Below are 71,394 nucleotides of genomic sequence, written 5' to 3' on the forward strand. Positions count from 1 at the left end.
AATGGATGTTTTATTTACTTTAAAAAAATGAAAAATTTAGCCATGGTTTTTGGGTTGTTACAAATACACAATCCAAATGTAGTGGAAACAATCAAAAGATTTACCTAAGTGTACATGCATCCCAGATTTAGGTTTTACTTGTTATAGAAACGAAATTTAAAAATCAATTAGAAAGAAACATGCTAACTTCTTGATTACTCGATTGGGATCTCGTACGTCTCGATTCTTACAGTTGATGAAGGATCAAAAATAGAATCCCTCTAATGAAGTTAGACCCACAAACACCAAATGCATAGGAACAAACCCTATGTTAGGGTTTAATCGAAATTCTCTAAACCTAAGAGAGAGGTTAGGAATTCGTCCACTGAGAGAGAGAGAGAGAGAGAGAGAGAGAGAAAGAGAAGGAAAAAGATAGAGTGAGACAGAGAAAGAGAGACCAGACAAAAATTGAGAAGGAATCAACAACTCTAGGGTTTACCCTTAGTAAATTATTTATAGGTTGCAGATAGAATCCTATAAGGATTCAAACTCCTAAGGTTAATACTAATCTGATTCAAAATTCTCTCATGCCTATCCAAGATTCCTATCAAAACTGTTTCATGCATTGTCCAAAAGCTTCTGGAATATTCCAAATTAATCTCTAAAAATTAATTAATATTCAAGATCTCTAATTAATTAAAACAATTTAATAAATCCAAAGTAATTTTTAATTAATTTATTATTTCCTTCATAAATTAACAACTTATGCTAAGCCAAAAGACCCTGATATTATTAGAACCTTGGACACTGCACGCGCACGCGCACACGCACACACACACACATATATATATATATATATATATATATATATATATATATATACACACACACACACTTTGCTAAGCAACACAATTACTTTAGCATTTGTAAATAAGATTGATAGATACAATAAACTAATGCTCGAACAGACGATTTGATGACTATTTATACTAAATAGAGGATCATGAATAAGAGGAACAATATCATGCACCATTTGTTCATTATGTGAAAGTACAACCATTAAAAAAATACGTGTATGTTATAATGCAAACAACTAAATCTTCACATATGGTGTTGCAACATGTGTTATTATCACATATTCTTTATCTTTAACAATCATATATAATATGTGATGCATTTAATTATTGGTTTCGCATATATGCTTTGCCTTAAAATTGATTGCAATATTGACTTACAAGAAACTATTCCATCCTTGATTGATAAGAAGTTGTAGTCTTGAGTTATAAAATTGATATTGTGTGCTTCATACAATGTCTTATTCTTATGTTGGTCATTTAATGTCTTTTGGTGATACTTCATCAACCAACACAACTTACGTCTTAAATTTTCTCAATACATAGTGATATATAAGTCTTGAATTTCTATGAGCTACCACAAATCATATAGACAAACAACGCTTTCTTGCTTATAATACACTTCCAAATTTTCTTACTAAGTCTAAGAAACTGGTTGCCACAAAATATAAGACTGATATGTTGTAGGGATGAGCTTGAAACCCGTAAACCCGGTCTAGACCCACTTTACCCCATTTCATATCCGGAACCTGTTCATATATATATATATATATATATATATATATATATATATATATATATATATATATAATTTGAGTGGTTTTGTTTTCATGTGGTGTTGTATAATCTAACATCAATATGGAAAACATAATTTATATCTATGCTAAACATATATATTTTTGTACATGTTTTTCCATGTTGATGTTAGATTATAATCTAACATCAACATGGAAAAACATGTACAAAAATATATATGTTTAGCATAGATATAAATCATCACATATTTCTCCCTCTTAACTTTGCATAGTATGACTTGGCAAGTTGGCAATAGATTTATATGGTTGGTCATTATCAACATGGTAAAACATGTAATAGAAAAAAGTTAAGTTTGCATAGTACAAGTTGAAAATCAAATTAAACCGATCTTGAGGGGTATGTTTTGTAAGAAGTCAAAAACTTCAAGGTTTTCCCTGCGCGGATATACAACTCCAAACCGGGTGATGAAGGGAAGAATTAAAAGAGGGCTTGAGGCCGTAATCGATCATCAGAGTTAAATCGAGATTTGTGTTGGAACACCACCGAATTGTAACCGTCATCCGATCGGTGTGCTTTCGTTTTCGTTTTGGGCGTTTTCTTTGATCGATCAAGTATCAAGAACTGAGCGGATTGATTCAGAAGTCTCGAAATTGCGATTATTAGGGTTCTGGTGAGTTCCCCTTTCAATTGAACTATTTTGTTCTGTTTTTTTCGCAATTTTTTCTGATCTTATGCAGAAATTTCTCTAATTTGTTGTAGATTTTGTAATTTTATTGATCTGGTGAGTTAACAATTGGGGATTGAACATCTTGCAACGTGAAAATTCGCGAGAAAGTTCGAAATTTGTGCTTCAATAACCCAATCCTCTTCTGTTCTTAATCCGTTTTATGTCTCGCCTCCTTCAATTTCTGGCGTTTTCAGTCCGATTGTGATATTGGTTCCATGTGGTAACTGTTAATTTGGTTCTTCGACCGATTCTAACACTAAAACCCTAATTTGGTTAAAATGTACACCCCATGAATTGGGTTTTCTTTCGTGCTCAATTTTTTCAATCAATGTTGACCATAGCTCGATTCTTTGCCTGAAAACACGTTATATATTAATTCTATATGTGTTTCTTAAAACATTCTTTTTGGGATAACATGAATATTGTATGCTTTGTATTTTGATGCAGTCTGCCCTAAACGCCTCTCCTTCTAGTAAAGTATTGGCTTGAAGAACTTTGAAGATTGAAGATATAGAAGTATAATGGGAGGATATGATTTAGATGTGAGCTACTTTCCATTTCATCTCCATTTTCTTTTTGATACTTTTAACTTTACTTCATTGCATATGGTTACATTGATGTAGGAATATGAAGATTACGAAGATGAAGGTGAATACCAGGAAGATAATGTTGGTGAATATGAAGAAGAAGAAGAAGAGGAAGAAGAGGACCGATTACCTACACAGGAAGAGATGGAATACCTTGAATTGAGAGCAAAATTAAAGGAATCTATAAGAAAGAAGATGAAAAAAGATTCAGGTTCTGGCCTTGCCAATTTTCGGGAAAAAAAGAATAAAATGCCATATGACAAGTGAGTACCATACTACCATTCTTTTTAAACATTTTTGAAGTGTAAATTTCCAATATAACATACTTATCAACATGTAATTTTTCTATATATTGCAGCTTTGGATCCTTTTTTGGTCCTTCACAACCAGTAATTGCTCAAAGGGTAATTCAAGAAAGCAAGTCATTGTTGGAGAATCCACATTTGGCAGAAAGGGTTCCAAAAGCTAAGAATATCGTATGTATTTTCCTTTTCCTTTATCTAACATTTAATTTCTTCTATACACAACAAAATTTTACTTTAATCGAGTTATTTCTCTTTTCCTTTTTCCTTAATAGCTTCCACAACAAAACAAGGGTAGTTCTTCAGCTCCAACAGGATCCAAACCTAGACCCAATGAGCCTCCACGAAAAGTAGACACATGGGTAAGATTCAATTTCATGATCTAACCAATAATATTCATTGTAAATTTGTAATCCACATATTCTCACATTTCCCATTTTACCCTTTTAGGCTAAACCCAAAGCAAAAATCCAAATGCTTAAAAACACTAGAGATTACTCATTTCTATTATCAGATGATGCTGAGCTTCCAATTCCACCAAAAAACCCTCCAAAACCCTCTTCTGCTCCAAAACCTGGTATTTTTTTTTTCGATTCCAATTATTTAACTTTTCAAAACTTTTTATCTTTTTAAATATTTATAATGAGTTAATGAGTTCTTGCTATGTTAAAGATGCACATGTGTCACCAAGACCACCGGTCAACAACGGGGGTAGAAAAGTCATAAATGGCCGTGAAGAGAGAAGACCGGCCCCCACATCTAACCAAACACGAGTGAGACCACCACCACCCGGTCAACAACAAAGTCAAAGGCCTAATGGTTCAAGTAAAATGACATCTTCGTCCCTAGATCCTCGAAAACAACTCGGGAGTGGTCCCGGGCGGCCTTCAGGACAAAAACCTTCGATGCCCTCCAAGATGCCGCCAGTTGCCGCCAAGCAAAAAGTGATTCCACCACCTGTTTCTAGAAGCATACCCACCGGACACAATCACAGACCTCAAACATCAAACTCAAGACCACTGCCAGGTGTCACCCAAAAGAAACCATTGGATCAAAAAAGAGGATTACAATTACAATCTCAACAAAGGAGGGATGATAGAGATAGAGGGTATGAAAATAGAAGAGGTGATGATAGAGATAGAGATAGAGATAGAGGGGGATTAGGATTACAATCTAGTAAAGGAAATGTTGTTAGAAAGCCGATTTTGTCTTCTAAGCCTCAGGTATGTGAATGTGAATATTCTGTGTGTTTTTGTGTATGTGTGTGTGTGTGTTTAAATTTTTTTATGTTTGAAGATAATGAAATGTATTTTAATTTTGGATGATTGTGGAATTATTGATAGATGAAGCAACAACAACAGGGGAGGCTTTCGACTAGTGGACAACAAAGAGAACGGGTGCAGAAAAGACCATCTCGCCCTTTTGAGGATGATGATGATGATGATGATACTGCGAAAGCCTTTAGTATGATGAGAAGCATGCTCAAGTAAGAATTGAATTCCATTTTTTTTTAATAAAAAGACGAAATTGGTCTCGTAAGCTTGTCATGGAACTAATCAATAAAGGGTATTTTGGTCATTTAGTCTTCTATTGATTCCAATGGAATCAGTCATTCCATTCCGATTCCGTTAAACAAACGCTAATGATTCTATTTGTGATGATTGTATGTGTTTGTAGATATAATCCCAAAAATTATCATGGTGATGATGATGATGATAGTGACATGGAGGCTGGTTTTGATGACATCATGCGCGAGGAGAAGCGGAGGTTAGTATAGTATGCCTCTTCGACACTTTTAAGTTTTAACCCCTATACTTCTACTTATTTACAAAATAACCCCTTTGATTTTTGTGATTTAGTGCTTGGATTGCTAAGAAGGAAGATGAAGAAGAACTTAAGAAAATAGAAGAAGAAGAAAGGCGGGAACGGATGAGAAAGAAACGAAAGCAAAGTCAACGATAAGAATGTGTTAGTTTGTGTGTGTGTGTGTTAGAGATGTGGGTCCCGGTTGGATTTTGGCATATTTTTGCCAAAAAGTTTTTCTCAAAATTAGTTAATGTTATGCGTTAGAGAAAGTTCATACAATTGTGATGCTCTTAATGTTTATTGGTTTTTTTTATTACATTTTCACAATGTAATTTACTTTTTTGGAAGAAAATTATAATATATTGCTTTGGATTTTGTCTTTTAGATATAAGAATGAGTGTTCATAATTCCACAGACTTGTAGAATCTACAATGCAAGTTTAATAAAAGTTGAATGAAGGGGAAAGAGAGGGTTGATGTGACATATAATGATAGTTGGATATACATTGTAAGTTAATGTGGAGGTGGAAGTTAAGAAAGTGGACCCCCTTATCAAAACTAATATGTTGATGTTTTAATCCATTAAAATTTTAATGTATTAAATAAATTATAGATGTTAGATGTGACAATTACTAAATTTTGTAAAGTTAATTGGACTATGGATAGCCTTAGAGCATGATAGATTGTTGACTAAGGTATTTTTAAAGTTCAGCTCTTAATTATTAGTATGTATTGGGTTTATTTTTCTGTTTTATAATTTTCTTTGTTAATATAGACATCGATTTTTTTTCTGCATCACCTAATCAACATCATAACTATTCACAACTAACCAACATTATACTCCGTGCACATTTATCATCCCTACTAATAAATAAAGAACCTTTTGCCACTTGTCAATTTTTTATGCATTTGGACACATGTAATTTTGTGGTTAATTCTTAGAAATTAATTTCCACTTGTCATTTTATGGTAATTTTTGATTTTCTTAATTAAATATCTAACTTTTAGATTATAGAAAGTAATTAATGTGGCATTAATTTGTTTCCTTATATTTTTAAATTTAATATTTTTCCTTCAATATATATAATTCAAAATTGACATGTTTCTTTTAAAGTTCATTATCATTTTAGGCAAAATGGTCTATATAAAAAAAATAATCAAATTTTGTTGCTTTTTATTAACAAACTAAAAAATGTTATAAGGTCAAAATATAATTATTTTTCTGTAGTTTTTTTTTAATATAAATTGAATTATTTATTTATTCATCATTTTGTTTGTATATATATTTTGAAATTTTATTTTAAAAAATAGGGTAAATTACACGGATGGTCCCTGTGGTTTAGGGTAATCTACATGGATGGTCCCTAAGAACTCTTTTTAACTCGGACGGTCCTTTTGTTTTGGTTTTGTTGCGTCCTTAGTCCCTGAATGACGTAAAAAGACTATTATACCCTTATGTTTTTTTTATTTAATTTTCTATTTTTTTTTTATCGTTTTTAAATAAAAAAGAAAAAAAAACCCACTCCTCACGTTATCCCCATTCACCCTCACCCGATTCTCTTTTTTGCTCAGTTACTTCTCACCCATTTTTCCGATGACCACTCCTCCGGCGAGAGACGCCAATCCAACAACAACCAGGTGAGATTTCTTCCCTTTCGTCTCCTCTTCTCTCCTCTCCGCTCGAGATTCCTGTTTGGAAACCTCTCTCTGCATCCCTACCCTGTCGGATCTCCATTGATTGATTATGATTAGGATTTGTAGTTAGAACGGGAGGCAGTTAGGGTTCATGGTCAGAGCGTCGTCGGCAGCAGTTACGGAATAGAAGACGGATTGAAATAAAAATCCATGGAGCCTCGCTGCATCGGGATTCTCCAGCTTCTCTCCACTCCTCTCATTTTTTCCTCTTATCTACAAATAAACTAGATGCAAAAAATTATTTATGTTTACAGGTTGATTTTGACAAAAAAAAATGGACGAACATCTTGTGTATTTAATTAGATTTAGGATGATTGTGGTTTGGAACTAATATAAAAGCTTGTTTCTCAAAACCCTAAGTAATCAACCCCAAAATCACGTTTCTATGCAATTTTATGGATTTTATGGCTTCAGGTTAGAATTTTGGAACACCTGATTCATTGATTGGGTTTTGATTCATGTGTCATCAGATTTGTTGTGTTTTTGTGATTTGTATTTCATCAGATTCTGGTTTTGAGATTTCAGTTTAATCAGTTTGAGCAGGGTCATTGACGATGGTTATGGTTTCCGATGGAGGTTCAAACATACATGAGAGAGAGAGAGCATATGACAGTTTCAGTAGAGGGGGGACCATATGCATTTCTTTAGTTAAATCATTATCGGAGATGAAGGTGAGAAGAAGGTAAGTTTCATGGAAGAAGAAGTTCGTTCCCTGGGGGATCTTCGACCGAAATGAGAGAGAGAGGGAAAGACATGATAAATCTGATGGAACGAGGTGAAGGGGGTGGGGCCCATTTCTAGTTTTTAATATTATAAATAATCAATTAACAATAAAATAATTAAAAACGAAATCAATAAGGGTATAAATGTCATTTCTAATGTGGTAAGGACTAAACTTGAAACAAAATCAAATAACAAGGACTGTCCGAGTTAAAAAAAGTTCTTAGGGACCATCCATGCAGATTACCCTAAACCACAGGGACCATCCGTGTAATTTACCCTAAAAAATACTCAATGTTTACACTTTGATATTTAACGTTTTCTTTAAAAAAAATATTTAAAGTTTATATCTCCATATATAATTATTTTTAATCAACCCGTGTAGTACACAAGTTTCACACTTAGTATTCTAATAAATGAAGATTTTTTTCCCACATGTCACATTCTCATTTAGTTTGTCAAATGTAATTTTTTGGTTATTTTGAATTAATTTTTTTCACATGTCATTTTATGAGTTTTCTTTAAATTCCACATAATATTTTAATATAATAATTATAATAAATTTATATTCTAATAAATGAAGATTTAATTGCCAAATGTCACATTCTCATTCAGTTTGTCAAATGTATTTTTTTTCACATGTCATTTTATGAGTTTTCTTTAAATCCCATATAATATTTTAATATAATAATTACAATAAATCCATACTAATAAATGAAAATCTTTTTGCCACATGTCACATTTTCATGCATTTTGACACATGTAATTTTGTGGTTAATTCTTAGCAATTAATTTCCACTTTTCATTTTGTGGTAATTTTTTATTTTCTTAATTAACTATCTAATTTTTAGGTTATAGAAAGTAATTAATGTGTCATTAATTTGTTTCCTTATATTTTCAAATTTTAATATGTTTCCTTCAATATATATATATATATATATATATATATATATATATATATATATATATATATATATATATATATATATATATAATGCAAAATTGACATGTTTCTTTCAAAGTTCATTGTCATTTTAGACAAAATGGTCTATATAAAAAAAATAATCAAACTTTGTTGGTTTTTATTGACAAACTAAAAAAATGTTATATGGTCAAAATATAATTATTTTTCTGTAATTTGTTTTATTAGTATAAATTGAATTATTTATTTATTCATCATTTTGTTTCTATATATTTTGAAATTTTATTTTAAAAAATACTTAATGTTTACACTTTGATATTTAATGTTTTTTTTAAAAAAAATACTTAATGTCTATATCTTCATATATAAATTTTTTTAATCAATCTGTGTAGTGCACGGATTTCACATCTAATGTAGTAATAAATGGATATCAATTTAATTAATGGACTTATCTTCTAATTTTAAAATTCCCAAACTAGAGTCCATTAATTTCTTTTCATTATTTATTTAATTTAGTTGTTTAAATTTAAAATATAAAAAAACATTTCAATTTGGATAATTCAATATTTTTCTTATTTTTTTTATAAATTTAAAGTTCTCAAATATTTAGATTTTTATATTTAACTTTTTTTTTTAAATTAACCCATATAATACATGAGTCTCACAACTACTTACAATATTCATTTATTCTCAATACCTATGACTACATACTTCTAAAGATCACTCCACCATATCCACATATTATTTCTTTGTTGATTTCGATCTCGAAACAAAACCAAAATAACTTACTCATTTTTAACATATACTTTATACAAAAAAAAAAAAACGTTTTATTTAAAAGATGAATATAAAAGAAGAGAATGTTCCACTTTGATTTCCGGGTCGGATCTCGAACGGCCCGGTCTGGTTTAGGAGTTAAATAAGCCGAGACTCCCGCTTAACCGAGGGAGTGAGAGTACCTGCTACTTCAGTCGAGCAAATTCAGGTAGGGTTTACAGAATTCCAGATTTCCAAACACTTTGCATCATCGTGTTAACGTGTAAGGGTTCTTCGAAAAATCCCACTAGAAAAAGCTCAATATAGATCCAGCAACAATCAGGATCTTGTTCGATGTCGCTTGGTTCACAAACGCCTGATATTCTCGGGGATCGTCAATATGGTCAAGATGTTCGCACCCAAAACAGTAAGTAAAACCCTAATACTATAGAAATGTAGAACAACAATGGTTTCCTTATGATTATTTTTTTTGGGTGCAGTTACAGCTTGTCAATCTGTTTCAAATATAGTGAAGACTTCACTAGGTCCCGTTGGACTTGACAAGGTATTTTTAATGCTTATCAATCTCTAATTTTATGATGTTTTTTGTCTGATCTTTATAGGTTTAGGATTTTTATCGATTTACGCAAACATTTTCTTGTATTTTCGGGCTCTGTATTAAAGTTTGATAACATGCTGTCATTTTTTTGTGCTAACTAATATAAACCACAATGGAACTTTGTCATTAATGGAGGTAGATTGTTTCTTAATGGATGTTTTAAGTACATAAGAGAGAACTGCTTGTCACATTAAGTCTACCATGGCAAAATTTCTTTTGTATCACCATTATCAACCTCATATTAACATGTTCAAGTTATAGTTCAACTTAAAATGATAATGAAGCTTTTGAATACTAGTTACTTGACATGTAGAAACCAATGATTGAGCCCCAAAATGAGAATGGAACAAACAAATTTGATCTTAGGATGCAAAAAAATCTCTACATTAGAAGTCATGAAGGATAATAAATACTCTTATGTTATTCATGTTTTACATTTTCAACACTATGTTTTTGTGAAAGTCAATCCTATAATAGTTGCTGAATAACAAGTTTGCATTTCATTTTCAGATGTTGGTTGATGATATTGGTGATGTGACCCTCACAAATGATGGTGCCACAATTCTCAAAATGTTGGATGTTGAACATCCAGCTGCCAAGGTAGAATCTTGATGATTTCTTTTTTACTTTATTTAGATATTTAACTTATTATTCTGTATTAATTTAAAATTTCAGATCACAAAAATAATAGAATTTATGATTTTTTTTAGGTACTTGTTGAATTGGCTGAGCTTCAAGATAGAGAAGTAGGAGATGGAACTACTTCTGTTGTCATCATAGCAGCTGAGTTACTTAAGGTATTATTATTGTTATTATTATTTCCTACAACATATGCATCTTTTCAGATAATTTTTTACAAATAATATATTTTTTTGAATGATTATGCAGAGAGCAAATGATCTTGTCAAAAATAAGATTCACCCAACATCTATAATTAGTGGATACCGAGTGAGTGTTCTTATTTCTTTCAATCTTTCTCCAAATAATTGGTGAATATGTGTTTATGGTTTAATTGTTTAATGTTCCACTTTTTCTTTTATAATCTTTATGCTCATAAACACCCTTTTTTTTATATTTGGCAGCTTGCAATGAAAAAAGCATGCGAATATGTTGATGAAAAGCTTGCAGTCAAGGTAACAACTAATGACTATTAAACAGTAATTTAAGAGTAAATTACAGAAATCGTCCCTAATCGATGTAAAATGTCTGTTATACCCTTATCTGTTACCAAATAAACAAAAAAAAATTATAAAATATCACATAACGGGAATAAAGTATCACATAAAGGGTATAATAGTCATTTTACACTGATTAAGGATGATGGATGGAATATGGATGCAATACAAAATGAAAATACAGGGACAAAAAAGGTTAAAAAAACATAGGATATGGATCCAATTCGTAATTTGACATACAACAGGGATGATTTCTGTAATTTACTCTTAGTTTTATAATATAGATAACAAATTCCATTAATCTTATTCTTCGTTTTCTGTTGCTTTTTTTTTTCTTTAGGTTGAGAAGCTTGGAAAAGATTCCCTTATAAACTGTGCAAAAACAAGCATGTCCTCCAAATTGTTATCCAGTGACAGTGACTTCTTTGCCAATTTGGTATTGTTTTATTTTACACTACTAAAAATTATAAAAAATATTGATTTTTTTTTTAAATATTTTCAACCCCAAATAAATAAACATAAATTTGTATAGGTTGTTGAAGCTGTACAATCCGTTAAATTGACAAATTCCTCTGGTAAAATTCGGTACCCAATCAAGGTTAGTCATTAAAATAACATTTTATTAAAAAAAATTCTATTAAATAACAAATACGAAATTATTATTTATTGCATTTTAGGGAATAAATATCCTTAAAGCACATGGTAAAAGTGCAAAAGAAAGCTACTTATTAAAAGGGTATGCACTTAACACTGGGCGTGCAGCTCAAGGAATGCCAATGAAAGTTTCTAATGCAAAAATCGCGTGTCTTGATTTTAATCTTCAAAAAACAAAAATGCAATTAGGAGTTCAAGTTTTAGTCACGGACCCACGTGAGCTGGAGAAGATTCGTCTCAGGTTTTATTAGCAGATTTTAAGGTTTTTTTTTTTTTTTTTTTTAAAGATTTTGTACCACATGTTTAAGGTTGAATGTTTTTGTATATAGAGAAGCTGATGTGACAAAAGAACGTATTCAAAAGCTTCTGAAAGCTGGAGCTAATGTTGTCTTAACAACAAAGGGGATTGATGACATGGCACTCAAGGTATAGTAAATGTAGTTTTTACTTTTTACTTTTTACTTTTTACCAATTATAGCAATATACTTGCATTTATATTTTCAACATATAATAAATAAAGTACAATACCCATATTGCTATTATGGATAAAAATAGGGTTAATCTCATAAAAGGCCTTATATTTTGTGTTTTTTTCCGGATTAAACCTCAAATTTATTTTTTACCTGAAAAAGACCTTGTATTTTTTTTTTCCGAAAAAGCCCTCAACTTTGTATTTTTTTTTTTCCAAAAAAGCCTTCAACCTTCCAAATGTTTCCAAATAAACCCTCAAGTTTTTCTCGAAAAAACCCTCACATTTTACATTTTTTTTTGGCAAAAAATTACTAAAAGGGCCAAATCGGGAAAATTGAAAAATGCAAGGTTTTTTCAGGCAAAAAATAAATTTGAGGTTTAGTTTAATCCGGATAAAACACAAAATATAAGGTCTTTTTTGAGATTAACCCTTTTAGTCGTTTTTTCCAATTTTTTTTGTAAAATGTGAGGGTTTTTTCGAGAAAAACTAAAAAAGCTGAGGGTTTATTTGGAAGCATTTAGAAGGTTGAGGGTTTTTTTTTTTTTTTTTTTTTTTTTAAAGTTGAGATTTAATTCTGAAAAAACACAAAATATGAGGCTTTTTATGAAATTAACCTTAAAAAATAAAGTACATTGCTATTATTGGTAAAAAAATGTATGTAAGTTGCTATTATCATGTATTTTCCCTTTTAATAATCTTTTATTCCATTCTTTATATTATTAAAAAGTATTTATTTTATTTTTAAAAAACATTCAGTATTTTGTGGAGGCTGGTGCGATTGCTGTAAGACGTGTGAGGAAGGAGGATTTACGCCATGTGGCAAAGGCTACTGGTGCAACTGTGGTATGATTTTTAACTTATATATATATATATATATATATATATATATATATATATATATATATTCTTTAATTTATTTAGATGTTTGAATTTTAAAATGATATTTTAATTGATTTTTTTATCAGGTTTCAACATTTGCTGACATGGAAGGAGAGGAAACATTTGACTCATCGTTTCTTGGACATGCAGATGAAGTAGTTGAAGAACACATTGCAGATGATGATGTCATCATGATAAAAGGAACCAAAACAACAAGTGCAGTATGTATTATTATATATTTATATTTCTAGTCCAATTTTTAAATTATTAAACTGATATATAATTAATAACATTTTTTTTTCTTCAACAGGTTACACTGATACTAAGAGGTGCTAATGACTTCATGCTTGATGAAATGGATAGAGCTTTACATGATGCTTTATGTATTGTCAAAAGAACCCTAGAATCTAACACAGTAAGTAAATCTTAAATCTTAAATTTTTTTTTTTTTTAACTTTATAATTTAATAAAAATGTTTGACTTAATAAAATTATAGGTTGTTGCAGGAGGAGGTGCAGTTGAAGCTGCTTTATCTGTGTATTTGGAGTATTTTGCAACAACTTTAGGATCTCGAGAACAATTAGCAATTGCAGAATTTGCTGAAGCTTTATTGATTATTCCAAAGGTTTTGTTTTTCTTTTAAAAAAAAATTATTTTTAATCTTAAATATAAATATAATATTTTTTATTTTATTGCACAGATTCTTGCTGTGAATGCTGCAAAGGATGCAACTGATTTAGTAGCTCAGTTGCGTGCGTGTCATCATACTGCACAAACTAATGCAGATAAGAAGCATCTGTCAAAGTAATTAATAATTTAATATATTGCTTTTTTTGTCTCATAAATGAATATATATATTTTTTTGTTAAAACTCTTCTACTTAAGGAATTGTACTTTTTTTTTTCTTTCCAAAATGAGTTCTTGATTGGATTTAGCCTTTTTAAGAACTGCGTATAGAATTGTATATTCATTTTATGGTAGAGTGAATTACTTTTCTGGTCTGAAAATGTTTTCCTTTTCAATTTTGGTCCTTATTTGAGATTTTTGTAACGTTTTTGGTCCTTGTTTCAAGTAAATTGATTATATTTTGGGGCCAAAATTGCAAAATCATACCCAGGGGCCAAAAATAATCATTTTACTTGGAACAGGGACCAAAAATGTTACAAGAACCTCACTATAAGGACCAAATTTGCAAAATATTTTTTTTTAGACCAAATTTGTAAAAATCAGCTATAGTTAGGGTCCAAAAATAATCATTTCACTTGGAACAAGGTCCAAAAACGTTACACGAACCTCACTATAAGGACCAAAATTGCAAAAATCAGCTATACTTGGGGACTAAAAATAGTTATTACACTTGGAATAAGGACCAAAAACGTTACAATAACCTCAAATAAAGACCAAAGTTACAAAAATCATATATACTCAGGGTTTAAACTTGTACTTTACTCTTCTATGTATTATATGAAGTGTATGAAATTAATGGCTTAAGTTCATAGTGAAATAATTATCTCTTTGGCTATGTAATGTTTTTAATTTTTATTTTTTATGATGTAATTTTGATTTTTGATTTTATTTTATTGCAGCATGGGATTGGATCTATTAAAGGGTACCACCCGTAATAACATGGAAGCTGGTGTGATTGAACCTACAATGAGCAAAATCAAGATACTTCAGGTAAATATTATAGAGAAAAATGTTGTGTAAGTAAATAATAACTAAATATTAATAAAAAAAACAATTAAGACTAAAGTTTATTTATTTATTTTTTTGTCAGTTTGCGACTGAAGCAGCTATAACAATACTTCGAATTGATGACATGATCAGACTTGCAAAGGACGAGAGTGAAGATGGTCAAAATTAAATCATTTTTTTTTGTATATTAAAAATAAGTCAAAATTTTGGTTCGATTCATTCATGTTCGAATCATCAATATCAACATTGTTGTTGGTGGAAATTGGAAAGAATAGCTTTTGTGAATTGCACAACTTTAACAAGTGTTTGATGAATGTTTTTGGGTGTTAAATGCAAAGTGATGGCGTTTTGAACTTTCGCATCAGTTGATTGCATAGATTCCGTTGCTTAATCCCATCAACAGTAATTGGAAACTCATACAGCTAAGAGGCGTGGGGTCAACAATTACCACTTAGGGATGTTATTGCACACGCATGCAATCTCCAAAAATAAGAATTCAAGAGATGAAAAATCCTCTCTAATAAAACCAAACAAAACTACCAAGACCTTCTATTTATTACCACGTTTCTATAATATCTAATAAAAAAACTCTAAAGATAAAATATGTTGATGATACCTATTTTCATATACAAATCATGATTGTGTATTTGTATAAGACGAGTTTGATACCTTGAAACCTAAAAAGAATTCCAGGCTAGAAATGCAACGGAAAAAGAAATACTATTATAAGTGACAATTTTGATGGGTTTTAGGTAAAACAAATAAACTAGAAAAACAATTCTTAAGTTCACATGCAACCTACTTTGGATCTATGTTTTAACTATTGAACATATAACTTTGAATTGCAAAACAAGAACCCTAGAGGAGGAGGCTATTTTCGAAAATAGTAACCTAGGGTTTAGGAGTTACATACCTTTCGATTGTTATAGCAAACAATTGATAATTCCCTTGATCTTGATCTTGATCTTCTTGGAAGCTTAGCACCACAAGTGTAATGCCTCTAATGGAATCACACCCAAGAACTAGCAAGAAGGAAAGTAGAAGAAGAGAGAAAGGGAGGGAGTATGCAATTCGGCCTAGGGTTTCTTCCAAAGAACAGAGTGGCCGAAAATGTGAGCCAGAGGCTCCTTAAATAGCTGAGGGATCTAGGGTTTTGGGAAAACCCCTAATGCTCCTTGCTTAAGGCCTAAGCAAAGCCCAAGGGCCTTATCTAGAACCCCTTGAACGAAATCTCTAGGGTTTCCCCTATGGATTTCGTCCACCTCCTTCCAAGGAGGTTTTGGATCCTTCCACTCAACTATTAGTTAATTGCAAACTAGTCCCTGCACTTTATAATTAATTCTTTTAACCCCAAAATTAATTCTGATTAATTTCTGGCTAACTATTAATTAAACATAATGATTTCTAATTAATATATTAATCCACTAACATATTAATAAATCATTTATATATTAATTTATTAATCTTATAAATTAATATCTCTCCTTTCATAATTTCCTTATCCAGTTGCTAGGTTGAGGGCAACCCAAAAGGACTGTGCTGCTATCAATTCAAGTACATACCAATTATAGTTATGGGCTTAGACACCTAATCCAACAGTCTCCCACTTGGATAAGTCTGTAACTATAATTGCTAGTATGCCTTCTAAATTTGACCAGCAAATTGTAGCTTCCAAAAGCTGCTGCCGAACTCTGACCCAGTCAGTTACGTGTCCTAAGATAAGTGATCATATAATCCTTCGTTCTGCTAGATATCCCTAGACATAAGACATGGAATGTAATCAATCTGTTTGTCAAGAATCTATGTTTCCCGATTTCTGATTTGTGATGATGTAGGACTTCTAATCGAACACATCAATCTAGTCCTGGCTGGGCCTAGCATATAAGTCAACACCAAATCATCGAGAGGCCCACAGATATCGCTTTTCCTGTTAGGGCAAAAGGAACGAATAAACGTTGACTCATATGCTTGTATCTTTTACTCATCAAATTATACATGACAATGCGTTTTATAACACCAAGTTACTGATGCGTTTTCATATCACCAATGCATGACCGACTTGTAAATTGCAACTCATATATCTTCGTTTCAAGATTATAAGATATTATCGTCTCAGTATTACTCGTGATGAATTCCATGAAGTGATACTCTGAGCGAGGGTTTATCCAATACTCAAATCTCAATTTCTGAGTACTCATGAACGTTGCAGCAATTCTATTGCCATGTCTATCCTTAGACAATCTACAATCCAGTTCATGACAGTCTTAATTCACTACTTACTTCCAAAAGTATGAGCGACTGTGGAGTTTGAATAATCTTATTATTCAGGAAGTAAAACATGCAAAATATGAAACAGAATAATAAACAATTGACAAAAGGCAGTAATCAAACTAATAAACAATACTTTATTATTTAATCACCAAAAGTCAATTACATTTATTTTGTTACAAGTTTCAGAACAAAACTGGTCTAACTACTAAAACTAATATCATCTTTCAGTCCTATGCTCCGAGCATGCTGAATATGCTTAGCCCTACTTAGACCCTTTGTGAGGGGATCTGCTGGGTTATCTACAGATGACACCCTCTTTACTACAAGATGGCCTTCTTCTACTCTATGTCTGATGAAATGGTACTTTCTGTCGATATGTTTGGTTTTACCATGATCTCTCGGTTCCTTTGTCAAGGCAACCGCTCCTTCATTATCGCAGAACAGTTCCATAGGCTCCTGGATGGTTGGAACAACTCCGAGATCTCCGATGAAGTTCCTCAACCAAGCTGCTTCTTTCGACGCTTCACTCGCTGCTATGTACTCTGATTCACAAGTAGAATCAGCCACCGTATCTTGCTTGGAACTCTTCCAAGTAACTGCTCCTCCATTCAGTAAAAATACCCAGCCTGACTGAGAACGGAAGTTATCTCTATCCGTCTGAAAGTTGGCGTCACTGTAACCATCTACTCTCAAAGTATCATTGCCACCAAGCACAAGGACCCTGTCCTTTGTCCTTCGCAAATACTTGAGTATATTCTTAACCGCTATCCAATGAGCTCTACCTGGGTTTCCCTGATAGCGACTGACTATGCTCAAAGCAAATGCCACATCAGGGCGAGTACATGTCATAGCGTACATGATCGATCCGACAGCGGAAGCATAAGGTACACGACTCATGTCATCTATTTCAACATCTGTACTCGGGCATTGAGTCTTACTCAATTTGGTATTGCTCTGGATAGGTAGCTCTCCCTTCTTGGAATTTTCCATACTAAACCTCTTTAGTACCTTATCCAAGTATGTGCTCTGAATAAGTCCAATTAGTCTCTTCTTTCTATCTCTCAATATTCTAATCCCAAGAATATAGGCAGCTTCTCCAAGGTCTTTCATGGCAAAACACTTTCCAAGCCAAGACTTAACATCTCTCAAGGTTGGAACGTCGTTACCAATGAGTAATATGTCATCAACATATAACACCAGAAAAGTTACTATACTCCCACTAGCCTTGATATATACACAAAACTCATCTTCACTTCTAGAGAAACCAAACTCTTTGACTTTCTCATGGAAGCAAAGATTCCAGCTGCGAGATGCTTGTTTCAATCCATAAATGGATTTCTCAAGCTTGCACACTCTATTGGGAAACTTTGCATCAACAAAACCCTCTGGCTGATTCACGTAAACATCCTCAACCAACTTCCCGTTAAGGAAAGCAGTCTTGACATCCATCTGCCAGATTTCATAGTCATTAAAGGCAGCTATGGCGAGCAATATCCTAATAGGCTTAATCTTAGCTACTGGCGAGAAGGTCTCATCATAGTCAACCCCTGGGGTTTGAGTGAAACCTTTTGCAACCAGTCGAGCCTTGAATGTGTGCACATTTCCATCCATGTCTGTTTTCTTCTTGAAGATCCATTTGCACCCAACTGTCTTACGACCTGGTGCACTATCAACCAAATTCCAAACTTGGTTGTCATACATGGACTTAATCTCGCTGTCCATTGCCTCTTTCCACTTGGAAGCCTCTGGGCCTGCAATTGCTTCCTTATAAGTGATTGGTTCATCTAAGTTCACCAGTGTTCTGTCACTTATGAATGTGTCACCATCTGAAGTAATATGAAAACCATACAACTCAGGCGGCACACTCACCCTAGTGGACCTTCGAAGAGGTAATGAATTATCAACTGGTTCAACAGGAACTGTTTCCTCTGGTTGAGTGCTAGTGTCATCTAAGGTTCCTTCATTGGCTAACTCTTGAATTTCTTCAAGTTCAATGGTGCTCCCACTGTCCTCTTTGAATATGAGCTCTCTTTCTAGAAAGACTCCTCTTCGTGCTACAAAGACCACGTTTTCACTAGGCCTGTAGAACAAATATCCAAAAGACTGCTTTGGGTAACCAATGAAAACATGTTTCTCACTTCTAGCTGCTAGCTTGTCGTGAGTCTCTCGTCTTACGAAAGCTTCACAACCCCAAACTTTAATATGTGCCAACGAGGGAACTTTCCCCGTCCACATTTCGTGAGGTGTTTTGGCAACCTTCTTTGTAGGGACAAGATTGAGGATGTGGGCGGCTGTCTCTAAGGCATACCCCCAGAAGTGAATAGGAAGCGAAGCACGACTCATCATAGAACGAACCATGTCTAACAAGGTCCGATTACGCCTCTCAGCTACACCATTTAATTGTGGTGTCCTAGGAGGAGTCAATTGTGAGACTATCCCACATTCTTTCAGATAGTTGTTAAACTCGATACTAAGATACTCCCCGCCTCTATCGGATCTAAGTATCTTTATCTTCCTGCCCAATTGATTTTCGACCTCATGCTTAAACTCTTTGAACTTTTCAAAGGTTTCTGACTTATGCTTGATCAAGTAGATATAACCATATCTGTTGTAATCGTCAGTGAAAGTCACATAAAATCGATTAGCATCTCTTGTAGTTGATCTGAAGGGCCCACACACATCTGTGTGTATGAGATCCAACAGACCTTCACCTCTTTCACAAGACCCTGTGAATGGTGATTTTGTCATCTTTCCCAAAAGACAGGATTCACACATATCATCTGATTTTAGGTCAAATGATTCCAACACTCCATCCTTTTGGAGTTGGGCTATGCGTTTCTTGTTAATGTGTCCAAGACGACAATGCCACAAGCATGCCTTGTCTACACTATTAGACAAGTCAATATTAAGTACACTATTTCCTAAGCTATCAACACAAGTCACTGTTTCATACACACCATCACAAGGTAAAGCTTCAAACATAAAAACACCATTCTTATAAACAGAAACTGAACCATTCAAATCATTAAAAGAATATTTAAAACCTTGTCTGAACAATGCATGAAATGAAATAATGTTTCTCGTCATCTCAGACGAATAGCAACAATTTATCAAATCTAATCTAACATCATTACTAAACAAAAGCTGATAAACTCCGATCTTGGTTACTGGTGAAGGCTTTCTGTTTCCCATGATCAAGTTTATCCTTCCTCGCTCTATCTCCTCACTTTCCTTTAGCCCCTGCAAATCAGAACAGATGTAAAAACCACATCATGTATCAAGGACCCATGAACGAGAAGATAATGAGTTATTAGCAGAAATAGTGTAAATACCTGCCGAAGATGGCTTCACTTTGCCATCCTTGATATCTTGCAGATATTGTGGGCAAGATCTCTTCCAATGCCCCTTTTGATTGCAGTAAAAGCAAACGGCCTCTTTTGGATCAGAAACATGGGGAGTGGAACCATTGGGCTTAGCCTTTGGGCCATTGCTAGATGACCCAGCTTGAGCCTTGCTCTTCCAGTTTTGCTTGGGAGGACCTTTCCTCTTTTTCCCCTTTCCCTGTCCAATAGCCAAGACAGGGGCACTTGCAGGTGTGGAGGGTATACTTTTACCCTTCATCCCTGCTTCAGCTGTCTGCAACAAGTTGTGCAATTGGGCCAGAGTTTGCTCAGTGTTGTTCAAATGGTAAGTTAGAATAAACTGACCATAACATTCAGGAAGTGAGTTCAAAACCATGTCAATGGCCAATTCCTCATCAAAGTGAATGTTGAGCTTGACCAAACGCTCTATGTAGCGTTGCATTCTTTGCACATGTGACACAACCGACTCCCCTTCTTTCATCTTGCAAGCCATGAGTGACTTGACTACTTCAAACTTTTCTTGACGAGCTCGCTTATGGTACTTTTCCATAAGGTCCTTGTTCATTTCAAAAGGTCAGTAGTCCTCATAGTACCTCTGCAGTTCTGGGGACATAGTTGCTACCATGATGCATGCCACTTTGGTAGCATCATCGTAATGTTTCTTGTAGGCAGCAAGTTCTTCAGGAGTAGCTTCAGACTCATCAAGTTCTTTGAGCTCCTTTTCAAGAACATATTCTTTGTTCTCAAAACGAAGAGCCATCTTGATGTTGCGCATCCAATCGTTATAGTTAGAGCCATCCATAACGACTTTGGAGCAGATATTGAGCAAAGAGAAGTTTTGGTTGGAGGAGGATGAAGCAGAAGTGTTTCCAGGAGTAGACATCTGAAAAGAAAGAAAGTTTTAGTTAGATTTCAAGATACCTCAATATAATAACCCAAAGATAAAATATCAAGGTTAGGATCCAACTATGAAGATTCACAACTTAGAAATGGGATGCCGAGATCCAAGTGTAAATTTCATAAAGGTAGGTGAATGACGATTCACCAATTCCACCATTAGACGAAACAAACGAAGTGAAATTCCTAATTCTTTTGAGATACATTGAAACTATTCAATGACATGTTTTAATCTCAGATTATGCTCTTCTATTTGTGACTGGGATGCTGAGGATCACAAACAAGATGTGAATAACCATGCAAATGTGCTTGGTAACCTCATTGTCTTTATTATTAACTATTGATGTGCTGGTAAACCACACACGCTCCATCAAAATGACAATTATGAGATACCCATTACTACTCTTTATTAGTGTCTTTTAGTGTGATGGTTAACCACACACGCTCCACTAACGACCAATAAAGCATAATGTGCAATTTCATGGATTAGCATACTTTTCACATTTTTTCTAAAGTAACTAGAGTTGGGATTTTGTAAAATAATGTTCTAGTACTTTCTTTAATATCATTATACTTTTAATGAGAAGTAGTTGTCCTATCAAATCCGTTCTGCTAACGAACCTCCACTAATCAAGGGAGCGGTGGGTGAGAGTGAACACCCATTCAACTACCATTTTATAGGCAGTTTCCTTATACCCCCCTTATAGACTAGCTTCGTGAATGAGACATACTAGCGATTTGACTGACCATATTCTTATACATAAATAATATTAAACATTTAATCATAATACATATATAAGGTATGTTTTAAACCTTTTAAAACTTTAAGGTTTATATAAAGTTTGAAAATTAAACTATTAATTTAAATTTAAAATAAACCAAATTACTAGATTTAATATTTATCTATTAATTAACTTTTAATCAATTTATTAAATCTTGTAAGGATTATCTAATTAAATTAATCAATTAATTTAATCTTAATCCTTATCCCTCTAAATTTCGAAAATTGGGGTAAGGATAATTATCCAATTAATCTAATCAAGTAACAATTATCCAAAACAAGAAACCCTAAAACTTCTAGCATATTTCGAAATTTACAAGGGAGGAGGCTAGGGTTTTCGAAAACCCTTTTATCCAAAACCCTAATTTCGAAAATTTGGCCTTTAGGGTTTAATAGCTATAAACCCTAATTTGCAATTCAACAATTATAGCAATTCAATTTAAAACAAACAATGGCTCTGATACCACTGATGGGTTTTAGGTAATACAAATAAACTAGAAAAACAATTCCTAAGTTCACATGCAACCTACTTTGGATCTATGTTTTAACTATTGAACATATAACTTTGAATTGCAAAACAAGAACCCTAGAGGAGGAGACTATTTTCGAAAATGGTAACCTAGGGTTTAGGAGTTACATACCTTTCGATTGTTATAGCAAACAATTAATAATTCCCTTGATCTTGATCTTGATCTTCTTGGAAGCTTAGCACCACAAGTGTAATGCCTCTAATGGAATCACACCCAAGAACTAGCAAGAAGGAAAGTAGAAGAAGAGAGAAAGGGAGGGAGTATGCAATTCGGCCTAGGGTTTCTTCCAAAGAACAGAGTGGCCGAAAATGTGAGCCAGAGGCTCCTTAAATAGCTGAGGGATCTAGGGTTTTGGGAAAACCCCTAATGCTCCTTGCTTAAGGCCTAAGCAAAGCCCAAGGGCCTTATCTAGAACCCCTTGAACGAAATCTCTAGGGTTTCCCCTATGGATTTCGTCCACCTCCTTCCAAGGAGGTTCTGGATCCTTCCACTCAACTATTAGTTAATTGCAAACTAGTCCCTGCACTTTATAATTAATTCTTTTAACCCCCAAAATTAATTCTGATTAAATTCTGGCTAACTATTAATTAAACATAATGATTTCTAATTAATATATTAATCCACTAACATATTAATAAATCATTTATATATTAATTTATTAATCTTATAAATTAATATCTCTCCTTTCATAATTTCCTTATCCAGTTGCTAGGTTGAGGGCAACCCAAAAGGACTGTGCTGCTATCAATTCAAATACATACCAATTATAGTTATGAGCTTAGACACCTAATCCAACAAATTTAACATATAATAACAAGAACAAACTTCCAACAACTTAGAACATCAATAGCTCCCATCATCATTCATTGAATTCATCTGTAGATTTTTTTTTTTTGCTTTCTCATGTCATATTTCCATTAGCTTTATCAAACAAAATGCTATCAACTTAAACATTTTCTAATCATTGACCACTTTAAAAATTTTATTTTTTATTTTTTATTTTAAATTAACTAATTTACCTTTATATTTGTGAAATATTTTATAAAGCCTACTAATCTAACTTATTATTTTTTAAGCATATATAATATTTATGAAACTAAAAAAATAAAATACTTAACAATACCATTAAAACAATCAATATATAACAACACACAAAATTAAATCAATACTATTAAATCTAGAGTCCACATTTCGCTTTTATCTCATCGCATAACATTATGTATATAATGATAAAGATAAAAAACAAAACGATATAAATATCCTATGACCATTACTAGTTTAATAGTTAACTTTGAAGATTAAAACATGAAACTCAAAAAAAAAATTAATTGGATAAAATATGAATCTGAAAAAAATAAAATAAAAATAGTTGATGTAAATAAATATTTTTAAGGTTGATTATTAATATTTGACATCTCAAATAATGATACTCATAGTCAATTTGGACTAAGTTTGTTAGTTTGAGTAATAACATGTGACGGTACCTGGTAATGTTAGTTTAGTTTGGTACATGTTAGTTTAGTTTGAGACTGGTTCCGTGTAATGCTCATCCATAATTTGACGTACATATAACTGCTTGTAAATTGCTTTTAACTTTCGAAAACCATTATTTTCGCTATCCTTATCACATTTTCAAACATTTTAGAATTCCTAACAAATTGAACTACCCTCACATTCAATGCTACCTTGCTTTCCCTTTTATTTGTGTCTAAATCTAAAACCACCTTTTGTTGATTACTCTATATTGGATTTCATACTACCATACCTAGGGATGTCAAAAACCCCCGTGGGATCCCGTTCCCATGGGACCCCGATACCGTACGAGACTAATTTTTAAAAAAATTCGGGAGCGGGAGCGGGGGCGGGGGCGGGATTAAACCCGTTTATTTTCGGGATTGGGGTCGGGAGTAGGCGTTTCCGTCCCGTACTCCCGCGGGGGCCCCGTTTTTATATTGATATAAAAAATATTTAATATAAAATATATATAGAAAATAGAGTATCAATTTTTAGGGTTTCCTACTTTCCTTTTCCTTCCTCAATCCACTTCACGCATACGACTTCTCTCAATCCACTTCATCCTTCAAGTCGACTTCTCTCAACCCCTCTCTATAAAATTCCCAATTTCTCGACTTTACTCTCTAGCAATCACGTCTTCTTCTTCGTCTTAACTCTTCACAGTTCACAAATTACACTCACTGAGTCACCGACTCACATCCCCTCTATTGGAATCGAACGAGTCGGCGACAAGAGTACAAGACCACGAACGGTACGACGACAGAGTACTGCTTGACTGCACCTGTCGGCGCCCAGTCGTCGTCTACTTGTTGATGACATACCTTCCTCCACCAGCGTCGGTGAACAGTTCTTGTCTCGAACATCAAGCACTCTTTTTTCTGTGATGGTTTTGGTAATTTCTTCTTTGGTCCAATTCAAATGAGACAATGATTTCTAGTCCAGTTCAGTTTTCTAATTTGTATGATTGTCGATTTTATGGTTTCTTTTCTGAATTAAGACTATGATTTCTGGATTGATTTCAATTGATAGTGTGCTTGTTTCGATTCTGATTTCTGAATTGAAATTGGATTTTAGTTGTAGTGAGTTAATTTTTGAATTGATTTATACTGAATTGATATTGGATTTAAGTTGTTGTAAATTGATTTTTGATTTGTTATTGTATTTAAGTTGCTATGAAAGATTGCTGTGATAATTTTCAGTTTAGCTATCTTGATGTTTGCGATGACGTTGGTGTGATTTAAGTTTTGATGTTTGCTGTGAATTACTATATGAAAAGTAGTTTTTTTAAAACCCAAAATATAGCATTTTTAAGAAAAAAAAAATCAATTTTAAGCCCATAAACAGGGAACAGGGGCGGGATCGGGGTTAATAGAGGTATTCGGGGGCGGGATCGGGGGCTAGATAACCGGGGGGATTGTTGATTTCGGGTTGACATCCCTAACCATACCATACAGTCAAAATATGAAGTAGTAAGAGAAATAAGGGGCATTATGTAAAACTTTCCTAATTTTGGGTCACTTTTGGTGATTACATATATAAACCTCGACAATAACCTTCCCGACAAAATCACTACCATTTCGATTCAAGCAAGCAGCGGCCATTGCAACACGAGGTTTTCTCTTTCCCTCTTTCTCTTTCTGTCCTCTCTCCTCTCTCTAGCACTTGCATTTCTCCTCTTTCTCTATTTAGCTCAATGCTCTGTTGACACAAAATAACTAACGCTTACCCTAATTAACTCTATCCTTCTCAGTCTGTGGCATCCTAATCTCGTTCTTGTTTTTTTGATCGATTTGTTTGTGGTTTTTTTCTTCAAATCTTTGATTACATGTATGCACATTTGATTGACAATATTACCAGATTATATGCGTCGCTCGATTGCTTATGATATATCTATGAATGTTATGTTGAATACAGGGGTTATGATTTGTCAACTTGATTAGATGTATATAAAATCCCAAACACGCGAACATGACGATTTAGGTTTTGTTGCGATGAGTAGTAAGAAACTGGAGTTATTTCCGGAAAACTTTATACTCATATATCTAATTCAAACCTTTTTTGTTGCAGGATTGTTAGAAGATAAGAAGAATGGTGGCTTTTACATTGCCTCAAAACTCTTCCATTCAGTGTCTAAGATCTTCTTTGCTTCCTCATAAACCTCAATATCTCAACAAACCTTCACAGAAGTTACTTCCTGTAAATGATACTAAATTACATGGAATTGGAATTCGATCAAAAGAAACAAGAGTTGTACCAAAAATATGTCATGCCATTTCTGAGAAAGCATCATTAGGAGGTGTCTTGCCCAAAAATAACAACCCTGTAATTGTGATTGACAATTATGACAGCTTCACTTACAATCTTTGTCAGGTTCTCCTCTTTCTCTCATTCAGTATAAAAATGACTCTTTTTTCTGAAGTGAATTCATGTATTCATTCATAGCACACAATTATATGTTATGTTAATGCCCTTTTTAATTTGTAGTATATTGGAGAACTTGGATGCAACTTTGAAGTTTACAGAAATGATGAACTTACCGTTGATGAACTCAAAAAGTAGTAATTATTCTCATTTGTTTTTTTTTTAATCTTACTTTTTTTATTGTTTATGTATTTTTTTGTTTTATAGGAAAAATCCTAGAGGAATTCTCATATCTCCTGGACCAGGTAACCTCACAGTTACAGCTGTGTATATTTGTATAAAAATTTATGTTCATAATATTAAATATTATAAATTTCATTTTATAAAAGGTGCTCCACAAGATTCAGGAATTTCATTACAAACAGTACTTGAACTTGGACCTGATATACCTTTATTTGGTGTATGCATGGGATTACAATGCATTGGTGAAGCTTTTGGAGGTTAGTTTTTTTTTTTTTTTAATTTTTAAATAATAATATTTCTTGTGATTTTGTATATGCATTCAGAAACTTTAGTGTTAAATCATATCCTTCATTGTCAAAGATGCATATATGTCATTAGGGTTTGTTTGTCATGATGGAATGGAATCAACAAAGGAATGGAATGTGTCATTACATTCTGTTATCATGTTTGGTTGTTTTAAAGGTATGAGATGAGTAATTCAAACAAACATGACTTTCTCATTCCGTCGTAATCCTCCATTCCATTCCTTGTTTGATTACAAATTCATTATTTTAATTTTCACTCAGTAAATAAAAAAAATAATTAATTTATAAATTTTACAGGGAAAATCGTGCGATCTCCTTTCGGTGTAATGCATGGAAAAAGCTCACTTGTTTATCATAACGAAGGCGGAGAAGATAGTTTATTTTCAGGCATATCAAAGTATGTAATTTTTTTATTTAAAAAATAAAAATAAAAATATAGTTTTTAATTATGATTTTGACATTTATTTTTGTTTTTTTGTTAGCCCATTTATTGTTGGTAGATATCATAGCCTTGTAATTGAGAAAGAGAGCTTTCCTAGTGATGCACTTGAAATCACTGCATGGACAGAGGATGGATTAGTTATGGCTGCACGTCACAAAATATATCGCCATTTACAGGTAATAATATTATTATTTATTATTTATTCATTTCCAAAAATTAAATAATAATAATGGATTAATCTTTTTTGTTTATTTTTTAGGGGGTACAGTTTCATCCAGAGAGCATTATTACAACCGAAGGCAAGACAATTGTTGGTAACTTTATTAAACTCATAGAGACCAAGGAAGAAGCTCAAGCTATTTCTAGAAATTAAATTTGGGAAAATTTAATATCTTTAAGAGTTTTTTTTTTCAAGGTACATGATTTTGACGTTTTGATATTCAAACTAGGAAGATTAAGTTAAGGGTTCGTTTTTCTTTTTGTAGTTTTTTTATACCATATTTTGCTTATGTTATAGATTTTATAACTTGTTGGGAAAACATATGTGAAGAGGTGAAATTTGAAATTGGGATTTTGGTACTTTTTTTTTTTTTTATTGTTTTGAGTAATTAACTTTATGTTGCTAGTTTAACAAGAAAAATCATTAAAAGGAACAAATTGAACATTTATTTGAAGTGGTTCATCATCTAGAAAGGTGGGACAATAGCTTGTAGTCTTACAAACATCGAGCAAAAAGAGATATGCAATTAATAATTTACAAGTTGTGATTCTTATTGAATGTTTTTATAGATGAATTGCATAACAAACCAATATTAATGTCGTATGAATCTATATGCAATTATTAGCAAATACGATGAAAACTTGATACTCACAATAATATGCTGTGTATAAAGATTCAAGAATGAGGATAACATATTTCATTAGATTCTGAAGCTTTCAGCATAGCATAGCAATCTATCATTTGCTCTTATTATACACAAACACAAAATCGAATGGAAATACACATTTGAATCTGTAGTCATGATACATAAGAGAGCTCCCAAAACATATATAAGAACAAAAAAGATGTGTTAACATCTCAACATGATTTCAAATCAAATCTACTCAAGTTAACACCATTCTTTACTAAAACTATATCATCAAGAATAATTCATATAAAGTCGACAACTTTTTCAAGATTTTCAACATACCAATCTCTCTCACTTGCTCTTCACACTAACTCCATCTTTTCCGGCGATGATCACAGCGGTGGTCATATCCAGAAACAACCCATGTTCCACCACCCCTTCAAAAGCCGATATCTCCTTTCCAGCAGCCCATGCATCCTTAATCGGAGTCTTGAAATACAAATCCACAATGTAATTCATGTTATCAGTAACATAAGGCTTTCCATCTCCATCTAATCTCAATTTTGCATCGCACCCTTCCGATTTGAACAAATCTTGCAGACGAACCAGATTATACTTCCAACAAAACTGCACCACTTCAACAGGCATTGCTAATCCGCTTCCACCTAAACCAGAAACAAGCTTCGAATCGTCGACAACCACCACGAATTTGTCGGATGCGGCTTCCACCATTTTTTCACGGAGGAGGGCGCCGCCTCGGCCTTTGACTAGATTGAGATCAGGGTCGACTTCATCTGCGCCGTCGATTGCGAGGTCAAGTTTGGGATGATCGTCGAGGATCGATAAGGGGATCCCGAGGGAAGCGGCTTGTTCTTGAGTTCTTTTTGATGTGGGTACGCCGACAATGTCTTTGAGTTCGCCGGATGCGAGGAGTTCACCGATTTTCGATACCACAAAGGCGGCGGTGGAACCGGTGCCGAGTCCGAGAACCATCCCGGAGCTGACGTACTCTACGGCCTTATCCGCGGCGAGTTTTTTGAGATCGTCTTGGGTTAGTGGTTGGACAGGGGATGGGGCAGAGAAGGCTTTGATGGAGAGATATCGAGGGGAATTGAAGGTGACAAGGCGGGTGGAGGTGGCGATTGCGGCATTGTTGTGGTGGCGGAGAAGGGAGGAGGAGAGAGGAGGACGGGATAGGAGGGAGAGGGAAGCCATGGTTGACGGGAAGGGGTAGGTGGGTGTGGTGTTGGCTCACTCAACAATGAATCTCTGTCTATCCGATGATCGATCAAGTGTTTGTGTTAGGCTGCCATTGATTTGTCGTTTCTACTTTCTACCAAAACAAAAGCTTGGTTGGGTTTGTTTTGAAAGGATGAGCCTTTTTTGTCCACTTTCTTTCAAGAATGCAAAGTTTCATTTAGCCACAAAGTTTTGGTTTTTCACGATTATGTCCCTCTCAAGAATGCAAGTTTCAATTTATCAACCAAACTTCTCAAAAAATGATTGTATTAGTTTACCAGTGACACACCCATGACCATAATGAACATTATCTACTAATTCTTTCCGAACTTAACTTGTTGTGTTAAGGAATCTATGACTATTGTGATATCACCGAGTCTATATCAAGAATCTAGCTGGTATCATGTCATTAACATCATCTTTATTAGGTTTAAGAAAAGATGCAAGAGGGCGTTGCAGATTGGTACTCGTGATATTTCCCATCTTGTGTTAGGTTATGATCGACAAACACATATATAAGACATGAATAAAGATAAAGAGCACATAAGAATTAACGTGGATCACATGACTAGGGTAATTGTTTTGTTCACAACTACATTAGATGTTTATAATGATTTCGCAATGTAGGATTACAAGTACAACGAGATACTATATATGAATAAAACATAGTCTAAAAATCCAGGTAACCTAAGCTAACAAACTGCCTATGTCATCATTTGAAGGCTTCAAAGCCTTTTAAAGTCTTCAAATGAGAAGCCTTCTTGAAATTGCCTTATGAAGTCAAGTGTTTTTATAGACTTTATGAAGAAGGAACTTTTGCACATCCACAGTCAAACTCCACAACTCAATTATCTCCTACTAGGAGACAAATTAACAAACCAACTACCTTCGAAAGCATGTAACTTTTGTGAACTCACAACCGTGTAACCTCAAGTACCATTGTCTTGGTTCTTGCTTGAATATATACATTATTTTATTCAGTTCGAACATGATTTTTCTTTACCAGTCATCTAGAAATCTTATGCTTGCTGGCATGTAAATGTCTTCTTGAAGGTCTCCATATAAGAAAACTGTTTTTACATATAGCTTCTCCATATGTAAGTCTTCTGCAACCAATATACCTAAGACTAATATGCTTATAATAATCTCCACAACTAGAGAGAATATATCATTATAATTAACCTCACTTTTCTATTGACACCCATCTAGGCTTGTATCTCTTGCTACCATCCAACTGATCCTTTACCTTGAAGACATACTTATTCTTTCTTTCATACGGGTAAATTGACCAAGGACTAAGTTTGATTATTTTCAAGTGAACTTATCTCATCCTCCAAAGAATTCTTCCACTATATGCAATCCTTTATTCTTAAAGCTTTTAGATAAAACTTTGCCTCATTATTCTAAGTTAATAGCAAATAGTTTGCTGATGGAGAGTATCTACAAGGGCGGATCTTTATTAGGGCGAGGGGAGCCTGCCCCCCCCCCCCCCCCCCCCCCCCGATTTTTTTGTTACAATTAGCCCATATACTTTAATTTTATACATATTATGGCCAAAAATATAAAATTTTGGCTGTGGACCCCCTACTCATCGATTTTTATACATATTATATTTCTGCCCCCCCCCCCCCCCTCCCAAATCAAATGTTGAAGCTCCGCCCCTGAGTATCTAGCTGTATGTCTTCTCTCTTTAGTGGATCTTCTAACAATTTTTGCATTAAGTATATTTGAGATTTATATATAAGAAATTTGAATAGATTACGTTCTCCTGATTTCGTGGATATAAAAAACGTCCAAAACGGAGATCATATGAGAAAGTTACGCATCTTTAAAGTTATAAAAATAAATATTTATATGATTTTCCTGAAACGAACTATGCATTGCTTCGTTTGGAATATATACGAACCTCATAAATCATATTTGTGCACGTTTTTGAACTCAGACTATGGTCTATTGGTTTATTTCATTTTTATCATATTTTTAAGTTCGATCAAAATCAGATTCGTAAAATCTATCGAATTTGAATCAATTAATCGCAAAACTTTAAATGTTAATTCACGGAGCTAGGTATATCAGAATTGAAATCTGTCTGCATTTTTGGAATCACCATGACCGGAACAATAAGCAAGCACTTTCGAAAATTTTTTAGAAACCGTATGATGACACGAGAATCGAGAAATCGGGATTTACATCACAAAATAAATTATAATTATTTATTTCCTAAAATATCTAACATAAACACCATAAAGTCAATGGAGGCTTTTGATTTGTGCAGTGGAAGCTTCAAATTGAAGCAAAAGGAAAACCCTTACCTCTCTAGTCTTTCCCTCTACATCTCGTTCTTTCTCTCTCGTTGAGCCACCGCCGGAGGTGGCAACCGACTGCCGGAAGAGAGCAGCAGCCCTCCGCCCATTCTTCGACCACCTCACGCAACTAGCCACAATCACCCCCTGAAAAATCGTCGCCACTGGTATCCTCCTCCCTTCTCCATTTTCTGTCAAGAAACATTGTTAACACGCTGTCACGTGCGAATTAAGCAAATAAATTTATCACTGCTGGTTGCACTAAAAATATAACACGGGGAAGCAGGGTCGAATCCTCTGGGACACAACCTAAAAGTCAATGCTTTTTTTTATCACGCACATTCTAGTCAAGAAACATAAAATATAAAAGGAGGATTTTGAATCAACTAAAAAACTAAAATTGCAGTGATATTAAATTAAACGAAATAATAAAAACGATTTCAGTTCTGCTGCGGCTTTTCCTAATCATGCAACTAGCCTAGATCTGATTATTTGAGATACGTTCTATCTAAGCTGGTACTAATAAAAACTAACAAACTCTAGTATAATCTCTTTACCTAAATTAGTTAATCAAAACAAGCTCTTTGAATTAACCCTAACTTTTTACTGTTCAATTAAATAAGCTCTTAATTAAATCAAAAAAATTGCATTAAGTTCTTTGTAAAATTCCCAGCAATATCCAATACTTCTCACAAGTTCGGAAGCGTAAATATATGATTTTTCAGTTTATAATAAAGTCAAATCCCAAACACGGAACCGATTTATTACTTGTTACTTTTACCAGTTGACAAGAACAATTACGGATTCTATTAACTGATTAACTGGAATGATAAAAGCCTAGCTAGGTGCACTACAAGAAAAAGTTGAAATAACTACGGAAATTTGCTATGAAAGTAAAATCCGTAGTTATTCTGCTATGGATTATGCTACGGAATGGCTTGTCGTAGCTATTTTGCTATGGAACTTGCTACAGAATTACATTGCGTAGGTAATATTTGAATAACTACGGAATTTTGCTACAGAATTAAAAACCGTAGCTATTCTACTATGGAATATACTACAAACTAATTAGACGTAGGTATATTTGCTACGGAATTAGCTACATAATTGCATTCTATAGCTAATATTTGAATAACTACAGAATTTTGCTATGCAATCGGAGTCCGTAGTTATCATGCTACGAAATTTGCTACAAAATTATAAGGCGTAGGTATTTTGCTACAACTGTTGCTACAGATTAAAGTTTGTAGTTACTTTGCTATAGAAATTGTTACGAAATCAAAATCTGTAGCTATTTTGCTACAAAATTTGCTACCGCATCTAAGTCTATAGCTAGTTTGCTACGACATTTGTTACGGAGTCAAAATCTGTAGCTATGTCGCTATAGAATTTGCTACAAGATCATAGGTCGTAGCTATTATACTATAATATAAAAACCATAAATATTATACAATAGAAGTTTCCAGTATGCAATTTTAAGTGTTTGGAGGTTTCTCAAGTAAAGTTTAAACCCTTAAAACCGAAATTTCGAATTGCATTTACTAATTACTTAATTAAAAAATATTTTTATATTTTATACATTAATTAAACAATGTAAAGTAAAATACATTTTAGACCTTAGACCGTTTTATGGTTTTTAGTATTCAGTATTTACGACTCATAATCCTCAAGAATTCACGACTTACACCGAGGAAACCGATTCAAGGAAACCAAAAAATCCATAAACCGAAACTGATTTCCATCTCTAATATTTAAGATTGAAGCCTTTCTTAAATTGTGAGTCCAGACTTTAGTAGCAACCATGTTTCATTTGAGGTAAGCAAGAACCGCCAAAATCTTAGAAATAGTTTGTAGGGGGGTGGTCACATCCCGTTTGTTCGATCGATTGTGGTGCTTTTCGATGCGCATTGGACCTCGACCAAACCTCTTAATAGAAAATAGGGTTGTGCATGGGTCGGTTTTGGTCCCAAACCTATCCCAACCGCTTTCTGGTTTTTAGAACTTAATAGGATCGGTTTCTGGTCGGTTCGGTTTCTCGGGTTCTGAGGTCGGTTTGGACGGTTTCAACCCATACACTGATCACAGGTTCTGGGTTTAAACCCATCGGTTCTGGGTTCCAATCCATTTTCCATAAATGAAGCAACAAGTTAAATACTTCAAAAAACACCATATTGAAGTCAAATACTTCAAAAAACATGAGTCTTACAACAAATAGTCTATTACAATTTACAACCAAAGCTCGAAATAGTCTATTACAACCATAACACAATCAACTATTGGTGGTTTCTCAGGTTGGATCGGTCGGTTTCTTGGGGCGGTATTTCGTTTTTAAGTGTGGGTCGGTTTCCCGGGTTGGATGGGTCGGTTTTTGGGTAAAACCCGAAACCGAACCCGATTTTTCAGTTTTTAAAAATAGCAAACCCTAACCATCGTTTTTGCTTCAGTTTTGGGTTTTTCGGTCTCGGCTTCGTCGGTTTTGCTTCAGTTTCGGGTTTTTCGGTCTCGGGTTTGCTCACCCATAATAGAAAATCTACCTTTTAGAAAATACTTGAGTCACCGAGTCAACGAAAAGTGAAAAAAATTGAAATGACTAAGTATCCTTTAACTTGAACATCAAAGAATTATTTTTATATAATTTGTATTACTTCAATTTTATTTCAGACTTAGATTTGGTCAACATCGGTCATCTTCTTTACCTATCAACAAAAAAAGTAAGAAAAGGACCAGAATCGTTAAGGCCTTTATTTACAACCACAAGGTTTTTTTGTAAGTTCAAAAATTCAGAAACTAGAGGAAGTTGATGAAAGTGAACTGTTTTATAAAGCTGTCGGAGGACATGACCGTAAGAAAAGAATTTATGGGCTTGGATCATATGGCAAGTCCATTTTTCCTGAAAACTCTTATCAAACATGCATTTCACCTGAGATAACTTCTGAAAAACATCATCTTGAGACAAAAATTCAGAAACTAGAGGAAACCATAGAGCAACAAAGGACGAAGTTGAATGACATGAGAAACATGGTCAGTGATATGAGAAACACAAATAATCATTGACACTGTTTTTTATTGCATGTTTTTGATTTCTAGTTGAGTTTGATTATTAGATTAGTTTTATTGGTGTTTTGGACAAAGTAAAATTTAATTCCATGATAAACTATTTTTTATTAAGAATTTATGTAATTTTTTTGTTTATTGCACTTTCATAATGTTGATTTTATTATAAATATGCTTTGGGATTTTTTTTTCACTTTTGTATTGTAGCGCCCTATTCCTCATTAGTAATTTCAAAAAAAATGATTTTGTTAATTTATAAGAATAATCAAATGATTAGGGAATTATATTCTAAAGAATTATATCGATGAATACTCAAAGAAAAGACATTTGATAAATTGGAAGTGGCTAAATAATAAATAAAGAAAATAAAATAATAAAATAAAATGAAAATCAAAGCAAATAACAATAGCATGATTATGTTAGAAATTCTTATAGCAAGGGCTGAAAATGACAATCTTAAAACTCCATATGTGAAGAAAATTGTTCCTATGGTAGAAAGTGTCATTATGGGTTATGTAAAGGCTGTAAATGGAAATTTTGTGTAAGCCTCCATGGGATCAACATATTTTTTTTGGGTTCGTTTCTTGGGGCCGAATAACTCCCTTCGATCGTATTTCCCCCATCAAACCCTAAGCACTCGAAATTCAGTACTCGTTCCGCTTGCGGCGCCAAAAGAAGAAGATCGCGAGAGAGTTACGTCGCCGGTTGGCTGCCGGAGTCGGAGTCGTCATTGGTGGAAGGAGGATTAGAGAATAACCACGGGAGAGCATCTCGTTTCAGTAGGTATCGAGATCTTACACCTTTCTTCTTCTCTTCTTTTTCCTCTTTCTATCGAGAAACCTTACCCATGGCCGACAGCCTAGGCTGCTGGCGGGATTTCTGCCACCATCAATTACCGAACGGTGGCTGTGGATAGGTGTGTACGTGTGTGTTTTGATGTGGAAGCCCATAAGCAATTCTTTTTCTAGTCCCTCGTGTGTGTGTATAATGTATAATATTTATTTCGTCACCACCCTAAGACCATCACCGGTCACCTCCTGCTGCCGGTGAGTGGCCCGACCTGCCACCACAGGCCACCATGGATAGGTGGCTGTGGGTTTTCCCTCTGTTGTAAATGATTTTTAAGGCCATATGCCATGCATTCAAGAATTGTCCCCTTTGATGCCCTTTATAACATTCTATTTTTGTTTGTGGTGGTTGACCACCATTAACCACCACAACTCCACCATTAGACCACCATTTAATGATAAATCTGTGAAGGACTTGGATTTCAAGCCATGTGGTATTTTAAGAGCTTAATGGGTTAAGTTATTAACTTAACCCTAATATTAGAAGAAAATGATATATTATTGAAAATCTATAACTTTGAGACCTTATTAGGCCAAGCATTAAGTCCTTTCGGAAAACTTCGTCAATACATCTTGTTAAACCAATATGTAATCAATTATGATGTCTAAAGTTCTAAGGTTAAAGCTTAACCATTAAGTCCTTAATAAAACACCAAAAGTGAGTGAAAAGCTAAAATGACATGTTTTTCCAATTCTGCCCTTCAACTTCTAAAATCCGTTCAAGGCAATCCAAACATCTAAAAATCATGAGACTTACTTTTCTTGAAATCTTGTTATGTCTAGTTTGTTCAAACTTTAAATCACATTTCCAAATTCCAAACCCTTGATGGGTAAAATGGCCAATTTTCTCAGAAGGGTCTATGTTGTCACATATTACATGTTCTGTCTTCTAAAAATCATAATAAATTCCTCATAACTTCAAATGCTAAAATTCTAAAGCATGTAGTTAGATATAGATGTCTAGTTTCCTCCATAAAAAGCGCTTGATTTAATTCTTATTATAGTTTTACAATTTATTAAAATAATACCGAGTGGTATGGAAGGCTGCAGAAATTATACATCAACTTGTGATGTGCATAATTAATTCTTCAAAACTCCGATTCATTAAAAGTCAGAGGTTATGGTTAGAGAATAATGTCTTGTTAACTATGAATTTTTCATATGATTTAATTCCTAACCCTCCTAGACTAAAAGTTACTGAGTTTGAATGTGAGTCCAGAAAGGAACAGCTCAAGATGGTTAACTTGTAAAATTTGTATAAAATCAACCAAAAATCGTTAGGTCAAGATCCTTATATTCCTAAAAAGCTAAAAGAGGGAAATATACGAACACAATTTTATCAGAACCTAACTATGGATTTAAAGTTACAAATTCAGGTCCCAAACCGAACACTAAAACCAAAGAAAAGTTAAAGTAATGCAAAGGAAAGTATTTTAAAGTATAGTTATGAAGCACAAGTTAAATAAGTGTTATAATTGTTGTGTAGGTGTTCAAAAGAAGGAAGTTTACGTGGCTATTGCAACTAGAGTATTTCAAGTTACCAAGAGAGGTGAGTTACACTAACTCTCCTATTATGTCGGCATGACTTGTTTTATGTTTTGTTCACGGATACCCTAATCCGGTAGAGTGAACAAGGTAAGGCAGAATGTGGTTTGTCCTCTAGTGAGGCAAACTGCACTCTTATCTCTTATTCCCTAATTAGGGGTAAGGGGGTAGTTCCCGGAAGGGGGAACAAGGTTATGGTTGGTACCAACAGTATGTGTTAGGAATGTTTATGTTTATGTTATGATTTATGTGAAATGTTCTATGTGTGTTATGTGTAAGTAAGTGACTTATATAATGGTAGAGTAATGTGTATGCTCACTAAGCGTTATGCTTACCCGTTGTTATATAACATTTTTCAGGATCGTCAAGTTTTAATAAAGAAAGGAGACCGGTGTGACTGCAGACGACATTCTCTCGAATACTTATAAAAAAATGTTATGTATTTAAAGTTGGGATGTTTTTGCTTCCGTTAATGTTTTCTTTCAAATAATATTTTATAAGTATGGTTGGACGTTTTTGATAACCTTAATTGTAGTTTTCAAAGGGTAACGACTGATTTTATTTTATGAGGATTTAATATTATATTTTAAATATAAAAAAAATTGGGTCGTTACATGTATGTATTTTGCTACAGAATTAATCATATCATCAATTTTTGCTATTATTATTTTTATGAAGTTTCTACGGATATTTTCACAAGTTGAATTGTTTTGGATTTTGCTATGTAATCTATTTCGTCATATATTTTTTGCAACGGAAGTAGACCGTGGTAAATTTACTATGAAACATTTGTAACACAAGTGTATTGGTAAATTTTCTACAAGACATTTGCTACGGAAGTAGATTGTAGTGAATTTACTACGGAGTATTTGCTACAGAATTAGGTCATAGTAAATTTACTACGGAGTACTAGCTACGCCATTACCCATAGTGGATTTGCTACAGAAACTAGCTACGAATTTAGTTTGTAGTTAATTTGCGACAGATTTACTACGGATCGGGGCGTAGTTAATTCACTACGGACTTGCTACGGAAATAAATTGTAGTTAATTTGCTACGATGTTGCTACGGATGTATTCCATAGCAGGTTTTCTACGAAATAAGTCTGTTGTAAATTCCGTTGCGAAGGTGCTACGGATTCCGTAACGAACCTTTACTAACGAAGAATTTGCCTACAGAACGGATCCGTAGCAAATTCCGTCGCTAATCGATTTTAACTACGGAATATCATGTTTTAGCTATGGAATTTTTCCGTAGTTATTTCGACTTTTTCTTGTAGTGGTGATTAGACTAATAAGAATTTAAAACCAAGCATTCATTAAGCTCGAAACTGAAAAGTCTAGATAGAAATACAAAACGAAAATCAGATCTGAAAACTAATCACATGAAAAACACTAGTCTAATGCAGAACTGAAAACTAGAGTTTAGCCAGACATGGCCAAAAACGAAATCAAGTTAGATAAAAGAAACATTTACTAATAAATCTTCTAAACTAAATGCATGAGATGATTCACAGTCTTCAGATCTCCAAAAGTCGCTGAAAGAATTCAAAAATCGCCTTCTGAAGTGGTTTTCTTCGTCTGGAATCGTCCAACCCTTAAAACTGATTATGAGGGTTGTATTTATACTCAAGGTGGAAGCTTCCAGAACAAGAATATGCAAACATGCGATCGCATGTATTGAGGCTGCGATCACAGGTTTTCAAGAAAAAACGTCACGAGCCTTTTTAATAAAGTAGGATGCTTTTCTGGGCTTTTTTTTTTGGCAAAGTTGCGATCGCATAGAGGGAAGTTGCGATCGCTTGTACATAGGTTGCGACCACATGTTTTGAGTTTTTACTCCCAGATGAATTTTTGGCACTAAAAAACCTCGAAGACAAGTTGCGAGCAAACTTGCCATCGCATGGACAAGAGTTGTGTAACACCCGGTTTCGAATCGCTTCATTATTCGGGGATGCGGCCCGATCATCATTTATCATAAGGATTGGGATCTTGGGGAAGAAAGGATTTGTCCCTTTTGGATGAGGGTGTTAAAGTCTAAGTGATCCGAGTGTTCGATGGCGTTTCGGAGCCCAAGGGCATAATCGTAGTTTGTTAGCTCAGTCCTTTATAAATTTTGAGTTTGGTTCGGGGAGTTTTAAGGATATGATTGTTGGATTAGGTGTCTAAGCCCATAACTATAATTGGTATGTAATTGAATTGATAGCAACACAGTCCTTTTGGGTTGCCCTCAACCTAGCAACTGGACAAGGAAATTATGAAAGGAGAGATATTAATTTATAAGATTAATAAATTAATATAAATGATTTATTAATATGTTAATGGATTAATATATTAATTAGAAATCATTATGTTTAATTAATAGTTAGCCAGAAATTAATCAGAATTAATTTTGGGGTTAAAAGTATTAATTATAAAGTGCAGGGACTAGTTTGCAATTATTTAATAGTTGAGTGGAAGGCTCCAGAACCTCCTTGGAAGGAGGTGGACGAAATTTATAGGGGAAACCCTAAGGATTTCGTCCAAGGGGTTTAGGATAAGGCCCTTGGGTTTGCTTAGGCCCTAAGCAAAGGAGCATTAGGGTTTTCCCTAAACCCTAGATCCCTCAGCTATATAAGGAGCCTCCTAGCTCACAATTTCGGCCACTCCTACCTTGGAAGAAACCCTAGGCCGAAAATTGCATACTCTCTCTCTCTCTCTCTCTCTCCTTCTAGTTTCCTTCTTGCTAGTTCTTGGGTGTGATTCCATTAGAGGCATTACATTTGTGGTACTAAGCTTCCAAGAAGATCAAGATCAAGATCAAGAGGATTGTCAATTGTTTGCTATAACAATTGAAAGGTATGTAACTCTTAAACCCTAGTTTGTTAATTTCGAAATTAGCCTCTCTCCTCTAGGGTTCTTGTTTTGCAATTCAAAGTTATATGTTCAATAGTTAAAACATAGATCCAAAGTAGGTTGCATGTGATCTTAGGAATTGTTTTTCTAGTTTATTTGTCTTACTCAAAACCCATCAGTGGTATCAGAGCCATTGTTTGTTTTAAATTGAATTGCTATAATAGTTGAATTGCAAATTAGGGTTTATAGCCATTAAACCCTAAAGGCCAAATTTTCGATTTTAGGGTTTTGGTTCAAAGGGTTTTTGAAAACCCTAGCCTCCAAGAACCCTAATCGAAATTAGGGTTAGGGTTTTGAAAAAACCCTAGCCTCCTCCCTTAAAATTTCGAAATATGCTATACCTTTTAGGGTTTCCTTGTTTTGGATAATAGTTGCCTTATTGGATAATTGAGAAAAATAAGGAAATTATCCTATCCCCATATTTTCGAAATCTAGAAGGGATATGGATTAGGATTAAATTAATTGTTTAATTTAATAATCGTCACAAGATTTAATAAATTGATTAATAGTTAATTAATAGATAAATATTAAATCTAGTAATTTGGTTTATTTTAAATTTAAATTAATAGTTTAATTTTCGAAATTTATATAAACCTTAAAGTTTTAAAAGGTTTAAAACACATCTTATATATGTATTATAATTAAAAGTTTAATATTATATATGTATAAGAATATGGTCAGTCAAATCGCTAGTATGCCTCATTCACGAAGCTAGTTTATAAGGGGGGTATAAAGAAACTGCCTATAAAATGGTAGTTGAATGGGTGTCCACTCTCACCCACCGCTTCCTTGATTAGTGGAGGGTCGTTAGCAGAACGAATTTGATAGGACAACTACTTCTCATTAAAAGTATAATGTTATTAAAGAAAGTACTAGAACATTATTTTTACAAAATCCCAACTCTAGTTACTTTAGGAAAAATGTGAAAAGTATGCTAATCCATGGAATTGCACATTATGCTTTATTGGTCGTTAGTGGAGCGTGTGTGGTTAACCAACACACTAAAAGGCACTAATAAAGAGTAGTAATGGGTATCTCATAATTGTCATTTTGATGGAGTGTGTGTGGTTTACCAGCACATCAATAGTTAATGATAAAGACAATGAGGTTACCAAGCACATTTGCATGGTTATTCACATCTTGTTTGTGATCCTCGGCATCCCAGTCACAAATAGAAGAGCATAATCTGAGATTAAAACATGCCATTGAATAGTTTCAATGTATCTCAAAAGAATTAGGAATTTCACTTCGTTTATTTCGTCTAATGGTGGAATTGGTGAATCGTCATTCACCTACCTTTATGAAATTTACACTTGGATCTCGGCATCCCATTTCTAAGTTGTGAATCTTCATAGTTGGATCCTAACCTTGATATTATATCTTTGGGTTATTATATTAAGGTGTCTTGAAATCTAACTAAAACTTTCTTTCTTCTCAGATGTCTACTCCTGGAAACACTTCTGCTTCATCCTCCTCCAACCACAACTTCTCTTTGCTCAACATTTGCTCCAAAGTCGTTATGGATGGCTCTAACTATAACGATTGGATGCGAAACATCAAGATGGCGCTTCGATTTGAGGACAAAGAATATGTCCTTGAAAAGGAGCTCAAAGAACTTGATGAGTCAAAAGCTACTCCTGAAGAATATGCTGCCTACAAGAAACATTACGATGATGCTACCAAAGTGGCATGCATCATGGTGGCAACCATGTCCCCAGAACTGCAGAGGTACTATGAGGACTACTGGCCTTTTGAGATGAACAAGGACCTTATGGAAAAGTACCATAAGCGAGCTCGTCAAGAAAAGTTTGAAGTAGTCAAGTCACTCATGGCTTGCAAGATGAAAGAAGGGGAGTCGGTTGTGTCTCATGTGCAAAGAATGCAACGCTACATAGAGCGTTTGGTCAAGCTCAACATTCACTTTGATGAGGAAGTGGCCATTGACATGGTCTTGAACTCACTACCTGATTGTTATGGTCAGTTTATTCTAACTTACCATTTGAACAACACTGAGCAGACTCTGGCCCAATTGCACAACTTGTTGCAGACAACTGAAGCAGGTATGAAGGGTAAAATTATAGCCTCCACTCCTACAAGTGCCCCTGTCTTGGCCATTGGACAGGGAAAGGGGAAAAAGAGGAAAGGTCCTCCTAAGCAAAACTGGAAGAGCAAGGCTCAAGCTGGGTCATCTAGTAATGGCCCAAAGGCTAACCCCAACGCTACCACTCCCCATGTTTCTGATCCAAAGGAGGCCGTTTACTTTTATTGCAATCAAAAGGGGCATTGGAAGAGATCCTGCCCACAATATCTGCAAGACAACAAAGATGGAAAATTAAAGCCATCTTCGGCAGGTATTTACACTATTTCTTCTAATAACTCATTATCTTCTCGTTCATGGGTCCTTGATACATGATGTGGTTTTCACATCTGTTCTGATTTGCAGCGGCTAAAGGAAAGTGAGGAGATAGAGCGAGGAAGGATAAACTTGATCATGGGAAACAGAAAGTCTTCACCAGTGACCAAGATCGGAGTTTATCAACTTTTGCTTAGTAATGATGTTAGATTAGATTTGATAAATTGTTGCTATTCGTCTGAGATGACGAGAAACATTATTTCATTTCATGCATTGTTCAGATAAGGTTTTAAATATTCTTTTAATGATTTGAATGGTTCAATTTCTGTTTATAAGAATGGTGTTTTTGTGTTTGAAGCTTTGCCTTGTGATGGTGTGTATGAAACAGTGACTTGTGTTGATAGCTTAGAAAATAGTGTATTTAATATTGACTTGTCTAATAGTGTAGACAAAGCATGCTTGTGGCATTGTCGTCTTGGACACATCAACAAGAAACGCATATCCCAACTCCAAAAAAATGGAGTGTTGGAATCATTTGACCTGAAATCAGATGATATGTGTGAATCTTGTCTTTTGGGAAAGATGACAAAATCACCATTCACAGGGTCTTGTGAAAGAGGTGAAGGTCTGTTGGATCTCATACACAGAGATGTGTGTGGGCCCTTCTGATCAACTACAAGGGATGCTAATCGATTCTATGTGACTTTCACTGATGATTATAGCAGATATGGCTATATCTACTTAATCAAACATAAGTCAGAAACCTTTGAAAAGTTCAAAGAGTTTAAGCATGAGGTCGAAAATCAATTGGGCAGGAAGATAAAGATACTTAGATCCGATAGAGGCGGGGAGTATCTTAGTATCGAATTCAACGACTATCTGAAAGAATGTGGGATAGTCTCACAATTGACTCCTCCTAGGACACCTCAGTTAAATGGTGTAGCTGAGAGGCGTAATCGAACCTTGTTGGACATGGTTCGTTCTATGATGAGTCGTGCTTCGCTTCCTATTCATTTCTGGGGGTATGCCTTAGAGACAGCCGCCCACATCCTCAATCTTGTCCCTACAAAGAAGGTTGCCAAAACACCTCACGAAATGTGGACGGGGAAAGTTCCCTCGTTAGCACATATTAAATTCTGGGGTTGTGAAGCTTTCGTAAGACGAGAGACTCACGACAAGCTAGCAGCTAGAAGTGAGAAATGTGTTTTCATTGGTTACCCAAAGCAGTCTTTTGGATATTTGTTCTACAAACCTAGTGAAAACGTGGTCTTTGTAGCACGAAGAGGAGTCTTTCTAGAAAGAGAGCTCATATTCAAAGAGGACAGTGGGAGCACCATTGAACTTGAAGAAATTCAAGAGTTAGCCAATGAAGGAACCTTAGATGACACTAGCACTCAACCAGAGGAAACAGTTCCTGTTGAACCAGTTGATAACTCATTACCTCTTCGAAGATCCACTAGGGTGAGTGTGCCACCTGAGTTGTATGGTTTTCATATTACTTCAGATGGTGACACATTCATTAGTGATAGGACACTGGTAAATTTAGATGAACCAGTTACTTACAAGAAAGCAATGGCAGGCCCAGAGGCTTCCAAGTGGAAAGAGGCAATGGACAGCGAGATTAAGTCCATGTATGACAACCAAGTTTGGAATTTGGTTGATAGTGCACCAGGTCGTAAGACAGTTGGGTGCAAATGGATCTTCAAGAAGAAGACAGACATGGATGGAAATGTGCACACATTCAAGGCTCGACTGGTTGCAAAAGGTTTCACTCAAACCCCAGGGGTTGACTATGATGAGACCTTCTCGCCAGTAGCTAAGATTAAGTCTATTAGGATATTGCTCGCCATAGCTGCCTTTCATGACTATGAAATCTGGCAGATGGATGTCAAGACTGCTTTCCTTAACGGGAAGTTGGTTGAGGATGTTTACATGAATCAGCCAGAGGGTTTTGTTGATGCAAAGTTTCCCAATAGAGTGTGCAAGCTTGAGAAATCCATTTATGGATTGAAACAAGCATCTCGCAGCTGGAATCTTTGCTTCCATGAGAAAGTCAAAGAGTTTGGTTTCTCTAGAAGTGAAGATGAGTTTTGTGTGTATATCAAGGCTAGTGGGAGTATAGTAACTTTTCTGGTGTTATATGTCGATGACATATTACTCATTGGTAACAACGTTCCAACCTTGAGAGATGTTAAGTCTTGGCTTGGAAAGTGTTTTGCCATGAAATGTTGGAGATAGTGTCTAAGTCCATAACTATATTTGGTATGTACTTGACCCGACCCGGCATGGTCCATTTGGGTTGCACTTCACCCGAACAATTTACGGATAATCTTTTGAGAATAGTATAAGTTATGATTTATTAATATATTATAAGTTCTAATATATTAATATAAAATCATATTATTTAATTTGTGTTGATCTATAATTAATTTAGAATTAATTTAGAGATCAAAAGTATGACTAATTAAATATGGGCTCTTGTATTTATATAGTGTGGGCTAATACTTATTTGGAATGGGCTAGGCTTGCATGGAAAGTCCATGGATACTCCATGGAGCTTTAACCCATGGATCTCATGGAAATGAAAAGACATGGGTATTAGGGTTTACATGGATGTAACCCTAATCCACCACACTATATAAAGGAGGCTTTGGTTCTTGAAATTGCACGAGTTGAAGTGTGTAAACTAAGAGGGCCGATTTCAAGAAGTTTGTGACTATTCTCTCATGTTTCCAAGTTTGTGGTGATTTGTGACTTCCATTTGAGGCATCCACATTATTGGTGCTAGGCTCTCAAACTCCAAGCAATCAACAACTACTACAAGGTAAATAATTCTACTAGTTTTATTTGATTCAAGTACCCCATGTCATGCTAGTTAGGATAAGAACCTTGGAAAAATAATTATTTGCATGTATCTTAGTCAAACATAGATCCAAAGTTTCTAGGGTTGCATGTACACCATAGGAGTGTTAGAATGCTGAAAACCCATCAGTGGTATCAGAGCCTGGTTTGTTTATTTGATACTTGATGCAAAAAAAAAAAAAAAACTTGAAAATCGAAGTTTTGTTCAAAAGCTCGTATCAAAATTTCAAGTTTTGTATATGTACTTACGATTCTTGAAATTTTTGATATGAACATTCATAAACATATGAGTTTAGAAGATCATAGAAATTATGTGCTAATAATTGATTAGATTAATTCTTGATCTTTATGTGTTTTAATGGAGTCCATAACTAGTTCTTAAGTTATGGATAACCAAAAGTCACATTTATAAATAACCATTAAAAGAACACATAGGTTACAAAAAATGAAGAGTCTTCATTTTTAATAACCATTAACTCATAAGTTATGAGAAATGAAAAGTTTTGAAAGTTTATAAAACTTGCCCTCAAGTTTTGGAACATGTAAAGTCATATTAAAAACTTTAGATCCAACCCCTAGAATTTTAAAAGTTAAAATTCAACCCTTATACTTTATAATATTATACGTTTAATAATATTTATATATGTATAAGATCAAGTCGTCTTACCGCTAGTACGCCTCATTCACGAAGCCGGTCTATAAGGGGGGTATAAGGTTGTTGCCTATAAAATGGCAACTTAATGGGTGTCCACTCTCACCCACCGCTTCCTTGATCGGTGGAGGGTCGTTAGCCGAACGGGTAGGACAAGGACTTATAAATTCTCATTAAAAGTATAATGATAATACTAAAGTAACTAAACTTTATTGAATTCCTAATCTTAGTTATTTTAGGAAAATGTGAATAAGGTGCTAATCCATGAAATTACACTTTACACTTTGTTTAAGTCGTTAGTGGAGCGTGTGTGGTTAACCGGCACACTAACTTGAACTTAACAAGGTAGGTAAAGGGTGACTTAATGTTTATCATAGTATCGATGGAGCGTGTGTGGTTAACCGACACATCGATTGAGGGGTAATACATTAAGGGTACCAAGTAATTTGCATGGTTACTTCACACCTTGTTTTGTGATCCTCGGCATCCCAGTCACAAAACTTGAAGGGCACACTCGAGATTGAAACATGCCATTGAAGAAAGTTCAATGAATCTCAAAGAATCTAGGAGTTTCTAAACCAATTAAAACCTAATTAAATATTTCGTTTTTCATGGTGGAAATTGGTGAATCGTCATTCACCTACCTTCAAATATCTTATAGCTTAGATTACGACATCCCTCTTCTAAGTTATAAAATATTGTGTTGGGTCCTAGCCTTAATATTACATTTGGGTGTTTTGTTAAGGACTATCTCTATATCTAATCTAATCTATTCCCTCTTCTTTTCAGATGTCTTCCAATAACAATGCTTCTGGCTCAAACCCTACTAGCTCCTTCTCTCTCATGAATCTTTGTGGGAGAGTCATCTTTGATGGGTCCAACTTTACAGATTGGATCAGAAACATCAGGATGGTCACTCGGTATGAGAACAAAGAATATGTTCTCGACAAGGAGCTGAAGGTACCCGAGCCAACTGCTACTCCTGAAGAGCTTGTTGAATATGAGGTACATGAAAGAGATGCTACAAAAGTGGCATGCATCATGATGGCCACCATGACAGCCGAGCTCCAAAAGTCCTATGAGGACTATTATCCTTTTGAGATGCACCAGGACTTGATGGACCGCTACCATCAAAGTGCTCGTCAAGAGCGATATGAAATAATCTCCTCCATGATAACAACCCGAATGAAGGATGGTGAACCCATCATGGGCCACATGCAGAAAATGCAAAGGTATGTGGACCGTTTACTGAAGCTGAATGTGAACTTCCCTGAGGAGTTAGCAATAGACATCATTTTGCACTCCTTGCCATCGTGTTATGCTCAATTCCGCATGACATATCACATGAACAAGGAAGAAGTCACCCTCAGAAAACTTCAAGGACTCTTGAAGACCGCCGAAAGCGGTCTAAATGGTAAGTCGGTTGTTACTACTCCTACTCCTACTCCAACTGCGGCCAATGTCTTGGCAATCGGGCATGGCAAAGGGAAGAAGAGAAAGAACCCTTCTAAGGGTACCAAGGGTAAGACCCTTGAAGGCTCCTCTTCAAGCAAAACCAAGAAAGGTTTTGTCACTCCTTCTGCTAACCCTAATGAGGCTGAATGCTTCTATTGCCATGAAAAGTCGCACTAGAAGCGAAACTGCCCAAAGTACCAGCAAGATTTGAAGGATGGGAAAGTAAAACCCAACCATGCAGGTATATACACTATATTGTCTAATAACTCACCTCATTCTAAGTCTTGGGTCCTTGATACAGGTTGTGGTATTCACATATGTTGTGATTTGTAGGGACTAAAAAGAAGTGAGAATGTGGAGCAGGGAAAGATAAACTTGATCATGGGAAACAGGAAAGCTTCACTTGTCACCAAGATAGGAGTTTATTCCTTAGTGCTAAATAGTGGGTTTACATTAGATTTGAATAAATGTTATTATTCGCCAGAAATGGCAAGAAATGTTATTTCCTTTCATGCATTGTATAAACAAGGTTTTACCTTTTATTTTGATAATAATAATGGTAGTGTTGATGCTTTCTTTAATAATGTTCTTTATTTTAAAGCATTACCTTGTGATGGCGTGTATGAAACTGTATCTGTTGTAGATAATCTAGGAAATAATGTATTGTGTATTAACTCTTCCACTAGCTTAGATAAAGCATCCTTATGGCATTGTCGTCTTGGACATGTAAGCAAGAAACACATAGGCCAACTCCAAAAGGATGGAGTCTTGGAGTCATTTGACCTAAAGTCAGATGATAGTTGTGAATCTTGTTTGCTTGGTAAAATGACAAAGTCACCTTTTACTGGCACTTGTGCTAGGGGTGAAGGTTTGTTGGACCTCATACACACGGATGTGTGTGGACCCTTCAGAACCGCCACAAGAGATGCTAACCGGTTCTATGTGACTTTTACTGATGATTTTAGTAGATATGGATATGTCTACCTAATCAAGCATAAGTCAGAAACCTTTGAAAAATTCAAAGAGTTTAAGCAAGAAGTGGAGAATCAGTTGGGCAAGAACATTAAGATGCTTCGATCCGATCGTGGTGGTGAGTATCTTAGTACTGAGTTCCTTGACTATCTTAAGGAATGTGGGATTGTCTCACAATTGACACCTCCTAGGACACCACAGTTGAATGGTGTAGCTGAGAGGCGCAATCGGACCTTGTTGGACATGGTTCGTTCCATGATGAGTCGAGCTTCGCTACCAATCTCATTTTGGGGGTATGCCTTAGAGACTGCCGCCCATATCCTTAATCTAGTCCCTACAAAGAAGGTTGCCAAAACACCTCATGATGTGTGGACTGGAAAAGTTCCCAATCTAGACCACATCAAGATTTGGGGTTGCGAGGCTTTCGTGAGACGCGAGACTCACGATAAGCTCGAACCCCGAAGCGAAAGGTGTATTTTCATCGGCTACCCACATAAATCCTTTGGTTACATCTTCTACAGACCCAGTGATAATGTGGTCTTTGTAGCAAGAAGAGGATTCTTTCAAGAGAGAGAATTCATGAGCCAAGGAGACAGTGGGAGGCAAATTGACCTTGAGGAAATTCAAGAGTCAAGTGGTGAAGGAACCTCAAACCCTAGCCCTCAACCTGAGGAGGAAACTCCTGTTGAGCTGACTGAAGAATCTATACCTCTGAGGCGTTCCACCGGAGTTAGGAATACACCTGAGCATTATTATGGTTTTCATATTACTGCAGAAGGTGAGACACTTATCAGTGATAACACACTGGTAAATCTGGATGAGCCTAACAGCTACACGGAAGCCATGGCAGGCCCTGAGGCCGCTAAATGGAAAGAGACTATGGATAGCGAGATACAGTCCATGTATGACAATCAAGTTTGGAACTTGGTTGACAATGTACCTGATTGTAAGATAGTTGGGTGCAAATGGATCTTCAAGAAGAAGACCGACATGGATGGTAATGTACACACTTATAAGGCACGACTGGTTGCAAAGGGTTATTCTCAAACTCCGGGAGTTGATTATGATGAGACCTTTTCACCAGTGGCCAAGATTAAGTCTATTAGGGTTCTGTTAGCCATTGCTGCATTTCATGATTATGAAATATGGCAAATGGATGTCAAAACCGCTTTCCTGAATGGAAAGTTGGCTGAAGATGTTTACATGGTTCAGCCAGAGGGTTTTGTCAGTACAGAGTACCCCAGTAGAGTGTGTAAGCTCGAGAAATCCATTTATGGATTAAAACAGGCACCTCGCAGATGGAATCTTTGCTTTGATGAGAAAATCAAAGAATTTGGCTTTTCAAGGAGTGAAGATGAATCTTGTGTCTATATCAAGGCCAGTGGGAGTATAGTCAGCTTTTTGGTACTATATGTGGATGACATACTACTCATAGGAAATGACATCCCAACCCTGCAGGAAGTAAAGTCCTGGCTTGGGAAGTGTTTCGCTATGAAGGACCTTGGAGAAGCTGTCTATATCCTAGGGATAAGGATTTTGAGAAACAGGAGTAAAAGACTAATTGGACTTAGTCAAAGCACCTATGTGGACAAAGTGTTGAAAAGGTTCAACATGCATAACTCCAAGAAAGGAGAGTTACCCATCCAGAGTAACGCCAGATTGAGTAAGACACAAAGCCCTAGTACTGAGGCTGAGATAGCAGAAATGAGTCGAATACCTTATGCTTCAGATGTAGGATTGATCATGTATGCTATGACGTGTACTCGACCTGATGTAGCCTTTGCTTTGAGCATGGTTAGCAGGTATCAGGGGAACCCTGGCAAGGCATACTGGACTGCGGTAAAGAATATCCTCAAGTACCTACGGAGGACTAAGGACTGGGTCCTTACCCTCGGTGGCAGTGAGGACTTGAGAGTTGTAGGGTACAGTGATGCTAGCTTTCAGACTGACAGGGATAATTTCCGCTCTCAGTCGGGCTGGGTCTTTACTCTAAACGGAGGGGCAATTACTTGGAAAAGTTCCAAGCAGGAGACAGTGGCTGATTCCACTTGTGAATCAGAGTATATAGCAGCAAGAGAGGCAGCAAAGGAGGCTATATGGCTAAAGAACTTCATCGGAGACCTTGGAGTTGTACGAGCTATAAAGGAGCCAATGGAGATTTTCTGTGACAGCAATAGTGCGGTTGCCTTAGCCAAGGAACCAAGAGATCATGGGAGATCCAGACACATTGACAGAAAATATCACTTCATCAGACATCGAATAGAAGAAGGAATCCTCGTAGCAAAGAGGGTATCATCGGATGAGAACCCAGCAGATCCCCTCACGAAGGGACTGACTCGGGCTAAGCATCTCCAGCATGCTCGGAGCATAGGGCTGAAGGATGATATTAGTTTTAGTAGTTAGATAATCTTGAAATTTGTAAAATGTAATTGACATTTGATGATAAATAAAAGCTGTTATTTATGAGTAAAGTGTTGCTATCTCTTGTCAATCGTTTACTATTATTTCTTTTTGCATGTTTTGACTTCCAAAATAATTATGTTATGGTTTATAGCATATTATTCAAACTCTCCACAGTCGGTCATATGTTGGAAGTAGATATGAATCAAGACTGTCATGGGTTGGCTTGTAGAGGTCTAAGATGTTAGACAAAGCGGGGCTACAGCACTCATGAGTGCTCATAAGTTCTGAGTATTGGATTCAACCCACGCTCACTTGTATCACTTCATGGAATTTATCTCGAGTGATCGTGAGACGGTAATATCATATAAGTCTTCAAACCTAGAGATATGATTTGTTGCCTATCAGTTGGTTATACATTGATTGCACGAAAACGCATTGGTAACTCGATGTTATAAACCGTGCCTTTGTGGGTAGTTCAACAAGTAGTAGAGCAAACATACGAGTCGAAGCTTATCTGTTCCTTCTAGGATTAGAAGCGATATCTAGGCCCCTCGATGATTTTGTTTTGACCTATGTACCGGGCCCGGTCAGAACTAAATTGATGTGTTCAGTTAAGTTCTATGTCAAACAAATCAGAAATCGGGAAACAAATGCTGGACAATAAGCAAGACCATGTTCCATGTATTTGTCCGGCTGATATCTAGAACAGAGGATTATATGATCACTTATCTAAAATGGCGCTTCATAGTTCAACAGAGTTTTAAGAACTACGATTGCTGATCGGTTCATGAAGTCATACTTGCAACTATAGTTATTAGACTTATCCAAGTGGGAGACTGTTGGAGATAGTGTCTAAGTCCATAAATATATTTGGTATGTACTTGACCCGACCCGGCATGGTCCATTTGGGTTGCACTTCACCCGAACAATTTACGGATAATCTTTTGAGAATAGTATAAGTTATGATTTATTAATATATTATAAGTTCTAATATATTAATATAAAATCATATTATTTAATTAGTGTTGATCTATAATTAATTTAGAATTAATTTAGAGATCAAAAGTATGACTAATTAAATATGGGCTCTTGTATTTATATAGTGTGGGCTAATGCTTATTTGGAATGGGCTAGGCTTGCATGGAAAGTCCATGGATACTCCATGGAGCTTTAACCCATGGATCTCATGGAAATGAAAAGACATGGGTATTAGGGTTTACATGGATGTAACCCTAATCCACCACACTATATAAAGGAGGCTTTGGTTCTTGAAATTGCACGAGTTGAAGTGTGTAAATTAAGAGGGCCGATTTCAAGAAGTTTGTGACTATTCTCTCAAGTTTCCAAGTTTGTGGTGATTTGTGACTTCCATTTAAGGCATCCACATTATTGGTGCTAGGCTCTCAAACTCCAAGCAATCAACTACTACTACAAGGTAAGTAATTCTACTAGTTTTATTTGATTCAAGTACCCCATGCCGTGCTAGTTAGGATAAGAACCTTGGAAAAATAATTATTTGCATGTATCTTAGTCAAACATAGATCCAAGGTTTCTAGGGTTGCATGTACACCATAGGAGTGTTAGAATGCTGAAAACCCATCAGACCTTGGAGAAGCTGCCTATATTCTTGGGATTAGAATATGAGAGATAGAAAGAAGAGACTAATTGGACTTAGTCAGAGCACATACTTGGATAAGGTACTAAAGAGGTTTAGTATGGAAAATTCCAAGAAGGGAGAGCTACCTATCCAGAGCAATACCAAATTGAGTAAGACTCAATGCCCGAGTACAGATGGGGAAATAGATGACATGAGTCGTGTACCCTATGCTTCCGATGTCGGATCGATCATGTACGCTATGACATGTACTCGCCCTGATGTGGCATTTGCTTTGAGCATGGTCAGTCGCTATCAGGGAAACCCGGGTAGAGCTCATTGGATAGCGGTTAAGATTATACTCAAGTATTTGCGAAGGACAAAGGACTGGGTCCTTGTGCTTGGTGGAAATGATACTTTGAGAGTAGATGGTTACAGTGATGCCAACTTTCAAACGGATAGAGATAACTTCCGTTCTCAATCACGCTGGGTATTTTTACTGAATGGATGAGCAGTTACTTGGAAAAGTTCCAAGCAGGATACGGTGGCTGATTCTACTTGTGAATCAGAGTACATAGCAGCGAGTGAAGCGTCGAAAGAAGCAGCTTGGTTGAGGAACTTCATCGGAGATCTCGGAGTTGTTCCAACCATCCAGGAGCCTATGGAACTGTTCTGCGATAATGAAGGAGCGGTTGCCTTGACTAAGGAACCAAGAGATCATGGTAAAACCAGACATATCGACAGAAAGTACCATTTTATCAGACATAGAGTAGAAGAAGGCCATCTTGTAGTAAAGAGGGTGTCATCTGAAGATAACCCAGCAGACCCTCTCACAAAGGGTCTGAGTAGGGCTAAGCATATTCAGCATGCTCGGAGCATAGGACTGAAAGATGATATTAGTTTTAGTAGTTAGATTAGTTTTGTTCTGAAACTTGTAACAAAGTAAATGTAATTGACTTTTGGTGATTAAATAATAAAGTATTATTTATAAGTTTGGTTACTGCCTTTTGTCGATTGTTTGTTGTTGTGTTTCATATTTTGCATGTTTTACTTCCCGAATAATTTAGTTATTCAAACTCCACAGTCGCTCGTACTTTTGGAAGTAAGTAGTGAATTAAGACTGTCATGAACTAGATTGTAGATTGTCTGAGTATAGACATGGCAATAGAATTGCTGCAATGTTCATGAGTATCAGAAATTGAGATTTGTGTATTGGATAAACCCTCGCTCAGAGTATCACTTCATGGAATTCATCACGAGTAATACTGAGACGATAATATCTTATAATCTTAAAACGAAGATATATGAGTTGTAATTTACAAGTCGGTCATGCATTGGTGATACGAAAACGCATCAGTAACTTGGTGTTATAAAACGTATTGTCATGTATAATTTGATGAGTAAAAGATACAAGCATATGAGTCAACGTTTATTCGTTCCTTTTGCCCTAACCGGAAAAGCGATATCTGTGGGCCCCTCGATGATTTGGTGTTGACTTATGTGCTGGGCCCAGCCATGACTAAATTGATGTGTTCAATTAGAAGTCCTACATCATCACAAATCAGAAATCGGGAAACATAGATTCTGGACAAAGAGATTGATTACGTTCCATGTCTTATGTCTGGGGATATCTTGCAGAACGAAGGATTATATGATCACTTATCTAAGGACATGTAACTGACTGGGTCAGAGTTCAGCAGCAGCTTTTGGAAGCTACAATTTGCTGGTCAAATTTAGAAGGCATACTAGCAATTATAGTTACAGACTTATCCAAGTGGGAGACTGTTGGATTAGATGTCTAAGCCCATAACTATTATTGGTATGTACTTGAATTGATAGCAGCACAGTCCTTTTGGGTTGCCCTCAACCTAGCAACTGGACAAGGAAATTATGAAAGGAGAGATATTAATTTATAAGATTAATAAATTAATATAAATGATTTATTAATATGTTAATGGATTAATATATTAATTAGAAATCATTATGTTTAATTAATAGTTAGCCAGAAATTAATCATAATTAATTTTGGGGTTAAAAGTATTAATTATAAAGTGCAGGGACTAGTTTGCAATTATTTAATAGTTGAGTGGAAGGCTCCAGAACCTCCTTGGAAGGAGGTGGACAAAATCTATAGGGGAAACCCTAAGGATTTCGTCCAAGGGGTTTAGGATAAGGCCCTTGGGTTTGCTTAGGCCCTAAGCAAAGGAGCATTAGGGTTTTCCCTAAACCCTAGATCCCTTAGCTATATAAGGAGCCTCCTAGCTCACAATTTCGGCCACTCCTACCTTGGAAGAAACCCTCGGCCGAAAATTGCATACTCTCTCTCTCTCTCTCTCTCTCTCTCTCTCTCCCTCTCCTTCTAGTTTCCTTCTTGCTAGTTCTTGGGTGTGATTCCATTAGAGGCATTACATTTGTGGTGCTAAGCTTCCAAGAAGATCAAGATCAAGATCAAGAGGATTTTCAATTGTTTGCTATAACAATTGAAAGGTATGTAACTCTTAAACCCTAGTTTGTTAATTTCGAAATTAGCCTCTCTCCTCTAGGGTTCTTGTTTTGCAATTCAAAGTTATATGTTCAATAGTTAAAACATAGATCCAAAGTAGGTTGCATGTGAACTTAGGAATTGTTTTTCTAGTTTATTTGTCTTACTCAAAACCCATCAATGATGGGTTGCTAGAAGTGCAGGGCTTCTCATCACCTTTTCGTGGATATAAAGTTCTTCGGAAATGGGCTTAGATCGAGGAAGTTATGGCCTTCAGAGTGTTTAGGGTTTAAGAGGGAACCCTAGTATGCGGGGCGTACCAAGGGAGTACGCGGAGCGTATTGATGCGGAGGTCAATACGCTTGGTGTAAAGTGGTGTACGCTTGGCATACTATGAAGAGTGGTGCGGGAGTGCGAGGTCTCGTATGCTGGGCGTACGAGGGTGGGTAAGAAAAAACCTAATTTTTGTGTTGTACCCTATATAAGCTTTATGATAGCCTCTTTTGTTCATTTCTAAGCCAACCTCCATACTCTAAAAACCCTAATTCGAACCCCTATCTAATGTTTGGTGATCTTGATGCTCTTGTGAGGTTTTGTGGATCTAGAAGAAGAAGGAGAAGCTTGAAGACTTGTTCTTTGAAGGAAAGCTTTGAGATCCAACATTAGCATCTCCTTTTGGTGGCTTGGGAGGTATAAAGTCCAAACCTTGCTTCTTCATTTCATGGATCTTCTTCTTAGTTCATTTTTGGTCATTTTGACCCTTATGGTTGATGATTGGGAGTTAAAGTTGTTTTGAAGCTTGTAAATTGTAGATCTGGATATATGATGGGTTCCTTGGGCATAAAGGTGCAAAATTTATGGTGGTGTTGGTTCCATGCATGTATTAAGTCAAGTATTAAGCTCCTTTGAGCTCCAGAGTCCCATTTAGCCATGCATGCACATAAAGTTGGCAACTTTATGTGATTAACCACCTTGGGGAAGTCAGATCTGAGTTTGGAACCAAGTCTTAATGGATTAAGTAATAATTTGGAAAGATGGCCATGGCTGGTGAGTATGCTGGGCGTACAAGTATGTACGCTGTGCGTACAAGCCTTCCATGCTATATGCTGAGCGTATAGGCTTAGTACGCCCTGTGTACTCGGCAGGATTGGGTTCTTTCGTTTTGGGCTTGGTTGTGTTGGGCCATCCAGATTATTATGGTTGGGCTGTTGTGACTTTTTAGACCTTCTTGGGTGAAGGCCCACGAAAGGAATTGGGCCCAAATTGGAAAATTGGGCCATATTTGGTCCTTAGATGCTTATTTTGGATTTTGGGCCTTTGGTCATCTGGATGGGCCAAGCTTGAGGAAGGGTAAAAAGGTCTTTTACCCTATTTTGGACTCATAGTGTGAGTCAGGGGCTAGATGTTGATGGGTTGTCATTGTGGTGTTTGATAGAGCGTGGATTTTAACATATCTGCAGTCGGAGATTATTCATGGGATCATCTATTGATGGGGTGTTGTCTTGATATTGACAGTTCGGGGATCCGTCAGCCAGCAGCCAGGGATCGTCTGTACGATTCGACAGTGTGAGGTGAGTTTTCCTTACTGTACTTACAGGTCGAAGGCACCAAGGCCGACCCATTAGTTTGATATCTTGATACTCACTGATATGTCGAGTATGGAATAGATCTGCATGATTATATGCTAGTTGCCGATATGCTAGACTAGTAGATCAGTAGGACTATCTATGATTCTGTCTGCATAATTACCTGTATATGTTTGTTAGCTGCCGGCATATTGTGATGGGTTGAGGTTGTACTGCTTCGTGCTATAGCCAATAAACCCTGAAGCATTCCAGATATGAGCTGAGGGTCGGGCAAGGCATGCCAAACTCATAATGAGGCCTCGGATGCATTCCAGATACGAGTTGAGGACTCGGTTGGTATGCCAGACTCGTACTGAGGGCTTGAGGGTATTGGAGCATTCCAGAAATGAGCTGAGGGCCGGGCAGGGCATGCCAGACTCATACTGAGGGCTCAGTAGCATTCCAGATACGAGCCGAGGACCAGTTGGTATGGCAGACTCATACTGAGGGCTGAACATTGGTATTCCAGTCCGATGACCGATTGGGTTGAGAGCAAGCCAGACATAAGCTGTGGGCCTTGGGGGCAAACCATAATTATGATGTGGGCTCAAGAGCAGGCCATATATGAGCTGTGGGCCCGATAGGCAAGCCAGACTCATACTGTGGGCTCATGGGTAATCCAATCTTTTAGCTGTGGACCCAGTACATGCTGTTGTTGTATATGTGCTATTTTTTTGTGTGTTGGTACTTTGGGGGAACTCACTAAGGTTTGTGCTTACAATTTCGTTTATGGTTTCAGGTTCTTCAGATGATTCGTGGCAAGGCGAAGGCGTGACCGTACACATCCTTTATTTTACAACAGATTGGATCCCGGGAGACTCCAATTTTAAAACATGTTTTGGAGACGATATTTTTGTAAACACTTTTATCGGTAAATGAGTTGTTTTAAAAAGTTTAAATTTGTTGAAATTTTTTGGAATGTTACAAGTTGGTATCAGAGCCTTGGTTTGAGTAAATTAGAGGAACACTCGTGTGAATCCAGTCTGAAACTAAGGAAAAAGGGTTTTAAAAATAATTTTCAAAGTTGCTTTCAAAATAGCTAAAAGAGGATGTGATGTGTACGATCAGCTGGAGCCAGTAAGTTGACCCCCAAATTACCACACGGTTCTTTGATATTGCGATATGTTAGAAAAGCATGGTAGTGATAGGCTAGGGATCTTCAGGAATTGCCTGATTGTATGATGCCTAATAGCCTAGGGTTTTCCTTATATGAAATTGACATCATTACTGTAGTTGCTTAGTGTATGCATCATAGTTGTACATAAATAAGATTCTATAGCCTGAGAATGTTTGGTGTGACCTTATTTCCTGTTCTTGTTTGATGAAGGGCTTAGGGTAGGATCGGATATTCGACTGTCTATATGATCCAGTTTTATGTATAGCTAGCATACACGAGTGCTGAAAACTAATCACATGAAAAGTACTAGTCTAATGCAGAACTGAAAACTAAAGTTTATCCATACATGGCCAAAAACGAATTCAAACTAGATAAAAGAAACATTTACTGATAAATCTTCTAAACTAAATGCGTGAGATGATTCACAGTCTTCAGATCTCCAAAGTCGCTGAAAGAATTCAAAAATCGCCTTCTGAAGTGGTTTTCTTCGTATGGAATCGTCCAACCCTTAAAAATGATTATGAGGATTGTATTTATACTCGAGGTGGAAGCTTCCAGAACAAGAATATGCAAACATGCGTCGCATGTATTGAGGCTGCGATAGCAGGTTTTCAAGAAAACGCACCACGAGCCTTTTTAATGAAGTAGGATGCTTTTCTGGGATTTTTTTGGCAAATTTACGATCGCATAGAGGGAAGTTACGATCGCATGTACATAGATTGCGATCACATGTTTTAAGTTTTTACTCCCAGATGAATTTTTGGCACTAGAAAACCTCGAAGACAAGTTGCGAGCAAACTTGCGATCGCATAAAGGCTTCATTCGATCACATGGACAAGATTTGTGACCGCATGTCTTTCCTAAGTTGTCCAAATTTTTTTTCTAGTTTTCAGAACATTTTGAATCTCGTCAATCGGAGTTACGGTTCATGAGATATGATCAAAATACTGACAGGGGGTCAAAGCTGCCAACAACATCCTTTAGCTTCAGATTGCAGATTCTATCTTCGTGTGATCAATTCGATCAAATGTTTCTTGACCAAAACATACTCCAAGAATTCCTCAACATCCTCCTTTAGTTCCAACTCTATTTTAAGCTCCAAATATGCATCCAACTGCTCCCAAAGCACTGCTCCACTCGAACTATCTGAAATTGACATAAAAACATGAGCAGTACGAGAATTCTAACGAAAGACATGAGCTTAACATTATTTAATTAAATGACATGAAAATGTATAATATATGATGATAAAAGATAATAAAAACTCCCCTAAAAGATGCATAAAATGACATCTAACAAACACCTCCCACCGGAGGTGGGTCATCCTCCGACCACCAGAAAAGGGCGGCAGTCCTTCGTTCCTCCACCGGTGATCATAGATCACCACAGCCAAACAACCACCCTCGGGAGCTACATCAACCCTTTGACACCGGATCAGATCCGATGATGGCCAGATTGAAGAAAAGAGCTCGACGGAAAAGGGTGACTGCCCCTCCCTTTCTCATCTCTCTTCCTTCCGGTTGAACAACGACCCAAATGCCGCCACCTGCTGTCGATTTTACCTCCGATTTCCCCTCCTCTTTTCTCGATCGAACACCACTGAACTACCCCAACTACCATCGTTCTACCACTGATCTGATTCATTGGGTTTCCCTTGCTGCAACTGTCGCCGGAGATGAATCTCTCTGCCCATCCCTACGATTCGATCAACCACCGTCGGAGCTCCTCATCAACTTCCATTGTCTGTCCTTTCCCGATCGTTGAAGACGGAGATCTGTTCCCTTTTTGTATGGTTTTTCCCAAAACAACCCCTTAATTGTTTAAGATGTTACCTAATCTGTTCCTCCATTGCTTTGGTATGACCAAGTCAGCCCCTGTGTGCATTATTCAATCAAATCAGGCCCCAATGGATTAAGTTATTACAAAAATGATCCGTTTTGGATATAATTTATCACAAAACAGTCCCTTGTGTTAGATAAATTACAAAACAACCCTTTTTAAATGTAAAGTATTTCAACAAGTCCCTTTTGTTTAAGATACTACAAAAATAGTCTCGGGGTTTGTTTTAGCTCAAAAAGGTGTTGATTTCGGTTACTCACTCGAAACTTCACATGAATGAACCAACTTCGAACGAATCGAACTTATGCTTCAAGGGTGAGTTTCTACGACCCTCTAATTTATAGTTTTTATATCTGGGGAGAATACATGCGTGTCTATTGAAGTTTTGATTGTTTTCAGGTTTTTATACGTTAAAATGCATCATACTTGTTATTGGTCAAAAGCTTATGAAATAGCAATCTAAAATGTTATAAATCATTAATAAATCATACAAGTTAAAGTAGATTGCTAAAAGATAATATACTTATACTTTGTCGTGAAATATTAATATGAATATTAAGAAAAATTACAAGATCACATGTATGAATGCTATAATGGTGTAAATCTATTTAATGATTTATAAAGGTTATGGTATTTTTCATATATAAGTTTGAGCATGTTAAAAATATATAAAAAGATATTATGTAATAAAAAATATCATTCAACATATTTATACGTAAAAGGAAAGTACATTGACATAAATGGTGGAAAACCAAGTTTATGAAATTATATAATTATTAGTTAAAATTTTCAAATTTAACTTTTAATATATAAAGTTATGTAAAAATGAATGCAAAAGTTTATTAATATATTTTACACTAGCTATAAAAATATAACTCATTTTTACAAAATTACAGATGTTCCTCGCATAAAATAACATGATTAACTTTAAGATTTAAGTATCGTTAAATATGAAATATCGTATTGTATCGATAATTTGACTTATTAAGGTTATGGAATTTGTTGGTTTCACATTGGGTTATCTACAGAAAAGTCCCAAACGTTTTTCAAAAGTTTCAATAAAGTTCTAAAAGTTTTTTTTGAATAGATAAGTCCCAATATTTTGATGTTTTGCCTAAATTAACGAAAAAAATCATTTTTTATATCTGAACAGTAAATAATAGATTATATAATTTTTTCAAAATATTGAGACTTTTCTGTTCAAAAAAACTTTTAGGACTTTATTGAAACTTTTGAAAAAAGTTTGAGACTTTTCTGTAGATAACCCGTTTCACATTGGTTGAAACCTGGAAAATATTTTAAAAGCAGTCGTTATTTTGCCCAAATTTTGTCATATCAGATAGTAAAAATTTGGAAATCCTGTAAGACTTACGAACGTTAAATACTAAAATACTTTAATCAAAAATTATTCTTGAACAACAAAATTATAAGTATTCAACAATCTTATAACGAGAAGTTTAGGATTAGGATGCCTAGACACATTGTTAGGATCCATCACACGTACGAGATTCCTATATGAGCTATGTTCGTTTCTAAATGCCATAGGAGCTAGGATCATTTCCTAAGTTGCGGGCTATGTTGTTGGGTATACTAAGACTGTGTGTCTTGGTGAAAACCCTCTATTTTTATAACCGTTAATCCGTGAGGAACAAAGAATGACAAGTATAAGATTTATATTATTGGACTTATATGGTTCGACCGGCCACCTGGAGTTGCTAGCTACAACTATCGTCTGACTAGACGAATTATGCACTGACGTTCAGTCTTTATCTATTCCACTATGTATTAAAACATTAAGGATGACTATCAGTACACTTGATTATGGAACTAGTGCTGTAGTGTAGTGTCATAGTCCGGTTATGGGCTGACATTCAGTCTTTATTTATTCCACTATGCATTTAAAACGTTGAGGATGACTATCAATACACTCGATTTTGGGAGCTAGTACTGTAGTATAGTGTTGTAGTTCGGTTATGAGCTCATTATAGATCCCATATTTGTTTTATTACCGTATAGAATCGACTTTTGGTTTATATGGTGTTTTATTTGTTCACTTATTCTAGTTGAATGAGACTGTATGTAGTGTGATAGTTTGAGACTTAAAATGATAAGTGTCAATACCAACAATTAAGTCATATAACACTTAATTAATAGCATGACACGACTGGTTAAGGTTTAATAACTTACAATTAATAAGTTGTTTATATAAACCATTTGTTTTTATATGAAAACACCATATTTATGTGAGATGAGTTTGCCCGATTGGCTAAGTGTTGGTTCCTAAATTAAGTAGATAACACTTAATTAATACCACGACACGATTTTACAAAACTTATAAATTCAAAACTTATGACTTCTACATATAAACTATACAATTTCTTGTACGAAACTTCAAGAGTAAAGTTGGTTATTTTATGTTCTCACAAAAGGTAACACACCTTATTTTTATATAATTTGATATTCAAAACCCTATATAAACAACATTCTGGTCATGAGAACCGTAAAATTTCGATATAAGTCTGACTTACTTATATGTATTTTGCCAAATTTTGTACTTTTGGATTTGAACAAATGATATTTCTAAATGAGACAAAATACACTTTTATAACTCATTTTTTTTATACTTTTGATAGAAAAGTAAGTATTTATAAAAGCTGGTCAACCAGTTAAATTTTTATAAAACACTTTTGGTTATAAAAAGATTTTGTGTCAAAACCTATTGAACTCACCAACATTTTTGTTGACGTATCTTAATGCATGTATTTTCAGTATTCACAGGTTGGAAGGATTTGCATAGAATACTTTATATTATTTTACTATACCATTGTAAATGCCGATCTGTTAGGTGTGTGTAGTGATTTACCAATAATCACCGTCGATGTAATTTCTATTTCGGTAATAATAGAATATTTTATTTTGTACCGTTCAACGTATGTTCAATAACTGTGGTGTCGCGCACCTCGAGGTTTCCGCCGGCGGCCGGGGGTGTGACAAACTACATGATCTTTCACGTGTGATTTCTTCTTCCCTTCAATATCTACTCCAAGCGTGTCTTTTATAAAGGGCATACTCATTGAACATCACATCCCTACTTCTAATAACCATTTTACTTTGATCATCCTATAAACGATATCCCATTTTATCCATACCGCAACAAATAGACATGCATTTCCCAGCCTTTGTCTTGAGCTTGTCTCTGTTAGTATCCTTGATCATGACATAAGAAACACATATGAAGAATCTCAAGAGTGTAAGAGTCACATGTTGACCTTGCCATTCATATTTTAGATTCTTGAACCCTATCAAATTCGAGGGTCCACGATTGATTAGATAAGTTGCTGTATGTACTAAATCTGTCCAAAACATCTTTGACAACCCTGCATGGAGCCTCATACTATTTGCCCTTTTATTCAATGTCCCATTCATTATTTCTGCAATATCATTTTGTTGAGGTGTCTTTTGAACTATCGTCATCATCTTTATCTATTCTCAACATAATAATCAATAATCTATTTGTTGCTGTACTCTTCCCCATTATCCGATTTCAAACACTTTGATCTTTGACCGGTTCGGATCTTGAACCGTTTTTTTTTGTGCATGCCTAATTCTAGGTCATAAAACTATTTTGGATGTGTTATTTAGGCTGTTGAGGTTTGTAACATCACATCATCGTCTAATTGGCACAAATGTAAGAATTTGAGCCCTATTTAACCACGGTAGGAATTGGGCCAATTGACCATAATTCCATAACATCGCCACATTGGGCCTACTCCGTTTAAAGTTAGACCATCTTCTCTTGCATTTGCCATATTCTCAAATCTCATCCGATCTCATTGGTCGGTTGCTCGATCCACGCTTTGTCAATAATCCTAAAAATTATGTATAAATTGTAATCACACGTGTTAAATGCCATGCAATAATTTGGATCAAAATTTCTCTTTTTTTCCCATGAAATTAAGCCATGCTGGCAGTGGGCCCTTGTTTAACCAAAAGGGTGTCCAAGAACATATACCCTTTAGCTGGCTTATAAGTCCCCTTCATCTTGAAGCCTTTGCAAAAGCAAGTCTCCCTTGATACCAAACCTATGACCTCAAGCAACCTTTATACATTCAAAGATTCTTCTGTGACACTATTTATTCACAACATCTAAACAAGATCATATATATTAAATATAACTCCACAAAGACAGCACCTTAACTGTTTCCCACCTCTAATCCATCAATGGACTACTCCTTTCCAAGGGAGACCTTATGGAGAACTGCCTCAAAAATCACCATTTCAGCGCACCTGTTTGGTATCTTAGCAAACATCCTTATGCTTATTTGGTTGTTGCACTATCGTGAAGGCATGGACCTTGATTCATCCAATCCATATCGTATATTCAATGTAAATCACTCCCATTCATGTTGATTATACTAACTGAAACTTGTAAATTTTGATTAATTAAAGTTATCGATCATCATGCATATTTCTTTGTACAGGTCCACCCTTTCCTAATGTTCTTCGGATTCATATTCCTCATTGGTGAAGGTATGTTTGTTTTTTTATCGAAATCATTTATTTGGATTAAAATCCAGATGTTAATGCATTCAAATCTTTATGTGTGTTGTTGGAGCAGCGATGATGGCATACAAGACAGTTCCAGCAGATAGGCAAACACAGAAGTTCGTACATATGTTCTTGAACCTCTCAGCTCTTGTTTTGGGCATTGTGGGGATACATGCGACATTTAAGTTCCATGATAAGATGAACATGCTCGATATGTATAGCTTGCATTCTTGGATTGGCATCGGCACATTCTGTCTTTTCATCTTGCAGGTAATAAATATATATGTTCTTTTTGCATCTTTCATGTATACTTACTTTATCAGTATTATCCGTAAAGATTATCTTGTGATTAATCTTCTAACTACACGTGTTTGCTTGTTTCTTGTATCTTTGAATTGGACAGTGGTTATTTGGGTTCAGTTTATTTGTGTTTCCAAAAGCATCAGCTGTGACAAGAGCAAGACTAGCGCCATGGCACGTGTTTGGAGGAAGAGCTTTGTTATACATGGCGATATGTGCAGCTGAAACTGGACTGATGCAGAAGTTCACATTCTTGCAGCTCACCAACAACCGAGAAAGTTATTTGATCAACTTTCTTGCTTTGGCCATCCTTTTGTTTGGGATCACAGTTGATATTTCTGTCTCTCTTGGTCGTTTTGCTTGAGTGAATATTGAAGGGTGTGATAATTTTTAATTTGATTTTCGGGTTTGTTTGAAGGAATTTCATTTGTATTAAAGATTTATTGGTTGGTTTTGTGTTCCATGACTGCCCTTGTTGTTAATATCGTTTTTACAGTCATTTGTACCTTAGCTCCAATCCAACCATATCCAAACTCTAGTTTATTTTTTCCTCCACTACATAGAGACCTTTGGACACGATCTATTCATGACGCCTTGTAGATTGTAGCTCTGATCCCACGTAGATGAAATTGGCCACACTAGTTTGTCAAGAAAGATTCTGTCTGGTAAGAAAGCAAGCAAAGATATTGTTAGAGTTTGACTTGGATTTTAATTAGTAACTTGAATAAGTAATCGGACCCAAAAATGTGAAGAATCCTAAATGACAATTTCGAAAGGATAAGTGTTAGGCTCGAAGCCGTACACTTATCCCACCGTAGTATGGACCTATAGTTTCTAGAGTTCACTAATAAGTATTCGTAGCTAGGAATTCTGATATAATCACTTTGAAAACGGTCGAGTAGTAGAAGAGTTCTCCGATTCTTTCACGTGGACGTATACTAGATTGTCCGAACAACGTTAATTCTCAATGTTGTTATATCAATTTCTTTGCTTGCTTGTTTTCTTGTGTAAGAAATATTGATTTAAACGGAATATGATTGCACATACAGTATAAACATGTGTAAAACAATAAAGTAAAACGAAGAGTAACACTAAATTTTTTATGTGGAAAACCCTATCGAAGAAAACCACGGTAGAGGATGGCGCGAACAAATTCACTATATTAATGAGGTTTACAATGCTTCAAACTTCTAAAACAAAGGATCTTTAATTGTGTAGTTAAATAGTTAGAATTAGTGTATACAACAACAAACTATCCAAGTCCCAAAAGAGGGAGGTAGGATATATATATATATATATATATATATATATATATAGGAAACCTCTACTCAAGGATAATGAGATTGATTTCATTGATGATTTGACATAAGGAAAAATTTAAGCCTAACATGAGCCCACACTAGAGTATACTAAACATCACCCACAATGAAGAATAAAGAGTGATGTGTGACTAAAAATAAAAAACATATACACACACTAAAATTGAAAGATAGAGAGGAGAAGATACCATTAATACAAGATGAAACTAGAGTAATATGGTAGAAACTATGTGACAAACACAAACAATGGAAAGGAAACAAGTACCAAGGTCTATACTACTCCATTATCCGAATTTTTAGCCTCTACACGCTCCTAATTAAGGTCATGATTTTGATAATAGCCAACTCCTTCAAACCTAACACTATCCTCTTTAATGTCACCTTCACTCTGATGGAATCAACCCCTTGCACCTGGTGCAAAACAGAAAACAACAGAGTACATAAGAGGAAGAACAGGGGAAGCTTTTGAGACAATTTTCTCGTTTTATTTTCAGGTGCTCAAACTCAAAATGAAAAGAACGAACTACATAAAGCAAAGAAATCCCTAAAAGATAGCAACAAACTATCCATGATCTACTTCTACTAAAGAAAACGGAATTGGTGGCCTACATGGCCTTTTACTTATTCAAACATAAAAATTGACTAAAATGCCCCTGAAGAGAGTCTGAGTCTTTTGAACACGTTTGGATTAAATCCAACATACTCTCCATTAATCCAAAGTGTTTAGGTCATGCCATTGCCTTGAACTTCAACTTGTTACCTGTTGTACTCCCAACAGATCTCTCATCTCCAAAAATTGAGTCTTCCCCATTGACTTAGTAAAGATGTCGGCTCTCTGTTTCTTGCTGCACACATGTTGGACAACAATGTCATTTTCCTCTACACGTTCACGAATGAAATAGTATCTCGTATCAGTATGTTTGCTTCTCCCGTGGAATACAAGATTTTTGCCAAGTCCAAAGCAGACTTGTTGTCAATGTACAAAACAGGTGCCTTGATCTTGCAGTTACTTACTTCACTTAGCAGTCGTCTGATCCAAATTGCTTGGCATGTTGCTGAGGTGGCTGCCATGAATTCTGCTTCACAGGATGACAGGGCTACACAACGCTGCTTTAATGATACCCATGCGACCAAACTCTCATTTAGATAAAATACCATTCCACTCGAGCTTCTTCTATCATTCACATCTCTTGCTAAGTCGCTATCAATGTACCCGGTGATAACACTTTCTCTATTACCCTTGCCATAGACCAGACCATAGTCTGTGGTCCCTTTCACATACCTCAAGATGTGTTTCACTGCTTTCATATGTTGAACTGTGGGTCTCTCCATGAATCTACTTACCAACCCAACAACATAACTGATGTCGGGTCGGGTATGGGTCAGGTATCGCAGTGCACCAACCACACTCACAACATTAACTTGTACTCCATCCTCATCCTTGGTTAGTTCCAATTTATGTTCCATTGGGTACTTACAAGGATTGCACTCCTCCATTCCAGTCTTAGCTAGTATTTCTTGGCATATGTTGTTTGCTTCATGGTGATTGTTCCTTCGTGTTGATGGACTTCAATTCCAAGATAAGATGAGAGTTTTCCCAGATCGCTCATCTCAAATTCCCTGTTCATCTGTTCTTTGAAGCGTGTTATCTCATTGTTACAGTCACCTGTAACTATGAGGTCGTCTACATACACACCCACGATCAGTGTTTTTCCCTTTGTGTTCCTTGTATATACAACATATTCTTGCAAGCATCTTTTGAATCCAATTTTCTTGTGATACTTATCGAGTCTTGAATTCCAATCTCTTGGTGCTTATCGAAGTCCTTATAACGCCTTGGTTAACTTGTACACCTTGTTTGGTTGAGCATGATTCACAAAGCCCTCCGGTTGTGTCACATAATGTGACATCCCCTAATTTCTCGGCCAGAAAAGACCGATTTCGTTTATGCTTTTTAAAATAAAATCAGAGTAATCCTTTTAAAAGGTGTTGCAGAATTTGCTCCCATAAAAACATGATAATTATATTATCAAATCATTTCTGAAGAAATGTATTTTATTCACTTAAACCATTGGGATGTCATCGTCAATACAGAAACATAAGCATAAACAGAGCTTACACACACTTACACTAGTGATCTACATCTCTTTTAATCTCTCAGTGTAAAGTAACTTCGTATCGATACCTGTGATACAAACAAACTGAGTGGGTCAGGCTTGGGAGCCTGGTGAGCATATAGGGTTTTCAACCCACAATAAATAATTTATTATGCTTAAACATCAAACAATCAACCCAATTACCCTATCCCCATTATCTTATTTATTTCTTAAGGATTTACCCTAAGAATCAAATCTCACTCATTCCTAAGGATTCATCCTAAGGAATAGGCACGAAGTCCATCGATGCCCAAGGTTTATACTACAAACACTAACAAACGTCGATCAAGAATCGACTATCCTTCATCCAGTCATTCCTCAGGATTGACCTAAGGAATTTATCCAAAGTCCATTGCTACTAAGGTTCATACAACAGGCACTACGTCACATAGTCGCCAGGGATTTTATACAATAGGCACTATGTCTCATAGTCTCCAAGGTTTATACAATAGGCACTACGTCTCATAGTCGCCAAGGTTTATACAATAGGCACTACGTCTCATAGTCGCCAAGGTTTATACAATAGGCACTACGTCTCATAGTCGTCAGGGTTTATACAATGGGCACTACGTCTCATAGTCGCCAAGGTTTATACAATAGGCACTACGTCTCATAGTCGCCAGGGTTTATACAATAGGCACTACGTCTCATAGTCGCCAGGGTTTATACAATAGGCACTACGTCTCATAGCTGCCAACGTACTAAATACATAGCTACCAACATACATCTATACTGTACTAAATTCATAGCTACCAACGTACATCTATACTGTACTTTTATCCCTCATACTTTATCTACGCATGTTTTACCCAACATATTTGAAGATAAAATATATATACATTTTAAATCATTTTAAACATGTATAAAACATTCATTCAACATCCATCTCAAATAAACAAACAACATATATACACATATCACGTATTTTATATAAAATAGTTCATATCTATGTGTAAGATGAAAATGACTATACACTCACATGATTTGATGATAATCGGACAGCAATTCGTTTCCTAAAACGTTCCTTTCTAATAAAACCGGGAGTTTTATTGAGAAACCGGGCTCTGCGAAAGGTCGGGCTTCAAAACCGAAAAGATAAATTTTCCGGGTCTTCGGGAACTTCGGAACGTATTTCGTGCTTTAGAAATGATACCGGGGCTTCGGGGGAAGTCAAAATGATAAAAAAGATGAAAAGTGGGTGAAAAGTGGCAAATTTCGGATTCTACCCGGGAAGTCTCGCAAGGCTCTTATTTATAGGGGAGGAGGTCTGAACGCTCGGATCCGAGGCAATGAGAAGCAAGCACGTGGCTCGCATGCGAGGAGGCAGCTGGTGCGAAGGCCACGCGGCAGAAGGGCGAGGCTCGGACTTGGCAGGTGACGCGCTTCGGATGGACACCTGCGAGCTTCGGATTGGTCGGATGACGCGGTACTCCTCGGTTCGGGCCAGCACTTCGGACCAATCAGCGGGTGACACGCGTACTGCGGTCCAATCAGCAGCGAGCACATGTCTGACACGTGGAAGCCTCGCATGCGAGGGTGACGTGTCCAAAGATGACTCTTGCGAAATTTCTCGAAAATTGTGCTCAATCTTGTAAAATCCATAACTTTCTCATACGGGCTCCGTTTTTGACGTTCTTTATATGCACGCGTAGAGAAAATTATGCTCTACAACTTTCATTTAGACTTTGTCGGAAAATTTTGACTTTATTTTTATATTATTATTTTTAACAGACCGGGACTGGTAAATCCGTTAAAAATTCATAACTTCTTCATTCGACGTCCGTTTTCGTCAGACTTTTTACCGTTGTGCTACAAATGACGAGACCTTCGATTCTCGTTTAGGTCGTGTCGGCTAAAAATCACTCGATCTAAAATTCGAGTTTTTAGCTGTCTACTGCTAAGCTGAAACTTCGAAAAATCATAACTTCCTCATACGAAGTCAGATTTGGGTGTTCTTTTTATCGAACTTCTCGGTTTAACGAATACTACGAGTTTCGTTTAGATTACTAAGGCTAAAAAGTAGTTTATCAAAAACTCACTTTTTACGACATTCGGCACCGTGCCGGTTTGTCGCGAAACTTCGACATGTCATAACTTCTTCGTTATAACTCGGATTTCGGCATTCTTTATATATCCGTAATCCTTGTCACGACCACTACATCGTTCTTAATAAATATCGACTTTATCTAATATTTATTTTCGACGCTCATTTTTAGTCTTAATTAATTAAACCCTAATAATTAAGCATAAAACACATAAAACACATAATATTCACATAATTCCTTTTCATTTCTCCAAAATGAGTCACAAAGGTTAACCTAGACTATCATGTCAATATTAATGCCTAGCCTAGAAACACGGTCATTACACATAAACTTCCTGTTCCAGCTCACCATTTAGGAATGCAGATTTGACATCGAGGTGGTGCACAACCCATCCGTTATTACCTGAAAGTGCAAGTAACATACGGATAGTTTCCATTCGAGCCACCAGAGCAAATACCTCATCGAAGTATACGCCTTCTTTCTGGACATATCCCTTCGCCACTAAATGAGCTTTATGCTTCAATACCTTTCCACTCGGATCCTTTTTCACCTTGTAGACACATTTGAGCCTGATTGCTTTTCGTCTCGGTGGTAGATTTACAAGAGTCCATGTTTTGTTCTTTACAATTGCATCAAGTTCACATTTCATTGTACTATTCCATTCATTGTATTTGCTAGCTGTAGCATATGTGGTTGGTTCTTAACAATCATTCAATAGCAGAATCTGTTCACATTCATCATACATATCAGTTAGAAGTCTATACCTCTTAGGAGCTCCTCCCCCAGTAGAGCTTGACATAGTACTTGTGGAGCCGATTGAGCTTTCTGGTGTTGATGATGTGGGTGTGCTCTCATGTGGGCTAGGTTGCCAAGTTGGATCCTGTGAGGTCTCTATTGTAGGCATCTCCATACTACGATCATTCAAATCTTCATGTTGTGCAGGGGTGTAGGGTTATGGTTCACTGAATTCTTCTTCTACTTCCAATGGTGAAAGTCCCTTAACAATGAAGGTCATTCCAGGTGTAGCCTTGATTTTCTTTGCCTGTCCCCATGGTTAGACCTTGTATTCATCAAAGAAAACGTATCTGCTGATGCTGATAGCACTAGTGTTCGGATCTAGTATCTTGTAAGCTTTTGCTCCCGTCTCAGTTCCCAAATGAACCATCGCTTTACTCCGATCAGTAAGTTTACTAAGATGTGTACCGATCACCTTCATATGAGCAACACATCCAAACTCCTTTACATGTTCGATATTAGGCTTTCTTCCGGTCCATATTTGATACAAGGTTGAGTTCTCTAGGGCTCTTGTGGTTACACGGTTTAAAATGTACACCGCATTACGCACTGCCTCACCCCACAATGTCTCGGGAACTTGCATGGTTTTGGGTGAGCTTCTCGCCATCTCCACAATAGTACGGTTGCATCTCTCCACCACTCCATTCTGTTTAGGGGAGTACGGGGCTGTGTAGTGTCGTATCAATCCGGTTTCTTCACAATATGAGGTGAATTCCTTTGAAAGAAATTCCCCGCCACGATCTGACTGGAGCACCCTAATTCTTACTCCTGTTTCAGCCTCTACCGCTGCCCGAAATTTCTTAAACATACCAAGTATTTGGTCTTTTGTCTGCAACAGGTAG

General features: G+C 35.8%; 6 protein-coding genes and 1 long non-coding RNA gene across 8 annotated transcripts; 5 read left to right on the plus strand and 2 right to left on the minus strand.

The window, feature by feature from the left end:
• The first annotated feature begins 2,053 nt into the window (after positions 1–2,053).
• On the plus strand, positions 2,054–5,383 carry LOC145133522 (uncharacterized). Of its 2 annotated transcripts, XM_079068459.1 has the most exons (11): positions 2,054–2,259; positions 2,349–2,536; positions 2,764–2,858; positions 2,940–3,166; positions 3,262–3,379; positions 3,481–3,567; positions 3,656–3,782; positions 3,878–4,428; positions 4,549–4,691; positions 4,883–4,972; positions 5,065–5,383. In XM_079068459.1, the coding sequence occupies exons 3-11, from the start codon at positions 2,838–2,840 to the stop codon at positions 5,165–5,167; spliced, it is 1,467 nt and encodes a 488-aa protein (XP_078924585.1). In that variant the 5' UTR covers positions 2,054–2,259; positions 2,349–2,536; positions 2,764–2,837; the 3' UTR covers positions 5,168–5,383. The 2 variants fall into 2 exon arrangements, with proteins under 2 accessions (XP_078924585.1, XP_078924584.1); XM_079068458.1 differs by lacking the exon at positions 2,349–2,536.
• A 3,897-nt stretch (positions 5,384–9,280) lies between these two features.
• Positions 9,281–14,961, plus strand: LOC145134120 (T-complex protein 1 subunit alpha-like). Its single transcript, XM_079069025.1, has 17 exons — positions 9,281–9,530; positions 9,604–9,668; positions 10,233–10,322; positions 10,433–10,519; positions 10,611–10,670; positions 10,805–10,855; positions 11,238–11,333; positions 11,430–11,495; positions 11,575–11,792; positions 11,881–11,977; positions 12,780–12,866; positions 12,989–13,123; positions 13,213–13,317; positions 13,399–13,527; positions 13,603–13,706; positions 14,489–14,579; positions 14,680–14,961. The coding sequence occupies exons 1-17, from the start codon at positions 9,458–9,460 to the stop codon at positions 14,764–14,766; spliced, it is 1,641 nt and encodes a 546-aa protein (XP_078925151.1). The 5' UTR covers positions 9,281–9,457; the 3' UTR covers positions 14,767–14,961.
• Positions 14,962–25,449: 10,488 nt separating this feature from the next.
• Positions 25,450–27,899, plus strand: LOC145134761 (anthranilate synthase beta subunit 2, chloroplastic-like). Its single transcript, XM_079069593.1, has 8 exons — positions 25,450–25,565; positions 26,021–26,323; positions 26,438–26,508; positions 26,582–26,619; positions 26,704–26,814; positions 27,160–27,259; positions 27,345–27,480; positions 27,564–27,899. Exons 2-8 carry the CDS (start codon positions 26,042–26,044, stop codon positions 27,675–27,677), a joined length of 852 nt encoding a protein of 283 aa, XP_078925719.1. The 5' UTR covers positions 25,450–25,565; positions 26,021–26,041; the 3' UTR covers positions 27,678–27,899.
• Positions 27,900–28,206: 307 nt separating this feature from the next.
• On the minus strand, positions 28,207–29,497 carry EMB3119 (Ribose 5-phosphate isomerase, type A protein). The gene has a single exon (XM_079066860.1). It carries the CDS (start codon positions 29,365–29,367, stop codon positions 28,504–28,506), a length of 864 nt encoding a protein of 287 aa, XP_078922986.1. The 5' UTR covers positions 29,368–29,497; the 3' UTR covers positions 28,207–28,503.
• A 5,899-nt stretch (positions 29,498–35,396) lies between these two features.
• Positions 35,397–37,613, plus strand: LOC145129770 (uncharacterized). Its single transcript, XR_013717655.1, has 3 exons — positions 35,397–35,531; positions 37,083–37,145; positions 37,501–37,613. It is a non-coding gene; the product is annotated as an uncharacterized LOC145129770 (long non-coding RNA).
• A 25,944-nt stretch (positions 37,614–63,557) lies between these two features.
• On the plus strand, positions 63,558–64,698 carry LOC145132860 (Cytochrome b561/ferric reductase transmembrane protein family). The gene is made up of 4 exons (XM_079067802.1): positions 63,558–63,775; positions 63,871–63,919; positions 64,008–64,207; positions 64,341–64,698. Exons 1-4 carry the CDS (start codon positions 63,611–63,613, stop codon positions 64,599–64,601), a joined length of 675 nt encoding a protein of 224 aa, XP_078923928.1. The 5' UTR covers positions 63,558–63,610; the 3' UTR covers positions 64,602–64,698.
• Positions 64,699–66,435: 1,737 nt separating this feature from the next.
• Positions 66,436–66,888, minus strand: LOC145130353 (secreted RxLR effector protein 161-like). Its single transcript, XM_079065167.1, has one exon. It carries the CDS (start codon positions 66,886–66,888, stop codon positions 66,436–66,438), a length of 453 nt encoding a protein of 150 aa, XP_078921293.1.
• Between the last annotated feature and the right edge of the window lie 4,506 nt (positions 66,889–71,394).

Source organism: Lactuca virosa, chromosome 8 (assembly GCF_052849685.1).
Source record: "Lactuca virosa cultivar CGN04683 chromosome 8, Lactuca_virosa_CGN04683_v6, whole genome shotgun sequence".
Classification (NCBI taxonomy): Eukaryota; Viridiplantae; Streptophyta; class Magnoliopsida; order Asterales; family Asteraceae; genus Lactuca; species Lactuca virosa.

Excerpts from the sequence above, each read along its gene's own strand:
- LOC145133522 (XM_079068459.1), top strand. The coding sequence starts at position 2,838 with ATGGGAGGATATGATTTAGAT. Across the intron at positions 3,380-3,480 it reads TTCCAAAAGCTAAGAATATC|CTTCCACAACAAAACAAGGG; the intron begins GTATGTATTTTC and ends TTTCCTTAATAG. Across the intron at positions 3,568-3,655 it reads CACGAAAAGTAGACACATGG|GCTAAACCCAAAGCAAAAAT; the intron begins GTAAGATTCAAT and ends TTACCCTTTTAG.
- LOC145134120 (XM_079069025.1), top strand. The coding sequence starts at position 9,458 with ATGTCGCTTGGTTCACAAACGCCTGATATTCTCGGGGATCGTCAATAT. Across the intron at positions 9,531-9,603 it reads AGATGTTCGCACCCAAAACA|TTACAGCTTGTCAATCTGTT; the intron begins GTAAGTAAAACC and ends TTTTGGGTGCAG. Across the intron at positions 13,528-13,602 it reads CTTTATTGATTATTCCAAAG|ATTCTTGCTGTGAATGCTGC; the intron begins GTTTTGTTTTTC and ends TTTATTGCACAG.
- LOC145134761 (XM_079069593.1), top strand. The coding sequence starts at position 26,042 with ATGGTGGCTTTTACATTGCCTCAAAACTCTTCCATTCAGTGTCTAAGA. Across the intron at positions 26,509-26,581 it reads ACCGTTGATGAACTCAAAAA|GAAAAATCCTAGAGGAATTC; the intron begins GTAGTAATTATT and ends TTTGTTTTATAG. Across the intron at positions 26,815-27,159 it reads CATTGGTGAAGCTTTTGGAG|GGAAAATCGTGCGATCTCCT; the intron begins GTTAGTTTTTTT and ends TAAATTTTACAG.
- EMB3119 (XM_079066860.1), bottom strand. The coding sequence starts at position 29,367 with ATGGCTTCCCTCTCCCTCCTATCCCGTCCTCCTCTCTCCTCCTCCCTT.
- LOC145132860 (XM_079067802.1), top strand. The coding sequence starts at position 63,611 with ATGGACTACTCCTTTCCAAGGGAGACCTTATGGAGAACTGCCTCAAAA. Across the intron at positions 63,776-63,870 it reads ATCCATATCGTATATTCAAT|GTCCACCCTTTCCTAATGTT; the intron begins GTAAATCACTCC and ends TTCTTTGTACAG. Across the intron at positions 63,920-64,007 it reads CATATTCCTCATTGGTGAAG|CGATGATGGCATACAAGACA; the intron begins GTATGTTTGTTT and ends TTGTTGGAGCAG.
- LOC145130353 (XM_079065167.1), bottom strand. The coding sequence starts at position 66,888 with ATGGAGAGACCCACAGTTCAACATATGAAAGCAGTGAAACACATCTTG.